Genomic DNA, 72,089 nt, shown 5'->3' with positions numbered 1-72,089 from the left:
TAGATGGCGCATAACTCGGCGCATCATGAAATTCGGCAATTTCCGTTGCATTGCCAATTATGTATTGCACGCAGTGTGGATCAGAAAATGTTAACAAGAAATTCAAGAATCATTTGCCAGATAATAATTTTTTATGAACGCGCTGCTGGTGAGGTTCGCTCTTATTCAATAGGCGACGTGGATTTGATGACGTTCTTTGGCACCTCGTACACATCGCAGTGAAAGGGCAGAGAGCTTTCGAAAAAAAGAAGGTATAAAAGAGTCCGCCTTTTCTTTTAAAAGTTCTCGAGCGATAATTTTTTTATTTTTTTTATTTTTGTGTTTTGGTTTTCTTTTCGCGCCTCTTACGACGTGCGGTGGATTAAAATCGATTTTAAATTGTTTCATGGGCCCTTGGACAATTTCAACAACACTCCCCGATGGAAGGGCTCCTGACGTGTCCCAGGGGTCCAGCCGTCAGGTCGTCATGACAGGCTTGGAACACTTCCGCTGGAAAACTTGTGGGGATAACCAACAGCCACGACGAGTTGTTGCCAAAGTTTACTTTGTAGAAACGTTGACTTCACCAACGTAGAATTTGTCAGGTCTGGTGCGAATACTCGTGGAACAGCATTTCCTTGTTACTCCAGTTACTCGATGAGTGTGCTAAGTTTTGTGTAGTTTCATTTTTGAGCAGCTGTGTCGCTGACGTTCACTGTCTACGCCATCGTCGTCGATGTTTTCTATCACCAACTCGACAGGTGCTCTCAATAAACAGTCGGAGTCTCTGTGCTTACGGCCGGACATGTAGACCACAAGCATATCATATCCTTGGAGTCGGAGACCAAATGGTCGTCGGTAATCGCGGGAAAAAGGACTTCCACACACGTTCGGAAGAACCTTTGTTACCGCCCAGATAACGGCAAGGCATTCCTTCTTCTTCGTAGAATAATTGATTTCCGCCTTTGACAGCGTCCGACTTGCGTAGGCAATTACTCGCTCAGTTCACTCCGGCCGGCGGACAAGTGTCCCACCCAGTCCTGTGTTACTGGCGTCCGTGTGAATTTTCGTCTCCGGAGACTGGTTGAAGTGAACGTGGGTCGGAGGTGTCTGGAGGCGTCCCTTGAGCTCGACAAAAGCATGCTGCTGCTCTTCCTCCCACTTAACCTTCACGCATCATTTGTCAGACGTGTCAGCGGAGCCGATATTTTGGCAAAATCCCGAACGAAGCGTCGATAGTAGGAACAAATTTCAATAGACCTCTGAACCGCTATCTTATTTGATGGGCGGGAAATTTTGGTCTGGCGAATATTTTTGCTTGACCATGCCGCACTCCTTCGCTGCTGACAACGCGAGACAGCAACTTCATTTCAACTTGGACAAACTGACATTTCGTTAGAGTGAGCGTGCGTCCAGCCGTCATGATGGCCTCCAGCGCAGCACAAAGTCGTTTCAGGTGCGTTTTGAAATCTGGAGAAAATACTAGAATATCGTCGAGCTAGACAACGCAGCTCTGCAATTTCACGCCAGCCGGCACCGTGTCCATGACATGCTGGAAGGTCGCTGGTGATATGCAAATTCCGAAAAGCAATACTTGAAAATCGTACAGCCCATCGAGTTGACAAACGCGGTCTTCTCACGGTCCCATTCATTGACTTCGATCTGCCATTAGCCGCTTTTGAAGGTCAGTGACGAAAAGTAGCGGGAGTCGCGTAGACGCTCAAGAGTATTATCGATGCGGGGAAGAGGGTATACGTCCTTCTTTGTTACAGCGTTTAGGAAAACGGTAATTCATTAAGAATGTGAAGGTTCCTTTCTTCCTTAACAAAGCGACTGGAAAGCCGACGAACTGCTTTACGGCTAGATTTTTTAACCAGGTGAACATCCGCGACATGGCAGCACTAAAGCATTATGACCCCGATAAGGAGTTTAACACGAAGTGTACTTTTGGGCAGGATTTTATGTAAAAATGTCAATCTCAAGGGTGACAAAAATAGTCTCATACAGGTCGACGCAAGATAAAGTATACACAGCCCTGTTCGGGCCTCTCGAAGGTTAGTATCTGAGACTCGCTTTCGCAGGTCCTCTGCGAACTTCACGTAGGGGCGAAGCATTCCCCCAGACTCTGTAGAAGGGAGACTGTCAAAAAGCGGGAACACAAGCTCCTTGCTGAAATTCAATTGGGCAGGAGTGAGACCCGTTTACCGATTAGTGGTCGTACGGGTTGCGAATGCAAGCTCGGGCAGTTTCGAGTCCCAGTCCTTGTGGTGCTCTCGGTAGGCCACTCACATCATCTTAAGGTTCCGATTTACCCTTACCGTGATGTTTGCTTGTGGGTGGTATGGGGAAGTTATTTTGTGCTTATTCCCAGCACCGCGCATGCATCCACAAGCACCTTACTCGTGAGATAGGAGGCATTATTGCTTACAAGCTGTGCAGGAAAGCCAAACCTAGCGAATGTTTCGAGTAGACACTCCCAGATTTTTGCGAATCAGCTTCCGCGAAGGAAATAACTCAACCCACTTCGTGAAGTGTCGGTTCCCACCAACAAGTGGTGATTGCCGCGGGTACTACGTTGGAAGAAGCCCATGACGTCACAACAACAAATCTGCCATGGGCTCTCGCTCAGGATTAGTTGCATGAAACAGGAAGGCTGACCACCACGTGGTTTTGCCTTCTGGCACACCGAGCAGCTACGAGCGTACCTGAGCACATCCTGCCTCATGCCTGGCCAGGTAGCAATTTGGGATGACATTCGTAAGTCGTGCTCCCACTGCTGTGCCCTGCCAAGGCAGAGTCATGCATGTTTCGGATGAAAAGCTTACGTAGCTTGCGGGGTGTCACGGTCTGGAACGCCGAGCCACCCGGATTGTCGTCGGCCTGGGGGATGTAGCGCAGCAGGAGGCCGTCGTCGCTCATCAAGTAGAAGTCGAACTCCTCGTCACTTGGGCGGTAGACTGGACCTCTTGCTGCCAGCCAAGCGGACACGTGTTGGCGGAGTCCATCATCCAGCTGCGCCTTGCGAAGCTCCTCGCGGCTCACCAATGTACCCCACCGTGAATCTGGAGACCCTCGTGTGGTGGCCGCGGCGGTCACCAAGCCATGGGTATCCTGCGAGGGTTCCTCGGGAATTTGAGCACGAGAAAGCGCATCAGCAACTTTTTAGTTGACCCCGGGTGGTACACAATGGAGTAGTCGTACTGGTGTGGCGTAAGCACCCAACGAGCAAGACGTCCAGCGGGATTCTTAAGTCCCCTTAGCCATGGTAGCGCTAGGTGATCAGATTGAATCTGGAACGTTGCGCCATCTAGGTACATATCGAAGCGCTTCAAAGCATGAATGATGGCGAGGCATCGACGTTCTGCGACACTGTAGTTGCCCTCGGCTGGAGTTAGCGTGTGGCTCGTGAAAGCAACTGGCCGAAGCACACCGCCATACTCCTGCAGCAAGACAGCACCCAGGCCACAGTCGCTTGCATCTGTCTGCAGAACGAACGGCTTGTTAAAGTCTGGGAACTGTAAACAAGCGTTGTCAGTCGCGGCTTTTGAAAGGGCTGCGAATGCACATTGTTGTTGTTCGGCCCAACACCACTTGACGCCTTTTTTTTTAAGGTGATTGAGCGGTTGCAATATCTTGGAACAGTGTGGAATGAAATCCCTGTAGAACGCAATCATTCCCAGGTATCTTTGTAGGCTCTTTACGTCATGTGGACTTGGGTATTCCGTTAGCGCGCGCAACTTATCTTCGTTGGGACGGAGCGTGCCGTTATCCACGACGAATCTAAGGAGGTTAATCCCGGGCGCGGCCAACTGAACCTTTCCGGGATGAATCGTGAGCCCAGCATTGCGCATTTGCTCAAGTACATTGCAAAGGTGGTTGACATGCTCCTCAATAGTTCTCAAAAAAACAACCACGTCATCCATGTATGCCATGGCGAATTCGTACTTCAAGTTCCCAAGTACAACATCCACCAGGCGTTGAAAACTGACTGGAGAGTTAGACAAGCCAAACGACAGTCGGGGAACTCGAACAACACTCTGTGGTAGATGAAAGTCGTTTTTGGAACGTCTGATGGGTGGATCTCGATCTGAAGAAACCCGCGACTGCAATCCAGCGTTGTAAACGCGGTCGCGTGACCGAGCGCGTACATCACGAAAAAAAGGCTGGGGAAAGGGAAGCTGTCTCGTACGGACACATCGTTAAGCCGCCTGTAATCCACACAGAGTCTGGCTGTTCCGTCTTTTTTCGGAGCGAGAACAACGGGGAACGCCCAGGGTCTTTTCGACTCACGTACTGAACCGGTGTCGATCATTTCCTCGAGCGCCGCATCAAGGAGTGCCCTTTTGTGGACGCTGATCGGTCGAGGGTTGCACCTCCGAGGCGGCGCGTCAGCGGTTTCAATTCGGTGCAGCAGAATGTCAGTCTTTCCATGTGTTTCCGTGAACATCGGTGAGAAAGACTGCAGGACGGCTTGCAGCTCCTGCTTCTGCTGGCTGCTTGCGTGGCACTTTCGCATCGATGCTCGAACGACGGCAGGCAAGACGTCTGGCACATTGGTGAAGTAGGCTGCAGTGGTCGGGTTACGGACGCAGTCCTCCCGTTTGGTAAACGGAGTCAGCTCCGGGTGTTGTCCGAGCCGGTATCCACCGCCAGAAAAGTCGAGTGTCATGTTTTCGCCTGTAATGAAATTTCGGCCCAAGATCACGGGTACCACGAGTCCTGGCAGATAAAGAAATCGCTGACGCCGCTTCTTTCCATTAAACCAAACCTGCAGCCTCACGGCTCCTCCAGCTGTCATCGCTGTACCAGAAGCTAGCTTCAAACGGGTTTCGCACTCCCGGAGGCTTATCTTTTTTGATTTGCAGAGTTCGAAAACGAAATCCCCTATAAGCGAGATAGCGGCCCCAGAATCCAAAAGTGGGGCAATTAGAAAATCGAGCAGTGAAATTGTCGTGCGCGGTTCAATGATGTTAGGCTCGGGCTGGACTAGACATACCGATGGAATCTGTGCCGCGGTCTGACCGCTCCCAGGGACTGCAACGGCCGTCGGCGAACGGCTGTCTGGTTTGAGCGTCGTCGGCCGTAGTAGTTTCCCTGGTTGTTTTGGTTCCGGCCCTTTGCCGCCATCTCGTGCCAGCTCTTGTTTGTAGTGTCCAGAAGTCTTCGACACTGGTTTCGGTGATGGCCGCGCTGCTCGCAGTGGTAGCAGCAGTCCGACGACAGTTGCCTGCTTAGGTCACCCGCACCGAGGTGCCCGTCGGAACGCCTCCAGTGATCGGGTAAGGAACCACTATGGGAGGGCCTCCACCAGGCTTGCGACTGGCTGTTGTGGGGAGGGCTTGTTCCGTTTCAGAGGGGGTCAATGCTGCTGGGCTGCAGGTTTGAGACCGCCCCGTGGCAGTTTTCGCCAGCACTTGCAGGAGCAGAGTGATGAAGATGGTTCGCTTGGGTGGTGATCTCTGTTGGGCCCCAGCTTATGATAGGGCACGGCACACGACCTCCCACCTGTCGTGGCGACCCCCGCGCGAAACCCTCACGGGCCTCGCAGTGACCTCCGAGGACCTCTCGGGGAGAGTTAGGCGAACATACGCTTATCCCGCACGGAGATTGCCATGCATGCCAAGCCAACTCTCCTGGTTGACGTGGTGGGGAAGGGAGGTCTCGTTCGGATAGTCCACTTGCGTGGAGGCCTCGGGGCCCCGCCATGCGCATGCCGGTTCGAGCACGTACTTGGGTGGCGGCGGCGTCACGTAGTTCCGCTCGGCATGAAGAGCTTCCTCGATGAGGCGGGCGCCCCGGGCTAGCTCTTGAAGGGTCTCAAAGGTGCGGTTGATCAGGTAGACGTGGTACTTTGGGTGACACTGTCTTGTGACCCGAGCTACCCTTAGCAAAAACAGACCGTACTTCGAACGAAGTTGAAACATATTGAATACGAATATTCATTTTTTATTTATTCTGTATTATTTTGGCCGCACTCGAAATACGTGCGTAATGTATTCAAAATACATTATAAATATGAATCAAAAAATATTTTAGATATACCAAAAATATTATCCCTTCACACTCAAGATGCCATTTGTGCATTAAAAACCGGTTACGGAATTTTTTTTATTTACGATTGTGTCAGGAAATGGTGTCCCTGTGGTATTTGAAGGCACTACTAAATACATCCCACAAAGCTACATTAGAAACGAACACAAACACAAACACCATGACGCCCTGAACAGCTCATTCACAGTCCCGTTAACTGCTCTAGAGCATTATATAGCCTACATATTGAAGGTAATCATTTTTTCGGTGACCACCTCTGCGCCTATTAAGGTTCCAAATATTCGATCTTCTCCTCGGGAGTCTGTCAAAGGGGAAACAGTGTTTTGAAGTTCGTGGACGATATCTCTTACTAAAAGCATTGGTACAACTAATAACAATTCGGCGCAGTCCCTAAAACAATATCCACACAAACGGCTCATAAAATACATGTTGTTGCTTCTCTGCGTAGCACCACTCAGGACAAAGCGAATCAGGGCAGTTTCTTCACTTTAAAATACTTTAAACGACTTTATTTTCGTGAGGACTTAATTCTCGCAAAGTTCGCGAATCGCGTACAATTCCGAAAAATAGGTCGCGTGAACAATTCCGGCAAAATGTAAAAACATTAAAATCTATATTGCGATCCCAGCGCGTCGCGAAAATTAGAATTTGCGAATTATTCCAAAACTCCAACTTTGACCTAAATCACGAAATAATAAGCCCGCGAAAAATAAGCATTTTACAGAAGTTATTTTGCCTTTCCTTTTTAGTAGTAGACTATTTAATATGGTAGTTAATGTCACTATAATAAGTCACTATTCACATCACGTACAATGGTGAGTATACACGTTCAGTGAACTAAAATTGTGCTAACGAAATCACGCCAAACGTACCTGTTCACAGCATCTGCTGAAGCTTTCCAGCATCAGCAAATGTTGTGGTTGTAGTTCCCGAACCCCGTTTGTGATTGGTGTGCAAGGAACTGATCAGGTGTGTTCTTGATAGAAAGAAGGAAACATAAACTGGGCTGATTTATCAGTGCGATGCTGCGCAATTCAGTTGACAAGCTAATCAAATGTTGTGTTTAGGCGCTTCAGTGTACTCCATATCTGCTTGAAGTGAACTTCTAGAAGGGGCGCGAGCTTTTCAATATTTTGGTAGTTTAAGTCAAATTACCAAAGTATTGCAGTCAAAAGGTACTTAGAGTATAACACAAAAGTATTTACGATTTTCAGGTATTTTAAGAGTACTCTGCACGTATTTTTGATTGCTTCATTTTTTTAGGGTTGGAGTATATTTTGCATTAATTAAATAAATATTTCAAGAATTATATGTGAAATGTATTTTGTTCCTATTAATTTAGTATTTACGTATTTTAAAACGCACGAACGAAACTTCAAATGTAGTTTAAGTAAAGGTATTTAAAAATGATTTTTAGAAGTATATTTTAGTACTAAGTAAAAAAAAAAAAGAAGTTTATATTTTCGGTCTATTTTTGTGTACTTACAATTATGAACTCTATTTCAAATACACTCAAATTAGAATGTGGTATATTTCAAACGTATTAGTTTTCGCTAAGGGCTATAGTCTCTCCGACTCCCGGGACTTCGGGTCCGCCGTCTTGAAGAGCTCTTGCATGATTCGAACGTACTGGACCAGACTTTCATTTGGGTGCTGCGTCCTTGCCTCGAGCTCTCGGAGAATCTGCGTCGCGTAGCCTGCAGACAGGAACTCTTCTCGAAGCCTTGTCTGGAAGTCCGCCAGGCTGGTGAAGGGGACCTATGACCCCAACCAGCACTTGGTGCTGGCTTGCAACGCCAGCGGGACAATCCGCTCCACGATGAAGGCTTCCGAGGCACCGGAGGCAAGGTGGTACGTCTGCATCTCGCCCAGGAAGTCTGCCACGGACTTGACGTCGTCGTACCAAATGTAGACCGGAACAGTCAAGTGTGGTCGGGACTCTCGCGGTGGGGCCTCCTGCTGGCCCGGCCTGTGGGCCAGGCGCTGTATCATGGAGTCGCACACCTTCGTGAGCTTCGTAAGCAGGTTCATTTGTGCCGCTGCGGCCATCGCGGCTTCCTGCTCCCGCGTGAGCATTCCTGCAAGCACAAAAAAAAAAAAAAAAACGCACCCAAAAACCCAACACAAGTGCGCAAAACGATTGCCGCGGTCACAAAAACACAGTCAGAAACACGCCAATACAACAAACGCGGACTTGACCGAAGCACGGAACGACGGTAGGAAACACGGGGTATGAGAAAAAAGCTTACCGAAAGAAGAAACCAAGCCCCGTGAAATTCCTGCGAGTGGGTAGCATACCCCGGTTGGGCGCCATTGTGGTCGGTTTGCCCTGATGCATACCCGACCCGGAGGAATAACACGGAGCCGACGGTTTCAACAACGAGAAACTACATTTAATGGGACATGGACGAGACGATTAACATGGTTACCTGCGGCGCCTGAGTCCAGGCAGCGACTCCCTGCGCGCCGCCTCTGATGCGCCTTATCAAGGCGGCGCACGCGACGTACACGTGGCTGGCGTGACGTCACCGCCACGCGGGAAAAGTTCGGCACCTTTGCCTCGCAGTCGGGCTACTGGGCTGGGGAGCCGCCAGGGCGCCCACAAGCTATCCAAAAAAAGATGACATCCTTAGTAGAGAATAATCATCCTAACTCAAGTTTAGGCAAAAATATTGTAACAAACGAGACCTACCAAGCTGCTCATTAGAAGTCCAACCCCCGATCTTGCATCCAACAAAAGGAATCTCGAACTGCAGCTGTCTAGCGAGGAGAAAAAGAAAGAAACAATAAAGCAGGCAGTTGCTTACATTGAAAAGACAGGCGAGTTGTCGCTATAGCTTACCATACGAACCCCGCTGGACTGCGCCTTTCAGCCAGCCGCTGCCCGCATATATTGTGACAAATGAAGGCAAGAAAACGATGTATCATAAACTTACAATTATGGTTTAATCGGCAAACGTGTGCTAGAGACAAAATGAAAGAACACACGTCAATAAGGCAGCAACGAGCGAAGGTGCGTCGACGTGACAGCTGGCTGTTGCGAGTGTAAATTAGTTAAGAAATCGCCAATACCACGCTCGGCTTCTTAATATTATCACTCGTCATCTTGAATATTCGACCCCGATTGTTCGATAGTTCGCTAGGGAAAGACGTACTTATCTTTTACACTCGCAGTATGCATACACAAAAAAAATTCTAGATGCGCGGAGAAGCATTTCTTTTCGGGCGTACACGCGGCAATATGCAGACAGCTTTGAGCGAACAAAACTGCGAATACAGTCATTTGGGTAATTCATGAAACAGGAGTCTATCAAACGTCTACACAGGCGGACTTTTTTAGACCAGACGAATTTTTTCGGTCCAGGCGACTTTTATTCGTTGCGTTCCAGTTTAATTTAAATCATAATTGGAACGCTACAATATTTTTTTAATAACCCCTTGCTGAAATTGATGTTGGCACCTTTGTTGTTTTTAATTGACGCGGTGTTGCCGCTAGATGAATAAAACCATGATGACATGAGAAGAAAGTGTTCGAGTTCTTTTTAAATGTCGTGCACTCGTATCTAAAACTGTGGTACTATTTTATGCCCACCGCATAAACTGCGGTGGGCATAAACTATTCTGTGCGGTGGGCATATTTTGTGCGGTGTTTGTAGACATGCTATCAATGTATTTGACGTGTATTTGTACTTGCACTTGTCTCTCCTGCCTGTAGACAAGCCCATCAAGTAAAAAAGGTGTGGTGCAGGGTGTTTATTGTTGCTCGGCGAGGTGCCCATAGAGAGCTGAAGGTAACTCATTTTGTTAGATCTTGGTTGTACGAAAATAAAATATTATGTATATATTTTTTTTTATTGACAAAAGAGGTGACAAGCCTGTTGATATATTAGGCTCAAGCCACCATATTTCATTGAAAAGCGGAATGGAAAGAGTTAAAGCAAATGACGAGCGTCGATTTGGCAGAAGAAAATGGGGCACAAAAGATAAATTGATTTTTGACAACACAGTGCAGAATGTTATTTTACTCGAAACATATCACGATAGAGTAAAATAAACATTATTTACTTCCGTGATTTATTTTATCCAGTAATCGCTTACACCAAGAAAATTACAGAATAATGCGTTAGACCACTTGACTACGAGAAAGCACTTACGTGTCAAGCCCAAATTCTTGTTGAATCACTGTACCCCACTGAATAAAGTGCATGCGCTCAGTGTCGTGTTTATGCGAAAAGTGGTACGTAGTCTTTAAATGATTTTTGCCTGGAAACTAACACAATATACATACCAAATCACCACCGGCTTGCAGCACAATGCAACCTCTGTAACACCACAACTCTAAATGCTTTTTTAGCCTTTTGCACTGACCCTTCTTTAGGGCTCTGTCGAAGAGAAAACAAGTAAAGAAACAAAGAAAGAAAATAAACAACGGGATGAAAAAAGGACAACTAATCCTAATATCCGAAATTAGATTTTTTTTTTTTTTTTAATTTTACTTACCTTTGACGCGTCATTGAACTTCCAGCTTTTTCTGGAACAACGTGCATGGGTGTCTAGCTCGTCAGTTCTGCGAAACTTCTCGGGACTAGCACATCCCTCGGAGCAGTCCACATCCCCGCACAAACTCGCCCAGTCGAGCGAATCAACGAAGGAACACTATAACAGCACACGACACGAGTCAGCAACGGCAAGTTCAGATCGCAGAAATTAGTGGCTCACACAATCCGGCTGGTCCCGATATCGAGGTTTCGAAATGGTGCGCTCGAGCGAGGTCTCCTGGGAAGGCCACCGTCATCGGTTTGCCCTCGCTGGGGACGGAAATAGGGCATGTTTCATTAGGTTGTGATCCAAGCCAACGCTCCCTGGGAGCCTGCGCGACGTACCGTAGCGCATGACGATGTGGTATAGAGCCCTCTGCGCAGCCAGCTTCGGCCAAGGCGATCGGGCGCTTGCGCTCATCGATGTTACCACTGAGTATAAATAGTCCTTTAGCAAGGCACAGTTCCTAAATGGAACAATAAGCACCTGCGAGAGTTCTGTGCTATAAAAGCGCTTCCGCAAATACATTTTTGGTCGCGATTCGACTATCTGCTTGGGTCATCTTCCGCTTTTGCTAAGACATAACAAGCCCATTGAAGCATTAGCCCCAACCCGCATGCAGAGGTGGATGCTTTTGTTGGCAGCCTATCGCTGCGCCTGGCAATATACGAAGGGTCAGTTTTTCGAAAATCCGGACGAGCCATCGCGCATTTCACTAAATAACACGCATGATGTGAGCAAGTCTGTTGCATCCCAAACTGACCAACCCTCTGGGAATGAGAAGCGCCAGACATACTAAATTTTGCTTCTTACATTCGAGAGTTCCAAGTATAGGTGAAACAATTTCAATCGAGGAAACTAGACCAAGTTACCCTGCGTGGGAAGTTGGCATCGCCTTGACAAGTGTCAGTGCGGTAAGTTGCGTCATAAGCGTGAACAGTGAACAGCACTTCGTGCTCGCCAACGTACTCTTAGAGACAACGTTGCCTTTCTCGGGGCAAGCAGTGATCCGTCGTCCGCTGCGCAACCCGGCCCAGACTCCTGCCGACTCATACCTGAGACTTCGCGGAGCGCCACATTGCTTCGTCTCCGCCGGTTTGCAACATGGGTTCGTACACAGTAATATAAAACGAAGGAAGTGAACGCAAGGAAACGGCGACACAAACAGACGTTTCAAAAAGAGGACTACCGGAAGCTGCCTCGGCTGCTTTTGAAGCCCTTTACCTGTGCCGATCCCCATCTGTCGTTCATCTGCTACAAGAGCCAGCGCGCTAAAGTGAAAATTAAAAAAAAAAAAAAAAAATAGTGCGGGAAGTGATGAATTTTGTCAGGGTGCCGACTTGAGCTTTTTATTTTATATATTTTTTTCGGTATACCTGAGAGCGTAACAAATGCTATCATCTGTACTTGCTGAATACAGAATATTGTCTTCCGTTTCACCTTCTTGCGTATTTTGTCACAGAAAAAGTAATTTCATAGAGGTGCCAATTAACATTACGCCTTAATTATTCCGTTGATATGGTTTTAATTGTTTCATGCTGGTCAAAACTACCCTGTTTTCCTGGGCCTTGCTTTTTGAATTATCGGCCTATTTTATTTGACAGTGTTTCACCTGTTTTCATATTTAACTCAAAACCCCGATTTTTGTTATGCAAAATAAAGCTCGACGCACAACTCTTAAATTTAGCAGAAATATACGACAAAGATAAAAACCCCTATTTAAGTAACAAGCAAAAATAAATAGTGCAGTACATCTTCTTGTTTAAGTTTTCTTTTTTTTTACCTATTCTATGATACAGAAAGTGAGTTTATCCTTCTCTTTTTAGGGCGCTTGAAATAGATTGATTGCATATTCAGTTAAAATATTTGAATGCATTTGCAGGTTATGCAGAAGCTACCTCGAACATTCATGCTTCAGTCACTTGGAAATTATTCGGGTTTAACATGTGGTTATCAGAATTTCTACAACGAGACACAGAGGGGTCAGACTTACACAAAATATGATGCCACATCTAAGTTTCCGGAGTACACGTGAGTACTAAAAATAGTCATAATATTGACAAATAAATCACAGCACGATCGGAGTTTTAACGTATTTACTTTGCAGGGAGAGAGCACTTCACTATGTAAAAAATGTGACTGGAAACAGAATATATTTGGGCCCTAAACGAGGTGAGCTAACGTCTTTCCTATCAAGCATGCACTTTTCAATCCCGAACGCCGTGACAAAACGAATAACATCCGTTATATCAACACGATAGCGTTAGGGAGCTCGAGTCGCAGAAAAGCCAGCCTCAGTGGCGTGGCAGAGACGCCTGCGTTGGTGACGTGACCCGAAAAAAGTTATTGGTCGAATAACTCATGACGTCACAGCCACATGACCTCAGGTAGGAATTTCGAACAACCCCCAACGCTGATGCGAAACGTGACGTCACACGTGGAAAAAACGTAAATGATAAACTTGACATGTAATGGGAATTAAAGTTAGCCGCAAGTCTCATACGATATCCCTTTATGAAATAATTCATTTGCCTTAGAAAAAAATTTAAGAATTTTAAGCGGGATTTGAACCCACGAACCTTCGGATGCGAGCCACACACGCTACTATTCAGCCGACGCAAGGCACGCTTGCAAGGGGGTTGAAAAGGCCATGCGAACGCGGCCCGATAGCGTTATCGCGTTCTACTCTTAAAGGCGAAGCTTAAGCGTCCCCAGTTTTTTTTTGTTAAAAAAGGATAGCTTTTGACTTAGAAATCCACTTCTCACCGCTTATTCCTTGAGTATATAGGCCATTGGGTAGTACTTTTAGAGCCCAGTTCTTAGGGGCCCGTTCCCAGCTTGAGCGGCGTTGGCGTCGGCATCAACGTCGCCGTCGGCGTCGGCGTAACCAAGGTCACCCCAAGGTCACGCGGCCCCCAAGGTCATCCCAGGATCACCCCAAGGCCACGTGACCCCCAGAGGTCACGTGATCCCCCGAGGCCACGTGCCCTCCCCCGGTCACGTGACAGTCCCCCCCCAGGTCACGTGCCCACCCCCAGGGTCACGTGAACCCTCGCCGAGGTCACGTGACATCCCCGATGACACCATCATCACTGATGACGTCACCAGCATCCGCATCGTCATCGTCATCATCACTGATGACCTCACCGGCATCCGCATCGTCTTCGTCATCATCACTTATGACGTCATCAGTGACGTCGCTGATGACCTCACCGGCATCCGCATCTTCATCATCACTAATGACGTTATCAGTGACGTCACCGATGACCTCACCGGCATCCGCATCGTCATCGTCATCATCACCAATGACGTCATCAGTGACGTCACTGGTGACGTCACCGACATCCGTATCGTCATCGTGATCATCACGGATGACGTCATCAGTGACGTCACTGATGACGTCACCGTCATCAGCATCGTCATCGTCATCATCGCTGATGACGTCATCGGAGTCCGCATCGTCATCGTCACGGATGTTGTCATCAGTGACGTCACTGATGACATCATCGGCATCGTCACGTGACCCCCCCGGTTCCCTTCACCCCCCCCCCCCCCCCCGCGCAGTGCCCTTCCCTCCTCTTCCTCAAGGGCTGCGCTCTAATTCGGTGTTACAGGGAGTTGTAAACGGCTTTCACTTTTTTTAGTTATGTACACGCCTGATTAGAGTGAACCCTTGATATTTCAGAATAATTTTTGGATCTGGAATCCGTTCCATTAGTATATGAGTAGCTTTAGTACTTTTTTTTTGTTGTTGTACTTAACAAAGTGTTCGTTTGTCTCTTACCACTGTCCTGGTGTGTATTTGGAGGTGGGCTGTAGTGGTACGGTGCACGTTATATGAATATAATCCAGTAGGATACGTGCCGGCTTTCCCCTTACCTTGCTGGGTTAATAGTTGCGCCACCAAATACCATTTTAATACTGTATGCTTTACGAGGTTTCCTACAAACCACGAAAGTCGACGTGCCTTTCAATATAGAGGCTTGCAGACAGCCGGCATGCTTCAAATGCAACAGTCATTACTATAGCAAAGACATCAAATTTTGCTCGCTACTCATGTTATTCGGGATAACTTTGCTGTTGTTTCTAAAATGCTTTATCTTTGTCGCATTTTTGCCTGTAACAATATGTCACACACTTTTCTACAGGTACACATATTAAACCAAAATACGAAGTGGATATATTATTTTCCAACATGAAAACGTGTTATATATCAAGGGACCCGCACCCAGAGTGGCCTAAAGGTGGGTGTCAAAAACTAACTTGGGCACAAGTGGTGTATGTTCGAGGTTAAAACATTTACGACGTCTAAGTGATTTGTGATTAATGTGTATTGCCTCAGGCAACTGAATAGCACGCGCAAAAATATGATCTTGAAGAAGGTTATTAAATCACTTTCCTTTTTTAAGTCGGACATTCGTTCTTTTTTTCTACGATTAAGCAGAAATTAAAAGAAGGTACAATTATTTGACTGTCTGAATCCGTGCACCCCTAGAACTATAAAAAAAACAGCATCTCGCATTCACAACAAGGGAAAGACGCAGTGACGAAACTATTCTCCGTGCGTAATCATGTAACTTGAACAAAAAAAAGCTAGCTTCTTGTGACATAACCTGGGAGAGGGAAGGAAAATAAAAGGCATGCAGCTGGGCTAGTTGTTGGTGCAAAATTGTTTGGCGGGAGCAGCGTTAAAAGACGTAGAAGCACGACGAAAAAGCACATAAACAGCGCACTAACTTAACCTGAAAGTTTATTGCCGTGCAAACACAAAAATGAAAAAGTAGAAAGGTTAGAGAACAAAAAAAAAAACACAAAACAACCGATAACATCTCGCATCAGCCACGCCTACACACAGTCACAAGAACCTGCCACATTTTTTTTATTAAATCAGGCTCGTCACCTACAAGGGCAACAAAGGAGCGCTCACACACGCGTACGCTCCAAGAGCCGCCATGAAATATGCTTCCTGGATCTCTCGCAGTTTTTTATTTCTGTCGAGACAAAACCTAAATGCCATAGAATGACGGCGAGCAGCCACACCTACTACAATTGAAGTCCCCTAATGCTTCTATTTACAAGTAACGACAGCAAGTACTAATGAAGAAGCACATCCCGTAGACACGAAATTGCGTCATTTAGTTCACTGTTCTGCTTCGCACCCCATTATTTTCCTAAAATCTGCACCATAACGCAGTCGTCGCTTGAAGGAATGTCGCGTTTAGTAGAAACCCCTTCTCCAGGACCTCGAACTAGAATGAACCGCTAGGTTGCTTCAGGGCAAATAACGGAAGGAAAAAAATGTTCCCTTGCCCTTATATTTACACATCTTCCCGTGTGACCAGTATACATCCTGCCGAAGCACAGGGGGATCTGGTACACAGTTCTGCTTGCACATTCAACGGCCCATTGAACAGCAGGCCGCCCCGCTCTAGTCCCAGAGGAACAAAGGCGGGACAGCTTAGATGACGCCAAGAAGACCACAGGCACATCAAACCTGTTGGCCACGTGCTTGATTCAGTGGGACAAGGAATGAACATACGAGAGTACAACAGAAGGATGGATCACTGGGTGAGCCATTATTCTGTTACTCTATCTGAAAACGAAGTTTTGTTTTCAAACGCTTTGCTCCGATAAAGCAATTGCTCCGCGCCCTAGAGTTCTTGTGCCATGAGATCGTGCCTGTTGATTATAGTCAAATTCTTTCTTCTTCTCTTCAGGGTTCCAACTAGCCCAGCTCCCCACCCTTCTACAACAGATCTGGTAGTTGGCCCTTGTTTTTCTCCAGGTCTTGTACACCAATTAACAACATTCTAACAAGCGACTCACCAACGCCCGCAACAACCGCCGAATGGAAGCCCGCAGAGGAAAGCCTTTTAACTTGAGTCACAAAATTTAAAGCACACCTCTGGTGACTCGACTTCAACAGAGACACCCGAAGGCATGTCCCGGTGATTACCCTTCACGGCAATTTCATTTTTCTACTTTTTTGTGAAGTTCATTAGTTTTATTTGTTTTAAGTAATGAAAATTGCCATGCCGGGTTCTGATTTCTGGTGTCTCTGTTGAAGTCATGTCACCATAGGTGTGGTTAAGTTTTACGACTCAGGTTAAAAGCTTGCCTCTGCGGGCTTCGCCTCGGCGGTTGTTGTGGGCGTTGCTAACTCTATTGTGAGAATGAATATGGGGTATACTAGACCTAGAGAAATACAAAGGCCAACCACCAGACCTATTGTACTCCCATATGTCCATGCCTAGTCCCACCGAACCAAGCACGTTGGCAATTGGTTTATATGCCTTTCGTCTTCTCGGCACCATCTAAGCTGTCCCGCCTTTGTTCCTCTGTGAGCAGAACGGGACGCCCTGCCGTTCAGTGTTACATCAAGTATCTCACCTCATATAATGCATGAGCAAGCGGGAATGTGTGCCAAATTCTTCAGTCCAGCTGCAGTGTGTATATTTTTTCAGGCGGGAAGATGTGTAAATATAATGGCAAAGGAACATTATCTTTCTCAGTGTTCTTCGCCCTCGGGGAGCTACCGGCCCATTATTCTCGCCGTTATTCTATAAGATTAAGATGTTGTCACGACACCAAAACAAGACAGCTGGAGACATAGAATCATAATTTATGGCTACTCATGGAGCGGGCTCATTTGTGATCGCTGCTTTTGTTGCCTTTTTAGGTGGCGAAGTAGAGTTAATTAAACCTCGTTCAGTTTTGTTGTGATATCGTCTATAACACAAAAGCCATTGTCCAGTTGCTTATAAGCGCACGCACGTAAGACATACACTACGCAATTTTTATTTTTATTTTGTTAATTGGTCTATATCTTATCAACGATCTTTACAATTAAAAGCAAGTATCATGCTAAAACATTTAAAGTGTTTTTTTTTGTACCGAACAATATATAATCAAGCAGCAAAAAAAAAAAAAAAGGCAAATGATTCACACCCCGAGAAAACATGACGTAAGCTCCGCTTCAGCCGCGGCAACTTTTCCAGCATTTTGAGGTTGCTGACGGGTTGTTCCCTAGCTTTCCCTAGATCGACACGAATTGCTGAGATCGGGTCCGGCTCTAAACGGACGAGCAACTCGAAAAACTCGGAGCCGTTTGAAGTAGCAGCAACCAATAAGGGACGCGATATTTTCACGTGACACCAGCGTGGTGGTGACGATGACAGCTGACAACTTGGTTCTGGTTTGAAATCGATCGTTTTTGGAAATACACTTTTCAGAAAGATGAGTTTTTATTCTCAATGCGATTCGAAGACATAAAAACACGTTTTTAGCTCGTAGCTGTGCGTCTAAATAGTGCGAGAAAATTCAAAGAGAATGATGATGATGGCAAGTCGTAGCGATTCGGTTGCTGCTTGTGAACGCGGGCGGCCCGTGTTGCTGGTGTTGCGACGTCAAGTTGCTAGGCGAAATGGCTCCGTTTGAAGCGGGCCTAAATTACGACTCAACTGCAGCCATTGTGCTGGACTAAGCAGTGTCGCGATAGTATATTCAAGACACGTTCGCGTATCTGTATTAATATATCGAGACATATTTCAATAAATTATTTTGATCTCATTGGTGAGCTATATTTACAATGTAGCGCTTGCGTTGTAATACTCTTCCAGGATTGTGCATTTTCTTACATCTGTTTGTGGAGATGGTCGAAAACGAAAGTCCTATATATAGTAATCAGTCGAAAAAGCACGAGCACTACTATCTGCATCCGTCACGAACTGCTACCTCGTGGCCTATTAAGGTTCGGGAAATAATGTAAAGTATGTACCGATGTATGCATAATGTATGCATACATCTATTTATCTGTAAATGTGTTCGGAACTACTTTTTTATCTTTTTTTCAGAAGTATATCAGGGATACCCCATTACTTCGGAGACAAATGTATCTCAGTGTCTGTTTTTTCGCCTTAAAATTTCTGTATCTCAGTATTTATGTTCCGGGATAGTTTCGGGGGCACCCCTTCCCAGCCCTGCCATACAACGACCTTAATGTTTTGTTTTAGAAGTAGGAAGCTAATAACAACTTGTTCCCTTTTTTTATTGTTGTTGGGGGGGGGGGGGGGGAGTACGAAAGCTAAGAAGATTTCTATTTTGCACCAAAGGTGTTTTCATAAATACACCAGCGTACTGCAATATTTTTTTATGTTAAAAACCAGGGTAATAAATCAAAAAATCAGTTTAACGTTTTGTTTAGTTAGAAAATTATGAAACCAAGCATAAAGTCAAAATGGCTTTTATACAGGAGCTTAATGTTCTGTTTAAAATTGATTTCAATTTTCAGACTGTAACCTGTATTTGACCGCAAAACGATTTCATAAACCTCCGGCAAAATGCCTAAAAAAATTCAAACAGCACTGCAAAGGTCAGGCATTCAACTACACAATCAAGGGCTGCTTCGATTGTTGATCCAAAAAAAAAAAAGAACTAAAATTATAAGGACATTTTGAAGGTCTCTCATGCATATTTTTTGAAGTAATAAAATATTTTTGTTCCCAAAACCTGCCTGTTTTGCTAGCAATTTGAACAACACCAATTTTCGGAGTGAGGAAATTGTGCTGTATATCGTCAGAACTTTTTTTCACATATGTTGCTGTCATATTCCAGCTGTGCGCGCACATCTGTGATACTCGAAATTTCATAAACGTTCCAGAAACTAGATACGCAATTTGCTATGAATGTGTCCAAAGCACCCAAGACGTTCTCATCAAAAAAAAAAGCATTTCGCGACGATCACATGACGTGATGCGTTTAGACAGCGATAGCTGTGCTGCTTATTCTTCGATATGACGATGACGATCGATATACAATGCGGCGATCATGCCTCATACGGTGATCTGATATTGGAATGGCGTTGCGTTGATTTAGCGTCAATACGTCGCTGATTAATAAATAAATTACTTCAAGGTCATGGTGTGTTTTCCCGCCAAATTTAACGGGGAAACCAAATTTTGGCATAGTTCACGTGAGGACAATTTTTTCGGCTAAATATAGCGGGGATACTGAATTGCAGAATAGGTCTTGTGACGTCAATTTTTATGCTAAATTTGGCGGGGAAAGTTTTTGTTTACGATAACGCAGTCAAAATACCGAAGATCTAGGCACTAAAAGCTCACGCTGTGAAAAAAAAAATGCTTGGGGAGAAGCACGTTTTCTGCTTAAGTTTTCGCTTTTACTGATTTTTGTTAAAATTTCGATACCCGTTCCCATTTACGAAAATGTGTACCTCTTTATGGCGGACGACAGATCCGTACCGGCTTCCAGTATTCAGGTACCGGCGACTCCCAACTTATACCGGGTCGTGGTACACGTCCACGGGTCACCGGTTATCGAATGCGGGGCATGCTGCATAGGATGTCGACTGCCGACATGGGTTTGCTGGTCGTGCGGCAAATCAGTTAATGGCTGCCGACACGCCGGTAGGATGCTATCGGACACAGATCACATCGCCAGGCTACGAGTACTCTCGTAATGGTAACGGTATTGTAATGATGGTCACCAATACCCCACATCGTTGCCCTGCAAGTTATGTACATAAAACAATAGACTGTATCGGCAGGCCGTTTTATACGAGTATATCGGGAAACCGTTTCAGAAAAAACAGACGGTGATCCCGCTGCGGATATCACACATTCCATGATTATGTTCCCGCATGGGCTCTTGAGAATACCAATTTTCATAAGAATAAAAAAAATATTTCTACAGGGTGAGACCGCAAGGGCCCAAGTAGCACAAAGTGGACTTTCAAAGATAGGCCGACGTGGGTCCCACGTCGGTTAATCAAATCGGGCCGAAGCGGGGCTTGCTTAGTCTGCTCACCTGGGCTGCCTGGGTAGACCTATAAGGGGCCTACCTTGGCAACCCACATGGACTCCACTCACGGGACCCAGAGCTTGTCTACCTTAGACAGGTAATCGTTATGCTTACCCATTTAGAACCGGCTAGGGACACTCAAATTTAGAACATATATTCACAAATATTTATTTTGGAGGGTCAGCGCTTGCATGAGAAGAACTACAGATCACGAAAGCCGCCTACAACGCTCGCCCCTCTAGTGGTGCATCAATTAAAAAAAAAAAAATCAAACACACAGCTGAAAAAAGAGGCTACTGCATTGCACCCATGTTTGCTTGACAGAGTAGTACAGAAGGCGCTCTCCGACGCCCCAACACACTCCCCGCTCAATTGTTGAAAGGGAATGTGGGTTAAAGGCGGGCCCAATACCAGCTGAGACACTCACTCCCCCCCCCCCCCCCCCCCCCCCCATTCCCCTCTTCCGTCTCTTACGCCGCCGCCGCAAGACGCCAAACGGAGCCCCCGAGCGCACGGAGGAGCATGCGTCCGAACTGGATCGAACGCCCGCCAAGACCACTCGAAAACGTCCTCCACGAGTTCGTAAAACTCCTTCATAAACGTCTTCGTATTCGAGTAGAAAAGTAATGCGCGAGAATAAACAGACGTGTCGCGGCACCCTGCCTTTCATAGCACGTGACGCCCCATGGTGTTGAGAAGGAACCGCCTCTTACCGCGTGGAGAAATGCGGTTGCACTTTCCAAGCTCTTATTCCGCAAGAACGCGAAGTTGGAAAACATTTGTCCCCAGCACCTGGAAACTACAAGACACCTGACACACTTATGAGAACCTGGGATGTGGTGTAACTATTCCTATAATTGTCACAATTTGGTGATCGGAGTACTTGCCAGCGAAAGAGGCGGGTCTTTTTGGGAAGGATGTTGGACGTCACATCCTAATAAAAGTCCGCCGAAAGCCCGGACAACCAAGGGAGACCAGGGTTTCTTCATTGTCATTATTTGTGTGCTGGTGTCGGGGTGCTCTCACTAGCGAATTGTTCCGAAACCCGTGCAGCTTGTACCGACAACAGGTCGTGGATCTGTTGTTTTGAATGCGTCAGCATTAGTGCTCTGGCACAACAGTTGAGAAGTAATTGTGCTTACATTTCTCTTATGTTCGAATAACCTGTCGTTAACGCATTTCGAGGTTTGTCCCACGCACATGATCTCGCATGCTAACGGTATTTCATACACCACACAGGCTGGCTTGTTGGTATATTTAGGATGCACTGAGAAATAGAAAAGTTAACTCTGTTTGAGACGTTCCCTTCTAGGTCTGATCCTTCGAACAAAAGTATTTTTACTTTTTTTCTGCACCGCAGACGTAGGTGTTAAACGACATGATTCTATCGTAGACTGGTTCTGCGCTTTTCGAAAATAGCAGTTCGGCAAAGAGTAACCATGTTCTGTTCGGTGCTCTTCACGCTAATTCGAGTGATGACAACGAAGTAACTGCAAAATGTACAAATAACAATAAAAAAACTAGCGGGAAAAAACGAACAACAAAGTGGGGCGGGGAGGGGGGTGGGGGGGAGGGAGGTCCGGGGTTGCCGTTGTAAGAGCCATCGCTTGGAAGCGTCGGGCAGTTATTTGTCTGGTGCCATACTATGAATCGTCTTTATGCCGCAACGCGTCTCAGGTTACTAGTTTTGCCCTACCACAGTGGAATCCCGAGAGCAGTCGCTCGGCAGCTCAAACACGGACACCGGAGACTTCGAGTCCCAAATCTGCGAGCTCTCGCCATCTGCCAGCGGAAGGGGCTATTGGTTCATATACTACTTAGCAAGCCCACGAAAGCACTGCAAAAGCTTCGCAATGAAGAAAAAGAAAAACACTTTTTGTTATTAGTTATCGGTCAGAAAACTTTGACGGACATCTCAAATACGTCAAACATGTTTGGTGGTTGCGTCAAGACACTTCAGAAATCTAGGTAGGCTCCATAGACGGATTTTAAATAGGCTCGTTCCACTAGAGTGACGAACGCCAATTTTTGTCAGGCGACAAAGTAAAGCTGTGTGTTGTTGATTTTGTCCAACTGTAGCAACGAATATGGCCGACAAAAACCGACAAACGATCGACGACACTGCAGTTGTTTGTCGTCTGACTGGCACCTCTGACGCGGGAGCAGCAGTCGCACCAGCGAACAGCACTCACCGATGAACCCGTCCTCCAGATTTAAAAGCTGGGCAATTAGTCAGTAACGGTTCATGGTGATTCAAAAGAGCACACGCAGCACCCTCACCGCTTTCGTGCGTCGGCCCTCTTGTGCTCCTCGTTCTTTACTTCGTTTGCATTTGTCTGCTACCGCAATTTGAGCTCGCTAGGCGTGTCGGCCCGGCCCGTGTCGCGAAAGGTGCAATAGCAACTGCCGCGGAGTCGAGTGAGACGCAGACGTATTGGGTTCGAGTCGGCAAGTGAAGTGACTTTATTCAGGCCGGTGATAATATAGGCTAGCACGGAGGAGCAAAAGAGTGAGGGGGCGCTACTTGCGACCTCCACATCTCCCCTTCAGGGAAAAGAAACAAACTTGTTGTTTTTATAAATTAAGTTTCTTGGGCGTCTAGATGCGTCGCCCGAAGCGAGAAACTCTGCCCTGTTGCTGAGGGCACACTGGTGTCTGCGGCGAGGGCACCCCGTGGCGTTCTGATGCTGTGCCCAGCACCGGGGATTTCGCCAGAGACCGCGGAGACCCAGTGAAGAATTGTAGGGGTTGTGGAGGCGGCGAAGTAGCATGACGAGGCACTGCAGGCAGGGTCGATGCAGCTGGAGTGTCGCAGACCGGCGGCCTGGCAGACTCCACTGCAGGCTGAGGTGGTGTAAATAGAACCAGATGACGACGGTTCCGCTCAAGTATGCCTGTGGGAGTCTGTACAACGTACAAGCGAGGTAGTCTTGCTGGCCCCAGGACTAGAGCAGCTTCAGGTACTTCTGCGAGCCAAACATCTTTGCCTGGAGACAGCGGAGAGAGTGGACGTGCGGCGTGGCGCCTGTTGTAGGCCTGCGCCTGTCGGCGTCGAGGAGACGAGTCTCGCTCGTAGAAGAATGTCCTTGGATGCGATCGAGGGGTCAAAGCCTCCTCAAGCTTGGGCACGGTGGTCTGCAGTCTTCTCCCCATCAAAAGTAGCGCTGGGCTCCATTCACTTACTCCCGGGGTGTCGCGATAGACGAGCAGGGCCAGGTAGGGATCCCTCGTCTTGGCCAGCAGGTCCTTCACTGTCCGCACCATGCGTTCAGCCTCTCTGTTTGCCTGCGGGTACCGGGGGCTGCTGGTTACGTGATGGAAGCCGTAACAAGCAGCGAAGGAGGCGAAGTGCCTTGAGGAAATCTGTGGCCCATTGTCGGAGACGACGACAGTGGGAATGCCAACGCGTGCAAACATGCTCTTCATTTCTGCAATAACAGCCAAGGAAGACGCCGACGACAGGGTAATTACCTCCGGGTAGCGCGAAAAGTAATCTACCGTGAGGAGGTAGTGACGTCCACCTTGTTCAAACAAATCAGCCTCCCCCCCCCCCCCCCCCCCCCCCGAAACCAGGGCCTGCTCGGAGTCTGGGAGCCCATGAGCGGCCCGTGGCGCTGTAGCCGGCACCATGACAGAACAGCACACGACAAAACAGCACGACGACAAAACAGCACGCGTCAAAATAGCACGCGACAAACAGAACAGCGTCAAAACGGCACAGCGACAGAAGAGCACGTGCCAAAACAGCGCGGCGTCAAAACAGCACAGCGTCAGAACAGCACAGCGTCAAAACAGGACATTGACAAATAGAACTCGGGTTTGGCGTTTTCGGTTTTAATTATTTTGAAATTCGGCGTACATTTTTCGGTTTTTATTTCAAGCAGAAGTTTTCGGTTTATTGCTGAGTATATTTGTAAACTCATAAACTTTTTAGTTCTTTTCGGTTTATTGACGAAAACCAGTATACTGACGAAAATGCAATATTTAAAGGCGTTTGTTTAAAATGAATAGTGAGTGAACCAGGTACTGAATTTCTTATTTCTTGCTGTCTGTGGCAGCCGACGCGACCTGTTCTGCAAGACGCACTGGGGCCCTATCGTGATCTGACATAATCGTCGTGGGCTCGTATTTGTACACAGGACGAACATGAGCTTTACTACCACTTCGGTTGGAGAGAGAAATACCAAAATCCAAACAATTGCAAGCATTGTACTCAATGCGTCTTTGCCCCATTTTCACGACTGCGAGAGGTGGCATTCGCGCAATCCAAGAAATGACAATAAGTCAATCGTATGTATGCCCTCTTCTGGTAGACGGAAGCTATGGGTGTAAAAAAATGTGCGACATTTACGGATGCCCATCAATTTTATTGTTCAGTTCACGATTAAACTCTCTTCTTTGAAGAAACAATTCTACACACAAATCCCCTTTCAGCTGAAAACCCCACATTTCGTCCAGAAGACCATTGCGTCGTTTCAACTTTGGTTAAAAGTTGAACCGATCTCGGAGACAGGCTCAAAACTGCGGAAGGAAGTGGTCATACGGTCAGTAATGAAGCACATTCCCCCACCCACCCCTCCAAACGCACTCGAAAATACTGACCTTTTTCAGTTAAAACCGAATTTTTAAAGAGATTTAGTCGCACTTTTATCGGTTTTATCGGTTTCAGCCGAAAACGCTGAACCCTAAATATAGCGATGGAGTTAAAAAATGCATGTCTCCAAGTAGGCACTGTAAAAGAATGGAGGGCCTAGGCCAATTCCTCGAAGGTCATCTCGTCGACGGCCAATTTGTCGAGTCCGTTCTCATGGGAGCACGTTGGGAGTGGGGAGTATACTCGATCCGTACATGAACGCCCCCTGGGCAGTACCGAAGCCCCCGCTGGTGCGTATTCTGACTATTTCTCGAGCAATTCTGCTAATATTGACGCTCAAGTTTGCTGGTGATGTCGTCATTAATAAATAAATAAATCGCACGACAATGTGTTATTGTTAGTTGTTAAAAATAAAACAGAAAGTGTGTGCGACAACGGTTGGCTTAGCCCACACTGTACGGCAACAGCACTGAGGCTGTGGCATATTTCTGCTTCACCGGTTTCCAGTCGATCGAAGCCTTCGTCGGAAATAATCTGTGAATTTAACTCAAAACAACTTCTCGCCTGCAAGCTGCAGCCACGTGTTTCCGGGACATTTTTTTTCACGGCGAATGAACCCCGCAGAATCGTTGCCCATGGTACACCTTGAAGTCGCTCGACATTAAAGAGACCATATCTTCCCTGTTCTATCAAGGCATCTGTAATCGGCGCATCTCCTGCTTTTTTGGGGAGCCGTTCTACGCTTAGGTGGTAATTACGAAACGACGAGTACTACAGAAGCTCACCGGACCGCCGCAAACCAGACGGTTCATAACTTCAACTTATGGATTTTTTTCCCAATAACTTTTCATCTTTCGTTAACTAAAAAAAAAAGATATATATACCAGACAACGCGCTTAACATCGACGCCAAGATACGACCTCTAACCACCGAATCTCTTCAGAGATCAGCGTAGTTAAGTAGTAGTAACTACTGCTAACTTCGTTTGTTTTTAGCAGTAACAGCAGCACCAGTCGGGACACTGACTTAACAATTAAATATGCAATAAATTCCTTGATAGCCTAGCGGCAATAAATGAAAGGGTTAAGGAGGATCGAATATATTCGCCCAGAGAGAGGTGAAGAGCGCGCTCGAAGTTGCTACATGCCTGCTGTTTTGTCGCTGTGCTGTTTGCCGCCGGGCTGTTTTGGCACCTGCGCTTCTGTCGCTGTGCTGTTTTGAGGTTGTGCTGTTTTGTCGCGTGCTATTTTGACGCCTGCTGTTTTGTCGCCGTGCTGTTTTGACGCTGTGCTGTTTTGACGCGTGCTGTTTTGGCCGTGCTGTTTTGTCGCGTGCTGTTTTTTCGTGTGCTGTTCTGTCGCGTTCCCGCTGTAGCCGTGTCTGAGTGCAGGTCTAACAGCCGGCCACCAGCTGTTCCAGTTGCGAGTTCAGTGTCGGCCACCACACGGACTCGCACGCCCGTGCCTTGCAACTACCAATTCCCTAGTGGCCCTCGTGCAGTCTGGTCAGCATGTCACGTCGGAGCACCGCAGCACCAGGATCCGGTTGTTGTAGAGCAGCAGCCTCTCGTAGACTGTGATGGTCCTCCTCGTGCTCTAGAAGCAACGTAGATGGGCAGGAACTTGCGACGCTCGCCGCGGCCACATACGCTCGCAGTGACGAGCCAGATCCATGCAGGTTCCGTCTTCCTCCTGGTGTTTGCGCAGTTGCTCAAGACCCAGAGCAGTGACGTCTCGCAATCCCCTCACGATGTTGTTTACGAAGCGCTCTACATCGAGGGAGTCGACTTCCAGACTGGAAACCTGCGTAGTTGCTGGAGCCCAGAAGAGGATATCGGCGGTGGCGTTAAGCTTCCCAGGGACGTAGAGTACCCGGAACTGGAAGCGAGGGAGCCTCATCCGCAGCCGTTGAATTCTTGGAGGGACGAGGTCTAACTCGGCGTTGCCCAGAAGTGTGACTAGAGGCCTGTGATCATTCTGGACGTCGAACTGGATACCCCGGACGAACTCTTCGAATCGTGTGGGTGGCTGGAGGCAGCGATGGGCCGAATCCAGGACACTCTTCAAGCGGCGATCGTCACGGTCCAAGAGTACGTGACGCCTCGAGGCCTCGCCTGCTCGCCCCAGAAGTCAGAGCTCCTCCTTCTCAAACTGGTGCGAGCTAAACAGCTCCTTTCAGATATCGAGCTGTACTCGCGTGGAGTCCGAACTCCGACGGTTGAGAGCAGCCGGGTTTTTTGGGCTTCGCATCGAAGTGGACGGCAACAACTACGAGACGATCAACTCGCTCAAAGCTACGGCCTACCAGATCACACGACTCATGTAGCGCATCTCCGGCCGTAAATTTAGCATGAGAGAAAGTAACCTGGTGCGACTGGTCCGTGCCTTCGTCGTCAGCAAGCTGGCATACGTGCTGCCGTTCCTTCGTCTCGGGTTAGCAGGGAAGACCAAGCTCGACTGTCTTATTCGCAAGTCGTACAAGAGTGCGCTGGGCCTGCCCGACTCCACTTCGAACAACCGTTTCGCGGTCCACGGCCTTCACAACACGGTGGATGAGATCGTGGAAGCTGAACGCCTATCTCAAACGGAACGTCTCACGAGAAGTGCGACAGGTCGCCATATTCTCCGCAGCCTTGGCATTCGCTACGACAGTCAGACTGGGCCCAAGTGCGCCGTTCCCACGCAGGTCCGGACCGCACTCCTGATCCAGCTCATTCCGAAACACATGCACCCTGTCGCTGTCGCGGTCGGGCAGTGAGCGGACAGAGACCAGCCTGTGAGTGTGTCAGTACCCACTGGCGAGCCCAGGCGAGCCCACGTTTATTCGTGTCTCAAGCGCCCCCCGTCTCCCGTGCGGTGGCGCCCTCTCTCGGCCGCTCGCCTAACCCTCCGACACCCCCCCCCCCCCCTTTCTTTAACTTGAAGTCTTACAAGTCCAGGCGCGCTGGTCGTCTCACTTGTCGTCCGCTGCGCGTCTGCCTCGGTTTGGGTGTCGGGTAAGTTGGCCCATTGATGCTTGGCTCGTCAACAGAGGCTGGTTGCCGAGCTGCTTGTTCTTCTGTAGGCTGTCTTTCCGGCTGTAGGTGCCTCTGCGTGCGTCTTGAAATGCCGGACGCTGTCTCCACCACATATGATCGAAGTTCTGCGGCAGCGTGCCGTACTCTCCCATGTGTGGCTGCTCCGGTAACAATCTTGACTCTGGTGTCTGGCTGTATAGGCCCGTAGTCGGCAGCTCGGTGACACTTGTTGTACTGTTGTGCTTGGAGCCTCCTATACTGTGCGTTGCGTGTTCTAAAGTCTTCGCAGTTCCAGTGCGGCCGTAGTGACCCTGGGGCTGCAGGGACGCTCGTCTTTACCTTGCGTCCCATGATGAGCTCAGCTGGGCTGTACCCCTCCTTCCCTTGAGTCGCTCGATGTGCAAGAAGTGCTTGCTGTACATCGGGAGACTTCCAAAGAAGCTGCTTTGCTGTCTGCACTGTTCTCTCTGCTGCTCCGTTGCTTTGTGGATAGTAGGGGCTGGAAGTGATGTGTTTGATGCTCCAGTCCCTGGTAAAAGATTTGAATTCAGCAGATGCGAACTGTGGTCCGTTGTCGGATCGGATGACATCCGGCGTTCCGAAACGAGCAAACATTGGTCGCAGAGCCTCGGTGACGTCTTTTGTGGTCGTTGTCCTCAACTTGACCAACTCGAAGAATCCAGAAAAGTAGTCGACAACGACCGGGTAGTTGTCGCCTTCAAGCGAGAAGAAATCCATGCCGATCACTTCCCATGGCCTCTCGGGAAGAGGCGTTTGCAGGAGAGGGGCTACTCCTGGTTTGCGTTCCTTTCGACAAGTGGGGCATCGGCGAACAAAGTCCTCAATGTGAACGCCAATGTTTGGCCACCAAACCGCTTCTCTGGCTCGGGCTCTACACCTGGCTACGCCTTGATGCCCGGTGTGGATGTTGTCTAGGACTTCGTTGCGAAGGGCTGGGGGTACAACCAGTCGGTTGCCCTTGAACAGAAGTCCTTGCACTATTGAGAGTTCACCCGCTATTTCGCAGTATCGCCGCACTTCTGGTGGTGGAGCTTTCATGCTCGGCCAGTCCGTAGAGCAGTACTCCCTGACTCGAGACGTGACTGGATCCTTCCCGATTTCATCTTTGATCCGTGAGAGCATGTCTCTTGATGCAGGTAACAGTTCCACTGTGAGAACTTCATACTCCCGGACGGCTTCCTCCAGGTCGGCAGCTTCCTTTTCTCCTGCTCCAGTTAGTGGCTTACGTGACAGCACATCTGCCGTGTGGATCTCCTTTCCCGGGATGTGGGAGATCGTGAAGTCATACTCGAGTAGTCGCATGCGGAAACGTTGCAGACGAGGACTCAGTTCATCTAGACGCTTCGTGGTGAGTAGTGGCACAAAAGGCTTGTGGTCAGTCTCAATATGAAATTGGAGCCCTGTGCGGAAGTGGCCACTGGCCCACGTGATGGCCAGTGCTTCCTTCTCAATCTGGGCATAGCATTGCTCAGTTTCCGTGAGTGCCTTGGATGCATAGGCAACTGGTCGTCGCTTGCCTTGGGACTCCTGCAGGAGCACAGCCCCAATCCATAAGATGAGGCATCGACCGAGAGCGTCAATGCTCTCTTTTGTTGTACATTGCCAATGCCGGGGTTGTGATGAGAGCTGCCTTGGTCTGCTCGAAGGCTTGCTGCTGAGCCTCTCCCCAGTACCAGACTGCATCATGACGAAGTAGGTCTCTCAGTGGCTCAGTTCGCTCAGCAAGTCCGGGTAGAAACTTCGCCAAATGGTTGATAATTCCCAAGTAAGACCTGACTTCTGAAACGTCTTGTGGTGGCCCCATCTTCTTGATGGCACTGAGCTTTGCTGGGTCAGCTTTGATGCCTTGCGACGAGACGATGTGGCCCAGAAACTTCACTTCCTTTTTGCGGAAAGCACATTTGTCTGAATTTAGCGTTATCCCCGCCTCTCGCAGACGATGGAGCGCTTGCCTTAGGTTGCGGTCATGTTCATCTGCCGTGCTGCCGAACACGATGATGTCGTCCTGCAGACACACCTGCCCTTGAAGTCCCTCGAGCACTCGTAGCATTTCTCGCTGGAAAACCTCGGGTGCCGTCGATATCCCGAACGGTAGCCGCAAGAATTGAAAACGTCCAAACGGAGTCAAGAATGTTGTATATTCCTGGGATTTCTTGGACAATGGTGTCTGCCAGTAGCCTGCCCTTGCATCAAGCTTGTTGAACACTTGTGCACCAGCCAGCTTTGCTAGGCTCTCGTCCACAGATGGCATGAGCACTCTTTCTCGAACAATCTGCTTGATCAGTTCACCGTAGTCCACGCAGATGCGCAGTTCGCCGTTCTGCTTTTTTGCGACCACCATTTGTGCACACCATTCCGTCGCTTTGTCGACTTTGACGATAACCCCTAGATCTTGCATGCGCTGTAGTTCTCTTTCTACGTCGGGTAGAAGTGGGATTGGTACTCTTCTCGGATATGTCACAGCATGGGGTTTAGCTCCTCGAACAAGCACTACCCTGTATGCGGCCTCCATGAGCCCTAGTCCCGAAAGAAGCTCTGGGTAGCTCTCGAGAATTCTGCGTGCTTCAGTGTCTTCATTCTCTGGTGCCGTGGTGACTTCCTGAAGATACCTAAGGACCTGCAGCGCTTTGATAGCTGGACGTCCAAGGAGGGCCTCGCGGAGGCCGCTGACGACGTAGACAACCTCTTGTGCCGAGTCGTCATTCCACTTGATTGTGACGTCAGCTTGTCCCACTGTGTGGATCGGAGATTCACCTAGACCCAAAAGGCGCTCGTTGTTTTCTTTATCTCGCCCATTTTAGCCTGGTCGTAGAGATGCTGTGGGATAGCTGTGACATCTGCACCAGTGTCTATTTTAAACGTCACATCCGTTCCACTGACGTTGGCAGTGATCTTCCATGGTTCTGTGCTTCTTTCTTGCACGATTTCTCCCACGTAAACTTCTCCCACAGTCGCGCTGTGCTGGCGTTGACCTTTAGGCGTCCGGGTCTTGGGGAGTCGAGGCGACCTGCACACGACAGCGAAGTGTCCCTTTTTCCCGCAGTGGTTGCACCGTTTTTCCGCAGCTGGGCACTGCTTCCTAGAGTGCTGCTCTGCACTGCCGCACCCCTGGCACCCGCCTTGTCCGATTCTGCCAGACGCGTTTCCTTGGTTTTTTCGTGGTCTCGAATGTCGTATCTCGTCTAGGGCTGCATTCTGTTCAGCTTTCTCATGGAGCTCGCTTTGTTGCTTCTTGACGATTTCTGAATTTCGGGCTTTCTGCGTAGCCGTCTGCAGCGTCAGCTGGGGGTCCAACTGTAGTTTCTCACTAAGTCCCACGTCCAGCAATCCCACGACCAGCCGGTCGCGTATGAGGTCGTCCTTGAGGGGACCGTACTCGCACGACTCCGCTAGTCTGTGTAGTCCGGTGATGAACTCGTCCACTGTCTCGTGAGGTTCCTGGCAGCGTCCATTGAACCTAGCTCGCTCGTAAATTGCGTTGGCCCGAGGCACAAAGTGCTTCTCGAATGCCGCGGTGACGGTTTCGTAGTTCTTGCCTTCGTCCTCAGTCAACTTCAAAGAACAAAGAACGTCCGCCCCTTCGCGGTCCATGGCGTAGAGAAACGTGTTTACTTGCGTTTCTTGAGAGCGGAGATGCAACTCGGTGATTATCCTGTAGCGTTGCCATCTCGTGAACCACGTCTTCCACGTGTGCGGCTGGCGAAAGTCGAACTTTACCGGCAGCTGTGTTGAAATCGGGTTGAAGTAGCTGTAGCTGCTTCCCGCCTGAACCGCTGCCTCTTGGTCCGCCATGTTGGACCGGCGTTGTTGCGCCGTTGTGCGCGTCCGCTGCTCTCACTGCTGGTTCGGTTGCGCGTGCCGTGCCCGCTACTGTTGCTCTTAGCGCTGATTCACTGCTGCCCGCCTAGGGTCACCATTTCTCTTGATCCCACCGCTGCCACCATGTCGCGGTCGGGCAGTGAACGGACAGAGACCAGCCTGTGAGTGTGTCAGTACCGTCTGGCGAGCCCAGGCGAGCCCGCGTTTATTCGTCTCTCAAGCGCCCCCCGTCTCCCGTGCGGTGGCTCCCTCTTTCGGCCGCTCGCCTAGCCCTCCGACACACCCGATACACCACGAGGGACGCAGGAGTGCGCATGTTCGGGCTCTACGCTCCCTCCTCAGCAAGGAACAGGACGTCTACTACGTAGATGCAGCCGGCTACGGCACCGGCAAGATGGTATCTGCTGTATTCAATGCCGGGGGGTCCCTCGTCGCGAGCTGGAGCATTGACACTACGGACCCGGGAACGGCAGAAGAGGTGGCCATCGCCCTCACTCTCCAAACGCACAAGGCACGCTTCGTTGTGAGCCATTCACAACGGGCCATCCGAGATTTTGCCAAGGGTCGTGTATTGCCACAAACAGCCAGAATTCTGCGCGGGGTCGCTCGCACGACGTCTCCCATCAAGGTGATCTGGACCCCAGCTCACTCGTCTCTTCCCGGTAACGGGGAGGCTCACAGCGCAGCCCGAGGATTGATTGGCCGGGCTGGCCTAACACTGGACCCCTCCACCACGTCGTTGGCGGGGAGAGACGGGCTGGTCACTTTCCGGGACGTCCTCAACAACTACGCGGGCGATCGCGCTCGCTAGCCGCCGCGCACGCCACGCTGGACAAGGCATCGCTTGCAACGCCTGCAGACGAACCCCTACCCGAACCCTTACACGCTCCACAAGTGATACCCGGACCGCTACTATCCCAAATGTAAGCTCTGTGGAGCAAGGGCGAACCTGCGGCACATGCTGTGGGAGTGCGCACGACTCGATCGATCGAAGTATCCCAAGATCTCCGCAGTCACCAGTCAAGACGACTGGGACGCTCTCCTCAAGGCCGCCTCACGGGAGGTCCAAGAAGCCATTGTCCGATGGTCCGAGGACGCCGCCAAGATCGAGGGGATCGAAGCCGCCGTCTGAGAAAGACGACCGGGGAAGGCGACCCCTCGCGGGACAGCTGACATCGATCGCCGAACACTCCATCTTGGCAAATACAGATTTATTCCTTCCTTTCTTCTACGTTCCTGGTGTCGTAACAAACCTGATGCCTCGAGCCCTTGGTTTACTTGTTCGCTTCGTTTTCTTTCCAATTTAAAAAATGACCCTTCTATACAGCCAAATCTGTGAACACGCTAGAATCTTGGTCACGATACAATGTTTTATCCAATATGTATGAAACTTAGCTACGGGAGCGTAAACATAATTTATTTTTTGATACATTGACTAGTATATTACAGGACACCCCCCCCCCCCCCCCCCCCTCCTACTTCTGGTCCGCTGTGAATCTGAAATAGCATTCTTTCAATAAGCTAGTTGATGATTTTGATACTCTCACCCCGGATAATGAATGTGGAACTCTTTTGAATAAGGAGTTTAGAGCGCAGCACTTAAGCACCCGTTTCCGGCTTTAGCGTCGTCGTCGACGTCGGCGTAACCGCGTGTTGCATTATGGGACGTTTCCCATAATAAAGTCACACGTGACGACACGTGTGGCCTCGCGAGGGTTATTTTTATGAGGGTTACGAGGGTTACCCTCCCGAGGGTCACGGGGGTTACCCATACGAGAGTCACGAGGGATACGAGTGATACTTTAAGGAGGATAACGTCACGACGTTACCCTCGTGATGTCACACGTGACGCCACGTGTGATGTTATATAAAAAACAAGTTACGTCACATGCCTCTAACATTGCCAATATTCCCGCTGAGTTTAGCGGGGAAATTGTTCCGCTAACATGGTCGGAAAAATATTCCCCCTAAGTTTAGAGGGCAGATTGTTCCGCTAACATTGTTGGAAAAATATTCCCGCTAAATTTACACTCCTGACGTCACGTGTTACAACAAGTATGACTTCGCACATGACGTCACGTGTGACGTCACGAGGGGAGACTTTTCTTGCTAAATTAAGCGGAAACATTTCCCCGCTGAATTTAGCGGGGAACGAAGAGGTGCATGTCCTCCCCTCCATACCCTTCCGTCCTCCTCCTCAAGAGCTACGCTCTAATTCGGCGTTGCCAACAATTATAAACGTCTTTCATTGTTCCACTTCTGTCAATCATGCCTCCCCCTCTCACGCGATTACTTCCCAAAGAATACTGTTATAGTCCATATTACCGAAATTGTTAAAATTACTAATTTTTTAAAAATATCTTCGTCTTGTGGCGTAGATAATATAAATTCTAAAGTGAGTCTAGCCCAAGGCTACGACTCACATTAGCTTTGGTATCAAGCTACCCTCTCACAGTTCTATTATGCAACATGGTGTCAGAAGAGGGATGATGTCTGCAATGAGCCAACCTCGAGAGCTCTTTAAGAAACACGACCACGCCCAACGAGAAACCAGACGTCATGAGCGACTTCACTTTCAGAGGTATTCGGGTTCGGCAACAGGCAACCATCTCTGGCATTTCGTGCCATACAACCGCAAGAAGCCTTCTGGTTTTTGTAGCGAAACCAGTGGCCTATGTGGAATTGGAACGCTTCGAGCGTTTCCACACCGTCTCGAAAATCTGCAACAAGCCTGAGCCCACCAAATCGATGCTTTACAGTACATTCCAGAAAGGGGTGGAGGAAGTTAAGAAGTTTGAAATCGTTATGGCGCACCGCGACAAGTACTTCATACCGCAGCGGAACGCCATGTTAGAACTCGCTTGTTTTAACACAAGAGTTGTGAGCAGCCTGGCGGCTCCCCAAGTACTTTTCCAGTTGCGCGACTGCGGGGCACAGGTGGCGGACTTTCCCGCGTGGCGACAAAGTCGAGCCGCACATCGCGCGCGGGAGGCACTCACTTGGTCGAGCGAAGTTTTAGCGAATAAAGCCCCGGCCCCGACGTTTGATCGAATGACACTTTAGCTAATGGTGGCACTCATTTGAGCGAATGACGGATTAGCGAATGACCCTCGGCGTCTGCCGCGCCTCCTTATTTCTGTTATTTTATAATTGAAAGCGCAGCTCTGAGGCGCTCGTTTTCTGCTTCAGCGGCATCGCCGTCGCCGTCGCCGTTGGAGTAACCGCGCGTTGCATTATGGGAAGTCTTCCAAAATAACGTCACACGTGACGTCGCGTGTGGCCCGCGGGTTACATTATGGGGTGTTTTCCATAATAACGTCACACATAAGATCACGTGTGACGTCACGGGAAGGAAGAAAGGAGGAGTAGGAGAGAGGAGGGAAGGAGGATTAGCAGGGAGGAGGAGGATATGAGGGGAGATGCCAGCCACCCGTTGTGCAGGCAAGTGATATCACCATTCATAAATCACAGAGGGGCACGTATGAAAACGTGGTGTACTCTTTTTCCAAGTGGCCATCTACATGGGTACGGGTCTGTGGGCTTGCTCGTTGCTGCTCTGTATCTCTCGCCTACAGTATTCACAAAATATTTCTTGCAAGACAAAGAACTTCCTAACAGTCATGCGGGAAAACACCCCATTCGCCCCGAGGAACGTGCACTCGCTGTTCCGCTATGCCATTTCTGGGGAGCAGGATCAAGACTGTTGCTGTGGAAATCAAAAACGCCGAGGAGTCTTCGACAGGACCGACAGCAAGTAGGATGACATCGAGAGTATCACGTCCTTCTTTAAGCGCCGTTCACACTCGTGCGACTGAGTAAGACCGGGAGAGACCACACCGGTTTTTAAGCCTTTTGCGACTTCTTAGGACCGGATGCGATGCAGCGGATCTGGTCCTAAGAGATCGCAAGAGGCTATAAACCGGTCTGGTCTCTCTCAGTCTTAGTCGGTCGCAAGAGTGTGAACGGGTCTTTAAAGTGTTCACTCTAACTACAGTGTTCTAAAGAGGTTTAGTGGCAAGAGCGGCGGCCGCCACGTGAAGATTTTGCGCGTACACGACACCATAGCGCTGCTGTTCTGAGCCCTTGGAACGTGGCACCGTCAGCCTCGTCGTCGGCGCTGCTCGGCGTGCACTACTGTAGTTCGACTGGAGCTTTTCGCGACGCAGAACAATCGCTAATGTGAAAAATTGTAGGTTTTTCTTTGCACTAATGACTCTAGAGTGTGTTTTTGATGGAGATCATTTGATTAATATGAACCCACCCCCTTCTCAGTACTGACAGGTCGTTCAGCAACGCTGTTAATTGGGCTGCACGCTTAATAGCTGCAAAAAAAACCACGCGATACTGATATAACAAGGAAAAATAGACAAATGCATTTCAATAAATTTCTCACTTTTTTAATGGTGAGAGGAACAATAAGCTGATGTATTGTTTTTGTCATCGTGTTGCTGATGCGGGGACCAGCGTTGTGTAACGTGCAAGGCCGAGCGCGTTTGGGAACGGCCGAGGTGCCACTGCAACTGGCGAACATATAGCAAATTGTCTTTTGCGGAAGGCAGTCTATGAAGAAAAATACCTCGATTGGGAGTACATGAAGCATTAAAATACAGTATGAACACAAACTTCAACAACCCCTAATATGAAAAAAAAAAAGTACTCTCAACTTTCTGCTTTATGATTTCTCATATGTGGTAATACGCTTCATTCTACGTACACAGCAAGCACACGAGAGATATCCAGCAACATACTACGCCAAAAGACTACAAAAAATACAATAGGCATAATATATTGTAGCATAGAATCCTAACCTCTTCGCCTTTGACGATGTGCACATAGTCCCGAAAAATAAGGCGCGGTTCAAAATATCTCTCGCACACCGCTGATGTCTCGGCGAGGCGTTTATCTTCCCGCTTAAGATTTTCTTTTCCACTGTAGTCGGCACGACTCCTCCTTTAGCGCGCGAAACAGCGACGGCTTACGATCGCTGGTTCTGCGGCTGCTCTTGTTGACTGGGCCCGACTTGCATCCCCGCGCGAAGCAGCGTGTGTCTCCGTCTTTTTCCTTGCATTTATGACCGAGACGGCAACGGAGCCGGGAAGACTCCCAACCACTACACCACAAAAAAAAAGTGCTACGATTCTACGTTTGGGAGAAGCGTACCGCCTCAGCTTTGTCGGCTTCGCTCATTGCACATCTCCCATCTGCCACAAATTCTCCTAGGGCACAGAAGTCCAGCGTCATTAGCGGCATCTACGTTGACCGTCTTCACTCGGCCCATTTCAAGCGTGCGCTGCTCTTGCCACTACATCCTCTAAAACACTGTACTCTGACGCTGTCTCGTCCTTCCGCCTTGCTGCTGCTGTCGTGTATCCTGGCACTGGCAGAACTTAGACAGAATGGAGTTTCCAGATGTTAGAACTCTGTTTCTTTTCTCCGGAAAAGCGGGGAGCGAGAATGCCAAGATATATATATATATATATATATATATATAGAGAGAGAGAGAGAGAGAGAGAGAGAGGGAGAGAAAGAGAGATAGATATAAATATAATAATCTTTCTCAGATTCTTTTGCCCGGTATATCGCAAAACTGAAATACCCCAAGAGAGGTGCAGGAGCAGCAGAAGGATGAGGGCAGGAGCTCTGGAAAAGGAGAGCAGGAGGGGAGGAGAAGAAGGTCCGGATAAGGAAGAGGGGCATACCCTCCCCCATTACCCTCCCCTCCTCCTCCTCCTCAAAGAGTTGGGCTCTAATCCGGCATTACCGGGAGTTGTAAACGTCTTTCATTTCTTCGCTTCATCCAGTGTTTCTCACGCAGACTGTGACAATACCGAGTGTGTCTGCAACCTGACCGCTTACGAGTTTTCAAGACAGCGCTGTCTATGATCGCCGCAATGACTGGACTGTGTTAGACTGCGCGACAGACTTACTGTTTTAAAATGCAGGGGGAGGTGTCTAGACACAATCATAGAATAAAATTCTGTAGAAAAAGGCAGGTTGAAAGATTGTAGTTGCTTTCATACACATATCGCCCTATCGCAGGTGCCCGCTCAGTACCCGATACCCACGTTTTTGGGGCGCTGCCATCTGGCCATCACGTCAATGCAAGTTTCCACCAACGTAACTAAAACTCTCAGTAGGAAAACTCACCCTTGAAACCAGGATCGCCCGCGCCCACCGAGAACAAACTCGATACGACAACAGCGCCACCCTTTGCCGACGAGTCAAAACATGGAAGTTGGTTCAGATTGCAACTACTAACGGCACTGCCAGATGGCGCCATCGGCTTTTGCACGACTCGACCGGAACCAATACTTGCAGCCGCACAGTTCCCAGAGTGGCCGCTGCAGGAGAAATGAAGGCGTTGCGATCGCCTTCAGTTCGGTTCTCGAGTACGGAGCAGAGCCACTTTCTGAAAGCAAGTTCTATGGCAGTTTCCCAACTGGATTCTTTTGGTAACGATGGTTGCCACAAGTTATCTTTGTGGCGATTGCTGGATCGCGCTTCCCGCTCCAGTGAGTGACGCCATCTTGCATGTGGCGAAATCGCGTTTTTGCTAGCGTTGCAGAGTTTCGCGGCAGCGTGCTTAATACACGTTTTCTGCTTGATCGTCGTCATTCACCGAGCAAGTTTTTGAAAATTTAGTGTAAGCGTTTGAGGCTTGCCGTCGGGTACACGGAAACGTTTTTACGAAAGCGCAGTGCCACAGGAAAAATGCTCAACTCGTCAAAAGCAAGTTTTGTCGGTCTCGCGGCGTGATCAAAGCTTCCTTGGTACGCCGGGGCGCTGCGTCTCTGTGCCTTCACACGCTTGAATACCGATCAAGATCTGACGCCGTGTGGATTTGCTTTGTGAGTGCAATGTAAAGGCACAAACTCGCACAAACTAAGCTTCCGCGGTCTCGCGGCGTGATCAAAACTTCATTGGCACGCCTAAGTGCTGCGTCACTCTGCCTTCGCAATAGCACAGTGTCCATATATAACCAAAATATCTATGTGATAAACGCAGTTCTCCAAATTTCACCCTATCTCATTAACCAATCTCCCATGCAAAATGTTTGAAGGTACTGTTTAGTCCAATTCAGTCAATTTCCTCGCACAAACGGTTTCTTTTTCGCTGTTCAAAACGGGTTTCAAAATCATTTTCATCTAGAACTCTGCCTGAATCTCTTGCTGATCACCTTCATCCTATACTTGATTGGCGTTCAAAGGTAGACTCAGTATTCATGAATTTTAAGCTCTTTTATAAGTCTCTGTTGGTATGATTCGAAGGCCTTCAAGTCTTCAGGCGTTTGGACAATTATTTTCTAAAAATATTGTTTTTAATTTATTTTTTGTCGGAGCTTTTGTGTAACCTATATGAGTTGCGATTTCTATTTGATAACCTAACTGATCTATAGGAAAATTATTCCTTGTACGCATCCTGGAATAAGAAAAAGATACATACATCTTACGCCTGATGATTGTCGGATATTTCGCTCCCATTTATCTCCGAAATTTCCAGCTAAACGCAGAAAGTCTATTCATTCAAACGTTCTGGGAACATGCACGCAACAGAGCTTTTTACTTTAGAAATATTTTTTACGAACTAACGATCCCTTATATCTGTGCTTACGTGATTCACGTATATGACGCAATCACATTTGTGGGGTCATTGCTATAAATGACGAGAGATCAAGTAAGGAACTACGTCGCGTTATTGGGAAGCCAGCTCCATTCGCCCACACTCGCCTACTAGAGTGTGGTCCGATGGGAAGTACTTAGTCCAGCCGCTTGCTCTCCCACTCACCTCTGCCTTGTGCTGCCGAGCACAGCCGTCGGGTTGCGAATCGCCTTGACCTGGCCTCCATTCCCGCTGCGTCGCTTGGTAAGTATCCCCAAGTAATTTTAACTCTTTTTTAAGAATCATTTCAACTATATGACTTGCTAAGATCTGTATAGGTGTTTACGTAATGCCTACTGTGTACTATGTATACCTTATGTTGACTTTGCCTGCGTATGAAGACTGTTCTTACTGTTGAGTGCCATGAAATTTGTGTAACTCCCAGGCCATTAACGAATGGCGTGTTCAGATTAGTAAGAAGTATAGTTATTTGGACTAATATTAGGAATTTGGCCAAAAGAAATAAGAAAACAAAGCGGTAACTTAGGGTGATATTGTCGTTCCAAGTGCGGCAATTTCGGCCCTAGATTGTCAAACAATCGTTATGGCGCGTTCACACTGGAAGCGGATCCGCGTTTGCGAAGCGGATCCGCGCGTTCTCAACCGCAAAGCGGCTAGGATCGAGCGCTTGGTGCGCGTTTTTGCCGACCGCTTCGGGACCGACTTCTCAAAACCGCTTTCACGAACCGCAGAGCGGCAACCAATCACAACGCGGTGCTGACGTGACGTCAGGGACTTTCAAAAAGGGATGGCACCTGTCGCTGGCAAGGCGTCCAAGGCGCTCTATACTGCGCGACAACTTTTCTTGGCAATGCAGTGGAAGGTAGAGGCCCGCGTCCCCTCTCCCATTTTGAGTGTGCGCGGGCTCACCCAACATCACCTAAATGGAAAGCCGCAGCGTTTCCCTCTCTCCCTTCAAGGAGCGTCGGTATGAGTAGGCTGAACTGGTAGTGCGCTTCTCCGCAGGACTCCCCTTGACAGTTGGCTTCTTTGCAATACATGTTCTCTTTTACTTTTTCTTTCCCTCTACGCTTGACGGGGCGCAAAAAAAAAAAAAAAAAAAACGCCGCGGCGTCGCGTCTTTTTTTTTTGTTTCCTTTTTCTCTTTTAACGGTCGTTTGTCGCGTTCCTTTCTTCGACGGCTTTTTTTTACTTACTCCTGCGGGTTGGGTCACGTGACAATAAGGCTGGAGGAATCAACAAGAACAACTCTAGAAGCGAGTAGGTTTTTGGACGCCGAGGGTCAGAAGTTCAACTCTCGAGTGAGGTCGAGCACATTTTGGAATGTGCTCTCGCGGCCTCGTGTGTGGACGTGAAAGCTGCTTTTTCGGTTGCCGGTGCTGTCAATCCGTACAGATGTTGTTTATCCTCGCTTTGACGGAAAACTGGATGTGAAAGTGTCCATATTTGAGTTTCTGCAAGGATCACTACGAAAGCGTGGACTATACAGCGAATCGATGGGAAGATCTCGCACCTTGACGGCATGGCAGGGTGAGAACTTTTTAATTTTGATCATCGTGGTTTCGTTTTTCTGTTATTACTTTTCGCTGAACGCATTCTTGGGAGTGATTTGGTTGTGGCCTGGAAGCAGCATATTCAAATGCTGGCGCTACTTGCAGGTGCAGAATTAAATAAAAATGACTTGATTTATGAGTTCAGGTTAGAATGTTTTCGCAAGCTATGCAAGTGATAGGTTATCGCGGTTGCAACCAGCACATCAATTAAAAAACAACAATAACAACAGAAGTATATTGTGTCATTTCTGCGTATCCTCATCGGAGCGCAGAAATGATCCGCTACAGCTAACTAGTAAGACCGATATTTTAGCGGGTCTCTGAGCAGTAGTTTGGAGTGCACGCAAGCCGGAATATGGTTCATTGATCAGTTTACTTATCCATACACCAGAGCCATATACTAACGATTTAGCTGGAGCCGCTTCAGGCTCCCCAAGGAATCCCACCACACACCAGGAAGCTCTATTAATTATTATTATTTTCTGTACCTGGTTCTATGTGCTCGTGCAATAAGCATTATTATTATTATTATTATTGTAGCGCATTCGGCTCATCAAATTCAAGAATAATTTTGATGTTTGTGATCCAAAATACCAGATCGAAACACTGCCAGTGTTTTCTGTCAAATACGGAACCACTTCAGCTTAAAGAAGAGCATTCTTTCTTCTTTTTTTCTTTCTTTTTATAACCATTTTTGATTACATTACCTTTCTTTAAGTTAATATGATTTCCTCCTTTTTTGTTCTATTTCCTGCAGAAGCGGTCACACATCCCGGGTACTGCTTTGATGAACTCGGGCTACTGTACGGCCTCCATGAGACAAGCTGAAAACTGACACCTTAGAAGAGTACTTCGGAATATATCGGCAACTGGCTTGCTTCTAATATCACGTGTCTACAAGGCACATTTGCGATGATGAAAACGAAATACTGCTGTGGAGCACAATGTCAACAGTCACTACAGCTAGCAATGGAAACTAGAAAGATCTTCCCAAGCAAGCGGATACTTGACGCCCTACCTGCTAGGGGGTATACCTGCAATGTGGCCCTGGGCTGTAAAAAAATAAGGCACAGCCTCCCAGCCTTGGGCTATGTGGCCAGCTGTGCAGTCTACACCACCTTGAAAAACCGAAGGGGCGGAAAATGCAAGGCCGCATCGACAGCACGAAACAAGTTGGCTACAGTTTGCTCACACAGGAAGACAGAGCTGGTATAAATGCTGTAGCGAAATGAATGTTTGCATTAATGCCAAGAATGCCAAACAGAAGAAATGAAAAGCTGAGACTCGATCAAAGACACTCGCTGCCAACCGTCACGGATGTCAAGAAGCGAACTCGGACCAAGGAAGAGTATGTCTGACGCCTGTGATGATGAACCCATCGTGAGTTTGAGCTGAAGCATGTGTTGAACTGCAGTGAAAACTTTCAACTGAGAAACCTTTGGTGCAAGATACGCTAAGAGGTCAAGGCTAAACAAATTAGTTATTGTCCGGCCAGCAAGATGCTTGCGCTTCATCCTCATGCAAAGGCAACTGCTCTCTGAAGTCGATCGATCTGTGTGTGTGTGTGTGTGTGCAGATAATCGGTGTCCTTGTAGCAGTCCGTTGGGTATCTTGTGGTGCTACAACGTAAATGCCAACATGCTGCACACATATTGTGTGTCTCGGTGTCACATAATCTACAGCATCTAAGATGCATGGGTATAAATGTTCTTGAAGACGGATATTTTCAGAACTTATGGATACCAGGAGGCTCGTTTCGCAGTGCTCAATGGTGGCCAATTTCTTCTTTATGACTCCTCTGCATTGTAAATGCAACCAACTTTGAATATGAAGTTCCCATGCCCATTTCTGTTTGTGTACAAAACTTGTTTTTAGCTGCCCTAACTGTGTCGTTTCGCAGACTCGGCACTGTCGAAGTACATCTGCATATGGGGCAACGCTCGGGTATTACGGTACTTTTTTTGCAAGTATAAAGTTTTCACATTATGACATTGCCAAGAAATAGGTCACAGGTGTTTTTTGATGTAGTAACCAGATAAGTTGCTTGCTTCAAAACAAGTACTATATTTGAACAGGCAGAGTGCTTTGAACTGCTGAACCTATGCAGGTTGATCACAGAAAAGTTTGCCAAAATATCTGGAATACATTTTTCAAACCAGCACATCACAATTTCAGAATGTTATTACTTTTATACTTTTCTGGCAATTTGGGTCCCATTGCTGTTGCATCAGATGTCTCTAAGGGTAGTGTACTCGGGCCTCTATTGTTTCTAATATATATCAATGACCTACCATTATGAATTAAATCGACAATTAGACTTTTTGCTAATGCTTCAGTTATTCACCGAAAAATTGATACACCTATATTAATCACAATATTGTCCAAGACGATTTAGATACAATATAATCATGGTGTTCCCTATGGCAGATGAACATTAACACATATAAATGCAAAGAAATGTCCATAATTAAGTCCCCCACTAAAACACTAACCCAGTACTTGTTAATTTCCGAACCACTAGAACACTCACTGTAGTAAAAATATTTGGGCGTGTATTTCACAGACTCATTATCATGAGTTGAGCAAATAACAAATAGCGCACTAAAAACACTTAATTTCTGAAAAAGCCATTTGTACGAGAAAATTCTTGTGTTCAATAAACGCATGAATCATGCAAGATATATAATAACCATATAAGAACTATATAAGATGTACAAGAAACTTCTTACAAATTTATTATATTATTGTAATCTAGTTCTTATAGGGCTCTTATATGTTCTTATATATCAAATGATTCATATGTGTTTATTGGACACAGAAGTTTCTCAAACAAATGAGATTTTTCAGTAGGGATCTAGCTCTTATTAAAGCAAAACTACTCGCATACAAAACATTTATCCTCCCACCATTAGAATATGCGAGCATAATTTACAATCCACATCTAAGTTACCTATACTCTAGAGGCTCGAATCTTCAGAACAAAGCAGACAGATTTAAATGTAGTGATTATTCATCCGAAACTAGTGTTTCCGCTTTAAAAGCTAGCATAAATCTTCCTAATCTAGAAAGAAGACGAAAAATAGTCTGATTGTGTTTTTTTTTGTTTTTTTCAAGATGTATATTACTCAGATTCCAATTTTCAATCTACTTAGTGCTGGGCTGCCAATTGCATATCATTCATATTAGATAATTCCTTCAAGATTGAACCATTTAAGTGCCATACTTACACTTTCCTCTTCCTTAGTACTTTGCAACACTGACTAGAACAAACTACCTGACCATATTGTAACAGAGATATCCCATTTCATAGAAAAAGTGCATCAATTTGTGTAACAACTTTGATTTGTAAAACTGCATCATAACAATAACATGCTAATAAGCGGTTTTGTGTGTGTGTGACATTTTCTTTTTGTTGGTGTCTTTTTTATGTTCAATTAGTATTTTGTCTTTTATTTTTTTTTAATTCCCCCTGATGTAATGCGTCTTTGGATGCCTTTGAGGTGAATGAAATTAAATGAAATGAATGCCTCTGCACCATTTATCCAATTGTTACTTTAGTTCGTTTTCTCTGGTCCTACTACTTTGATTATTGTCATTTCATAGGGATTCTTTTTTATTACACAAGTCCCATGTCGTTTAGAGATAATTACACGACCCAGTTTATCGCTTGAAAAAATAACACATCTGTCTCAAGATATCGCTTTCTTGTATTTCACTACAATAATTGTAGGTTAAAAAAATTTTCCTGCGTTCTAAAATCGGTTCTTTATATCACTCGGCGTTCACAGTTTTCACGTTAGCTCATAAAAAATAAATTGTGCGAAAACCCGCGTTTCTACAACGTAAAAGCTACGCGCGAAGCCTTCAGCTCAGCTCTATAGCGCGGCGCTCGTCAGCCTGCTTCCGTGACGTTCTCCGGAGGCGTGTGCTGGCCTTCTCCTCTAGGTGGTGTTGGCTCTCCTCGTCTCCCTTAAAATGGGGGAGGAGGAGAGCCTGTGTACACTCAAAATGGGAGAGGGGACGCGGGCCTGTACCTTGCACTGCATTGCCAAGAAAAGTTGTCGCGGAGTATAGTCCTAGCGTTAAAGCAGACAAATCAACGGAGAAACGTGGCGTTGACTTTTGTGACGGACGTCAACACCACATTTGTCCGCCGCGAAAAGAATTGATTCGTAATTTTAACGGGCTACCACGGAGCGGGCAGGGTACCTGCGCTAGTTCGACCCTTAACGTTTGCTACTAAACTATAAAATAAAGGGAACCTACTTAAGGAATAAAGTGTACGTACCAGACGATGCAGAGGTAATCCTTACGGTGTTCATTTGAGCATAATGTCAAACAAACAGTAGGCTCGATGGACGTGCGAGTGACGGGAGAAGAGTCCGCCACCAACAAAGCCACGAGCGGCTAGCACCGAACGCATTCCACCTATTCGCGACTCCAGCGACCTATATACCTTTTCTTTAACGGCGCCGCCATCTTCAGAATTGCGGCGCCGACGACGCCGTCTAGCGGCTCAGAAAAAGAAATACCGGCTAGTTCTGGCAGCACAGCTATCTGGGTAGGCAACGGTGTGGGTAGGGGGGGAACTTGGCTAGACTTGGCTATGGTGGGCTGCAATAACTTGGTTGGAGCTTGTCCGGTTGAATCCAGCTGGCTACTCCCAGGTCATTACCTTGCCTCCTCGAGAGAATGAAGATGAAGACGGTGGGGTGTTTTGATTGAGTTTCCACAGCGAAGTATATATGAGCAGTTTAATGTTCTCGACATTTGATGGCTTTATCTTGAGTGGTGGCATGTAAACTTTTTCATACCTTTCACATACCATGGGGCTTGCAGTGATAACCTAATTGGACCACCTGCACCGGGAATTAAAATCGGTCCTCTTGTCGTAGACGAAGTGGTCGTGAGCTTAAACGTGACGTTGATTCTGATACGAATCTCTCGCGATTCAAGCTCGCAATCGACTGACTTCATAAATAAGGATTCTTGAGGAAAATGCGAAGCTCGATAACATTGCAGCCACACTCGCGCTGCAGCTTCTTGTGCTCATGGCACACTTGCTGCTATTGTTCTTATGCTTTTTTAAGATTATTTATCCATCGACCACGCAGTGGTAGCCAGACAACCGTAGATTTCCGGAAATTGCAGCATGGTAAAAAGGAGCACTCGGAACTAACTCATGCACGACGCCCGTTTTTAAGCCTTTTCGCCCATACCCTTGGCGGTTGCATACCCTGTGCCAGCGGGCAATCCAAAAATGTACCAGGTCGAGGGTACGTCAGTTACTGGCTGGTTTGAGGTTATGCGAAAAAGGTCTATAGACCGTTTTACTGAAAGAGGGCGAGAGAGAAAAGGGGAAAGGGCTACCGGCGCTTTCCCCCTTTCTGATTGTGTAGAAAGAGTGAAAGTCCCGGATGAGAGGCTTGGCCGGTGTTGGGTGTCTGCTGTGCCTCAACTTCGTTCGCGCTTTCTTTTCTGTTTTGAACTCGCAAACCTAATTAGAGCCACGGGCTTCGATGGCAACAGTCCCCGGGTCATGGGAACACCATTGCTCGGTCATAGGGTGCACGAATAACGATAGAAAGCATCGAATACTGGCCAAGGACCTCTATAGCTTGCATGGAATCTGGCATGGCAAGTGCGGCTGCGATGTTTTGAAGCTCCATCGCTTTTCACATGACCCCGGTCTTGGCGGCAGTGGATTGCGTCCGTAAACCGAAAAGACGTTTCCTTAACGCAATCCTCTCGACTGTGCTCGGAACAGATTGTGAATGAAGCGCGTGCCGAACGCTGTACCGCCGATGAACATGGGGTACGCTCGCAAGGTGCGTGCCAGTTTTCTCGTGATAATTGCTGTTTCAGCTTGTAAAATTGAATTTATCTTAATATTGATGATTTGCAGTGGTGACTGACTCGATTTTATCATTTACAACACTTAGTTGAAGGTTCATTTCCGCCACCGGGTGAAGCTAGAAATTGTTAAAAAGGTAGTTCTATCGGTTTTCCTGAATCGCGATCTCCTGCGCGATACCAGAGAGCCGGCAAAAGCGCTCCTTGGAGTGCCGCTGGTGGGTTGTTTCCGTTGGTTGGGCGCTTTGAAGCGCTGGATAGTCGCTGCAGGGTACGTCTCGTGCGATCTGCGTCTTCGAGCCCAGTGTGCACGTTTCTTTGTTCGAGTCATGGCATCCGCCAGTGTGGCGACGGGGGGAACAACGGCAGCGAACGTGTCAGTGATAGAAATTGGAGGTTAGTACTCAAAATATTGCATCAAATAGTAAAATAATTCGTGGCTGCTTTGAGGATTTCTACGGTTTGATATAAGCACATCTAGAACGTCTTCGTCGTTCATCTACAAGGAAATATAAGAACACGGACACGCAAGATAAAAGCAGCGCAGCAAAACGATCTGTAGCAGCTCCGAGTGTTTACAACTTAGTCTTAGTCTAACAAAGATGCTTTGACCGGACAGAGACACAGAAGCCTGACACAAGACCACTATAAAGACAGGACATAGAGTGTCTGTGAGGAATGATCCAAACAACTGAGATAGGCTTCAATCACTCACCTTGAAAACATCATGCGTGGCAAAGAGCAAACTTCTGGCAATGATTGGCTGGTTCTTGCCACCAAGACCTGCGTATATAAGAAAGAACCCGGTCTTAGTCAAACTTGGGTGCTTTTGCAGAAGAGAGACAACAAAATACTGATGCAAGACCACTACACATAGGAAATGGCATCCAAAAGGAATGAAACACAAAACTCATATAGGCGGGCAATAGCTCACCTTGAAAATACTTGCTCTTGGTGGCCGAGAACAAACACAAGATCCTGATTAGAAGCCATTTGCTGCGAAGAATACCTGTAAATATCCTAAAGAACCCAGTCTTAGTGTAACACAGATGCTTTGGCCGGACAGAATACAAAAGTCTGATACAAACCACAAAAAGCAGGAGATAGTGTCTGCGAGAGATGAAAAAAGACCCAAGTGGAGAGGCTTGTTCTGTTTCACGTTAGTCAAATAGTGTAGCTCATTTTGCTAAAACGATGCATATTTGCTAAAAAAAGTATCTATATTTTGCCCCATTTAGCAGAGTTTACTGCCAAGGGTACCTGCACACCAGAATAAGTCAGAATTAGTCAGTTTCTTTTTCTTCTTTTGATGAGCGACAACAGAATCCTAAACAGGTGATGAAACAAAATATGAACCCAGCAAGACAGGCTAGTTTGCCTTGATGCAAGCACAGTGCCTCGGCCAACCAAATGAGGTTCTATTCTTTATCACTTGTCATATTTGGTGGGAATAGTAAAGTAAATGAAAATAAGGCAATCTCTCTTGCAGCCAACAGCTGCAAACAAAATTCATATACCTCGATGAATGACCTGGAAATAAAATTGGGTGGTGGCCAAGTGGTTTAAGGTGTCAAATTTCAAACTTACAGATTGTAGTTTTGGTTTACGTCGTCCTGGTGTATATTTTTATCCTTATAATTATATTTACATTGTCTTTTTTGTATTTTTGAGGCACAAGTACTTTATTTATGCGCTAATTAACCTTTAGAAGCGTTTTGATTATACTCCATGCCTTTCTAGTGCTCGTAATTGATTCTTGGTGAAAGCGGTCTCAAATTTTTCTTTTCTTGCTGTCGCTGCTGTTTGCTTTCTCACGTTTAGAATGCTGACAACTCGACACAAAAGTAATAAAAAATGTGTTTAAAATGTCATGAAGATCAGCATTTCCAAGCTGTACCCCTGCTTTATGCCCCGACCATACCAAAATACCATAGCTGAGTGCAGTGACAAATAGTGCCAGGTTTGTCACCCGACCGTATATGTGCTTACGGTGTGGCGCGACTCATGCAGCACCTATGCTTTGCAATGGACCCAGTGAGCGAGGTGTGACACACTATAGTCGGTTACAAGTTAAGAAGGTAGTAGAAGCCCCTCCCCATAAGCGTGATGCGCCCGCTTCAGACGCCTCAGCAGTCGAGAAGATAGTTCGCTGAAAGCGCCCCTTCTACTTCAATGAATGGATATTGACTACAGACAGACCTTGTAGCGGGCGGCAGCTTGCGCCACCTAGCCGAGGCAAATTACTCGCTCCAGAAGGTTGACGTAAAAAGAAGGCTTCAGTGCAACGAAAATTGTAACTTTTATAAGTAATGCATATATGGTTGTTGATTTTAGCTTGATAACCTTCCTACTCGAATTAGGTACATTCTGTGTATTTTTTGCGTTTGTTAAAAAAAACCTGCGTTTCGGGTTTTGAAAGTTTCTGCGATTCGCGTTTTAACAATGCCGAAGTCGCCGTTTTCCGTTATGAATCCCAACGTGGAGACAGCGGAATGCGATTCCTCTGATTCTTCTTCGTCAAGAGAGTCTGGTGCAGCCTCGCCGCCTACGCCAAGGCGCCTCTACAAGAAGCATAAGAGCAGCGATGTCCTCAACCGAGCTGCACGGCAGCTGATAATGAACGCGTACGTTCAGGTGCGACACGAACCGCCCGCCAAGCCCGGCCAGCCCGGCCTCACTGTGGAGGAGTCCTGCATCAAAGTCAGCAAGCTGCTTGGCGTTGGTGTACGCACCGTCCTCGAGATTAGGAAGCAGGCGAAAGAAACCGAGGGACAAGTTGTGACACCTTCTCGGAAGCGCCCAGCAAGTGAAGGCAAGAGGCGGCGCAAAGTCAGGTACGGCGAGTTCACGTTGTGCGCGCTAAGATCGTGGGTCCACCGCTTCTTACGACGGAACGAGGTCCCCACGGTCAAGAAGATAACGGCCGAATTCTGCGCGAGCACTGAACTTCCCTCGTTGAAGGCTTGGACTGTGCGTCGCCTTCTCCACGACATCGGATTCGAGCATGACAAGAGGGAACGAAACTCCCGGTTGATTGAACGAGAGGACATAGTCGCCTGGCAGCAGAAGTACCTGCATGAGATCGCACGTCACCGACAAGATGGTCGGAAGATCTTCTACTCGGACGAGACGTGGGTGACAGCAGGGCACACTGTCTCAAAGGTGTGGGTAGACACGACAGTGGCCTCGTCTCACGACGCCTTCATGCGTGGTCTCTCGACTGACCTCAAGCAGCCATCGGGGAAGGGCCAGCGTCTTATTGTCACCCACATCGGCAGCGATGAAGGCTTCGTCGACGGCTGCCTGGATGTGTTCCGTGGACAAAAAACCGGTGATTACCACGAGGAGATGGATGGCGCCCGCTTCGAGAAGTGGTTCGACGGTGTCCTCGACAAACTGCCGACAGGAAGCGTTATCGTCATGGACAACGCTTCTTACCATTCACGGCGGTTGGAAGCAGTGCCGACGACGAGTTCCCGGAAGGACGACATCGGACAGTGGCTGACGTCTAAGAAAATTTCATGTGACCCCAAGATGGTGAAGAAGCAGCTGCTCGACATTGTGGCCTTGGTGAAGCCACAGCACCTAAAGTATCGTGTGGACACTGCTGCCGAGACAGCTGGCTGCACTGTGGTCAGGCTCCCACCGTATCACTGCGAGTTCAACCCCATTGAACTGATATGGGCGCAGATCAAGAACGGCGTTGCTGCCCGAAACACGACGTTCAAGATTGTCGACGTGGGGAGACTCCTCAACGAAGAAGTTGACAAGGTCACCACTGACAACTGGATTAGTGCTGTCAGGCACGTTATTGACATTGAAGCAACGTTCCGACGAGGCGGTGCCACAAGTGCCCACATCCAGCCCATCGTCATCCAGCTGGATGGAGAGGACACCCCATCCGAGAGTGACCTGTCTGGTGTCGAGCCCCTTGACGAAGCTTAAGGCCACCATTATGGAGAAAGCGTGGAACATTTCGGAACACAAAACGGTCCTTTTAAGGACCACTTATTTGCTTTAAGATCGGATTGTTGTTCTTGACCACCACTAACCTCCCGTGTCTCATGTTGTCATGCTTCTCTGCTCGTTGCCGAATAGCATTCAGATATGCAGCCACCAGACAAACTTTTTATTTTTGTTGCGATAATGTCTAAGCTGGTCTATGAATTGCACTGTGCCATAAATCACCGGTATAGATTTCAACTTCACGAAAACAAAAGTTTGCAGCCCATCTACGGCAAAGACATCAGATGCCATATTGACCCTTCCCGCTGTCTAAAGATCTTTGCTACGCAGCAAATGGAATTTTGATTGCAAATAAGCTCTTTTTGGTCTAAGAAAAACGACACAACATATCACTGCCAGTGCTCTGCTTTAAAGCATAAATGGGACGTCTGTGGCCATTTACATGACTGAGGCTTCTGGGAATAACAAAGCCGTGTGTTAGCACAGTGGAGAGCGAAATCGCAGTACCAGTACTCTGTTTCTAAGTCTAAAGGGAACGCCTATGGTCATTCACATGACCGAGGCCCCTCTGAAAACAACAATAATGCGAGCCAGCACTGTGGGAAGCTAACTCTTAGTGCCAATGACCTGTTTCGAAGCATAAACTGGACGTCAGTGGCCATTCACATGACTGAGGCCACTCTGAGAATAACAATAACGTGCATCAGCGCTGCGGGCAGCTAACTCTAACTGCCAGTGACCTGTTTCGAAGCATAAACTGGACGTCAGTGGCCATCCACACGACCGAGGCCACTCTGAGAATAACAATAACGTGCATCAGCGCTGCGGGCAGCTAACTCTAACTGCCAGTGAGCTGTTTCGAAGCATAAACTGGACGTCAGTGGCCATCCACACGTCCGAGGCCACTCTGAGAATAACAATAACGTGCATCAGCGCTGCGGGCAGCTAACTCTAACTGCCAGTGACCTGTTTCGAAGCATAAACTGGACGTCAGTGGCCATCCACACGACCGAGGCCACTCTGAGAATAACAATAACGTGCATCAGCGCTGCGGGCAGCTAACTCTAACTGCCAGTGACCTGTTTCGAAGCATAAACTGGACGTCAGTGGCCATCCACACGACCGAGGCCACTCTGAGAATAACAATAACGTGCATCAGCGCTGCGGGCAGCTAACTCTAACTGCCAGTGACCTGTTTCGAAGCATAAACTGGACGGCAGTGGCCATCCACACATCCGAGGCCACTCTGAGAATAACAATAACGTGCATCAGCGCTGCGGGCAGCTAACTCTAACTGCCAGTGACCTGTTTCGAAGCATAAACTGGACGTCAGTGGCCATCCACACGTCCGAGGCCACTCTGAGAATAACAATAACGTGCATCAGCGCTGCGGGCAGCTAACTCTAACTGCCAGTGACCTGTTTCGAAGCATAAACTGGACGGCAGTGGCCATCCACACATCCGAGGCCACTCTGAGAATAACAATAACGTGCATCAGCGCTGCGGGCAGCTAACTCTAACTGCCAGTGACCTGTTTCGAAGCATAAACTGGACGTCAGTGGCCATCCACACGTCCGAGGCCACTCTGAGAATAACAATAACGTGCATCAGCGCTGCGGGCAGCTAACTCTAACTGCCAGTGACCTGTTTCGAAGCATAAACTGGACGTTAGTGGCCATCCACACGTCCGAGGCCACTCTGAGAATAACAATAACGTGCATCAGCGCTGCGGGCAGCTAACTCTAACTGCCAGTGACCTGTTTCGAAGCATAAACTGGACGCTAGTGGCCATCCACACGTCCGAGGCCACTCTGAGAATAACAATAACGTGCATCAGCGCTACGGGCAGCTAACTCTAACTGCCAGTGACCTGTTTCGAAGCATAAACTGGACGTTAGTGGCCATCCACACGTCCGAGGCCACTCTGAGAATAACAATAACGTGCATCAGCGCTGCGGGCAGCTAACTCTAACTGCCAGTGACCTGTTTCGAAGCATAAACTGGACGTCAGTGGCCATCCACACGACCGAGGCCACTCTGAGAATAACAATAACGTGCATCAGCGCTGCGGGCAGCTAACTCTAACTGCCAGTGACCTGTTTCGAAGCATAAACTGGACGTCAGTGGCCATCCACACGACCGAGGCCACTCTGAGAATAACAATAATGTGCATCAGCGCTGCGGGCAGCTAACTCTAACTGCCAATGACCTGTTTCGAAGCATAAACTGGACGCCAGTGGCCATCCACACTACCGAGGCCACTCTGAGAATAACAATAACGTGCATCAGCGCTGGGGGCAGCTAACTCTAACTGCCAGTGACCTGTTTCGAAGCATAAACTGGACGTTAGTGGCCATCCACACGTCCGAGGCCACTCTGAGAATAACAATAACGTGCATCAGCGCTGCGGGCAGCTAACTCTAACTGCCAGTGACCTGTTTCGAAGCATAAACTGGACGTTAGTGGCCATCCACACGTCCGAGGCCACTCTGAGAATAACAATAACGAGCATCAGCGCTGCGGGCAGCTAACTCTAACTGCCAGTGACCTGTTTCGAAGCATAAACTGGACGTTAGTGGCCATCCACACGTCCGAGGCCACTCTGAAAATAACAATAACGAGCATCGACATATCTTGCTATGTTTCGTCGACAAGATCTTGGTTTGGTTAGGGGTGCGCTGCTTAGTTGGTGAGCAAGGGTACGGGTACATGCACGGGGGCACGACCACCCTTACACGCTGCTGCGAAGCGGCATGTACGGGTGGGCTGGGTGGGTCCACATCTTTCTAATGAACTGCTGGAGACTGTCGCCGCAAAGCGTCGTGAACTGGGTCGGTCGGATAGTTTAATATGTGCTTCAGTGATAAACGCACAACAAAATGTTCCTACAGCGTGAAATTTTTGTGTCGATGAAACTTCACAGCACAGTGTGGCAGTATCAATGAAACGAGTCGTAAAAAGTTGATGAAACGTGTCGATGAAACAACAGGGACCCTTCTTTCCAATGGTTCCATGGAGGCTCTGACAATGAGGACTGCAAGGTCACCTCCAAGAAGCTCAATGATTTTACACGAGTCTGCCTTTGCCAAGGTAGACCAGAAAGACGATGGCAGATTATGAAGAGCTCGTTCGCGGCTACGGGCTGGTATGATCCAGAGATAAACATACATCAGAAATGCAATTAGGCGGTTTGAGCTGCTGCTTGATTCAAACATTGTTGATTTTATTGTTATATAAAGACAAATCATTCTGCCACCTGCATTCGGACCAAGATCAAGAGTATTCGGTATGTTTTCAATTCTTGATTTAAACAAATATTTCGCATATAAGAAAGCCACAATTCATGAAGCAGGAAGCTGCCCTTGAAATCAATTTTTATTGACCATACTTTTCATCTTTTACAAATTATTAAACCAACGCTGCTATCCAGTATTGTGAACACATTTTCCTTCTTAAGTAAATTGGAAAAATTGGTGCGTGTTTACCGGTAATACCTCAGGCCGCGACGCAAAGCGAGCGGAGGTACAGGCGTCACGTACCCGGGTTTCGAAGCATAAACATACGACTGAGAGCGCCTCGAGAGCGAGCAGAATGTTCGGAAGCATTTGAGAGAACCGAATCTGCTTCCCTCAAATTCTCTGGTATTTCTTCCAAAAGAAGACATCAGCCTCTTAACGTCCAAAACAATATCAATTGAATGTTTGTAACATACGCATCACTGGCTTTATCATTTGTGTGCCACCTGTATGTAACAGCTCATTATTGCGAACGAGGGTGTACCCGCGGGTACTATCGCAATCATAGATTACCGTGCAGCCGATTGCGACGCGGAAACTTGAAAAGGACGCCACGTTTCAAAGATGAATGCATACTGCTTCGAAAGCGTCATTTCAGTAGACAGACTATTTATTAACGCCAGCAAAGGTACGGTCGAAATTGGGTAAAGACACTTACTGTGTTCGCGGTTCACTTATGCCCCTCCCGCACAGCCCACACTTATAAAGAAGAGTTTGGTGACCGCTGCATTTTAACGTCGCTCCACGGAAACCACTGCGAAGAAAAGCCGATGCCTTCACGATGTTGAGGCGCAACCCGAGGCACAGAAGCAGACGGCGTTCGACGTATGTACGATGCTAGGCCTTACTCCCGCATCGAAATTTTCGATGGCAATGCTATCGCTGGATTCTCACCCAGTCGCGCAGAACCTATTGCGAATAAAAGTGGACGCGGTTACGACTTAGCGACGTATGCTCGGGTAAGTGAAAAACCGCATTAAAAACAGAATAATTGCTGCAAGATACTCGAGTCGTAGAAAATCTGCCCGGCAGCCATGTTGAAAATATTCATTTGCCAGAACAAGATTGGTTCGGGCAGGTCGTGACGTCACGGGAACAACGGGACGTGATTGGTGGCGGAGGAATACAAGATTCCCTTTGAGGGGCTTTTGCCGCTACCTTCTTGACTTGTAACCGACTATAGAGCTGTGCAAGCCACAACTTTACAGCCTGCTAAGCATGGGAAGATCCCTCCCCCTTTGCAGAGCTGGCATTAGGTTACCGAGAAGCTATTGCAAGCGCAAGAAAGCCACAGAGTGTGAATAAAAGCGCTTTTGAGAATGCATTAGTGTGCAAATTATGCATCTATATGTTAAAACTTAAAAAAAACATAGATATGTATATATATATATATATCTATTTAAATACTGAAAAAGGCAAAAAAGAAAAAAAAATGTTTCCAGGTGGGCTTGCACCCAGAGCTCCACGGTTCTTGAATTCAGTTCCCTAAAGCCCGCTTCAGACGGAACAATTTCGCCCAGCAGCTTCATGTCGCAACACAAGCAACACGGGCCGCCCGCGTTCACATGCAGCAACCGAATTGCTACGACTTGCCATCATCATCATAAAATTTTGTTTTTCTTACAGTATTTAGACGCACAGTTATATCCTAAAAACATGTTTTTTATATCTTTAAATTGCGCTGAGAATACTAACTCATTTTTTGAAACAGTTTATTCTCAAAAATGATCCATTTCAAACCAGAACTAATTCCTCAGTTCTCATCATCACGACCACAGGGGTGTCACGTGAAAATATTTCAGTCCTGATTGGCTGCTGCCGCTTCAAACATCTCCCAGTAGTCAGAGTTGCTCGTCCACTTCGAGCCGGACCCAATCTCAGCAATTTGTGTCGATCTAGGGAAAGCTAGGAAACAACTCGCCAGCAGCCCCGAAATTGCTGGAAAGGTTGCCCCGTCTGAAGCGATCCTACACTCTGCTTCATACATAGAGCGCAACGCAGTCAAAGCTAGCGCACCGGTTTGCATTGCTGACCGTGCCTACGTTCGCCCCATAAGATAGTGCGTCCCCTGCAAAAAAAATTTTAAAAAGTCGGAAAATGTGCTTTCTCGGGGCTAGCAACTGATAGTGGCGTTATGATTTCAACGGAGCACAAATGTTTTTCAAGAAAAAGGAAAAGATAATGTAAACCACCTTAAATTCTTTTCGTGTTCGTCCGTGTGGAAGCCGCTGTGGGTTTTCGGGTTGTGTGGCATTGGCTGGTTTTGAGAAGATGGCGTCTTACGCAGCAAGCTCAAGTACCTCTCCTGCTCGGATGTTTTCGAAGATTCGTTGTGCGAAAATCTTGAAAAAGTGCAAGCAGATGATCGCCAATGTGTACGGGAGTATAACAACACTTTCCCCGGAGAATTCAGTCGTGAAGTCCTGGAGACGGCCAGTAATGACACTGGAGTGTGCCCTGTACTGTCGCGAAGTGCAAGGCGCAGTGCCTATCCGCAGATAGGCACTGCGCCTCGAGGACGCCACCTTGTCATGACAAGGTGGCGTCCCCGAAGCAAAGACCACGCAACGTGAAAGTTTCGAGCACGGGGACCGTCAAGCATGACGAGTTCACACAGAACGCCATTCGCCTGAAGGGGCATCGCAAGTGCTCCGAGAGGGAGATTCCTACCGTTGACAGCCATTTTAAAATAAACTGTGCAGGCCACAACTATTGTCGATTAACGCCTTATTATAAATTTTGGGACAAGGCCGCTATCAGGGCGATTCCTCATTCCACGCTGCACGAAAGAAAAATATAACTCGGTCAGTGATGTGATTGGCCCAAGCCGTTTTGGAGCACCTTTTGGAGCAGCCAAAACGGTGTTTTGGAGCAGCAAAAATCGCCTTTGGAGCAGGTAAAACAGTGTTTTGGAGCAACAAAAGTTGCTTTTGGAGCAGCCAAAACAGTGTTTCGGAGCAGCAAAAGTGGCTTTTGGAGCAGATATTGTTAGAAAAATAAACATATTTGTTTTAAGTGCTGGACGAACGAAGGACACTTCGCTCGGCGCAATAGACAAATATAGTCAAGCTCGGCCACCTGGGAGTCTTTCAACATGTAACTGAAATTCCGATGACATGACGCATTTCGCAATGCTTCAGTTAAATTATACATATATATGTGCCTTTATAGATAAATTAGAACGAAACTGCACATATTAAAATTTATTTGAAAATTACCAGCTTATTAGTAGATATCACAGCATCAGGTTCACTACAGTAGCTATATAATATAATAAATGGAAGCTGTCTCCGACTGATGAAACACTAACTACTGCACTGCAATGCGAAATTGTATACAAGACAAAGGTGCATTAAGAATCCCGGGCGCGTTCCTTTTTGCTTTTCAAAACTTTCTACAAGGCTGCTGCAAGCCTCGTTTTGCCTTTGGCTAGTAATGAATTACCACTTTCAATGTCTCCAAAGAAACGTTGAGACATCCCACAAGTGAACAGTGCTGTGGCCGCTGCCGAGCAATTCCGAAAAACCGCTTGCCACCGTTTTACTGGTTCCCGACGTGCCAGATTTTCGTCAAAAGTAAGCAAACGTAAAAAAATGGGTTGCAAGCGTCCCGACTGGTGCCTCTGTCGGGCAGTCATGTTCGCATGCACATGAGGACAACTTGGGCTGCTTGCATTTGCACGTACTCCGTCGCGCGAGCGTAGATGGCTGTTCGATCGAAACATAAACCATGCCACTCCGCCCCGTCGAAAACTGGTTCCCAAAATTGTGTGCGAAATGTAATTGTCCAGCATACGAGGAAAAAACAGTCCAGCGTCAAGTGCTTGACCGGCCAGCAGGTGAGGTACAAGCTAAACACAAAGATAAAAAATAACCTGATCGAGTCAGGTCAAAACAAGACATCGCGAGTCAGCGTCAAGTATGTGCTTGGAGCGCCTTGTACGACGACTGAAGCACTGAAGCGTCAACACACGCCCACGTACACACCAACTCAACTCTCCTACGTCACGCCGCGGTGGTGGCGCGCCGGACGCACTTCTGGTCTGGGGCGGTGGGCAGAAGTCGCCGTGCCAGACATGCATTCCTGTGTTCCTTTGGAAGAAAGGAGACAAAAAACCTGCCTTCTCGTCAAAATGCTGCGATGGGAGCTTTACAAGAGAGTCTGGAAAGGTTTGAAGATCAGTTTTCATGTGTTCTTGCACCCTCCGTTCGTCCGAGAACGTGGATAGTAGCCGTGAAAGGGCAAACTAGACGTTGTCGAACTACGATTGCGTGTGCGGGCCACAATTTGTGGTCGCCAGATGTGTTTGCTTTGTTCCAACATGAACGAGAGTGAAAACCCAAGTTGTACGGACCACCCACGGGTTCATTGCGTCGTCAAATTCACACGGCAGCCTGATCGTTCGAACTTTCGTCTGCTCTTTCAAAGTTGTCTGCTTTTTGTCGTCTGTTCGTTCAAACAAAAGCGGCCCGTAGACCAAACTTTGACCCGGTGTTGCAATAAGAAGTAATTGCAGGCCTCAAAAGGCTTAAGCAGGCTCGGTGTAAACAGTAGATACAAGATGTTAATTATTGGTACCGGTGGCCATCACCTACTTGTTAGTGATGTGCTTGGTCTGTTCCCGCTCCCGATTTTCAGTCTCCACGTCGATGATCGCCGCTACCTTTTACACTTTTGCAGCACGAGCGACGTCGCGACCGAAAATAGCTAGAAGAATCTCATCATGGTTTTGGCGTCCATTCTGCAGCGTTCATGCGAATGAATCGCCGCACGTCAAATTATTTACGGAAAGTTTAACGGCGTAACGAGCCTTGATAATTTCGCTCAGGCGATTCAAGTGGTAAGACATTGCGATGAGGACGTAGAATCGACAACTCCAACGCGAAAAAGAGTATGCACACTCACACAGACGCCGACAACGTGACATTCGAATGGTTTGTTGACGCGGGACGCGGTGCTTCTTGCCCATACTCCATTGTGCGTGCGTTCGAACTGTCGTCTGCTCTTTCAAACTTGGCTGCTTTTTGTCGTCAGCTCGTTCAAACGACAGCCGCCCGTAAACCAAACGTTGAACCGGTAATTGCGATAACAACTAAGTGCAGGCCTCAAAACACTTTTGAAGGTTGGTTGGGTTAAGTAGGCTAAGTGCAAACAGATACAAGAAGTTGTTGATCATCGTTACCAGTGGCATCACCGACTTGTAATGACCGATTCTACTTGCGGTTTTCAGATTCGATGTCCACCATCTCAGCTACGATCCACGCTTTTGCAGTCCGAGCGACGTCGCGACTGAAAATAGCGAGCAGAATCTCATCGTGGGAGTCAGGCTTTAGCGCCCATTCTGCGGCGTCCACGTGAAATGAATCGCCGCACGTCACATTATTCACGCAAAGTTTTGCCTCGATAGTTTTGCTGAAGCCGCTCAAGTAGTCAGACATTGTTAGGAGGACGTAGAATCAACAATTCCAACGCGAGAAAGAGCACGGGGACTCCCACCGACGCCAACAACAACGCAATTCAATGGTTTGTTTATGGGCGACGGCGAGCTTCTTGCCCACCATCCACCGCACATGCGCGGCGCCGGTGGCGTCCGCTAGTGGCGCTCCGATTTGTTTGTAAACATGAGTTGGTGTATATCGTTGAAATAGTTTTTAAAAATACGCGAGACGCGACAAAGGAACGACGAGAGCGTGAAATGAGAGGTGGCGAGGAAAACTATGAAGAACGGATGGACGATTGATACAGGGTGCTTCCTGCTGGGCGGCCGCTTGCGCTACCTAGCTCATTCATGCTCAATTACGGTACTCAGTTTAGTTTCGGTTTTAAAACACGACCAAAATTGGTCTTTTGGCGCAGGCTTGGCGCAGATTACCCATATTTTGGCAAAATGTAGCAGGATGTAACAGGGTTCGCCTCTTGGCGCAGTTTGGCGCAATTGGCGCAGCAATCACATCACTGCTCAGTGCTGGAGGCAAATAACACTTGCAAAGCGGCAGACCATATAATAGAAATCTGGCCTCTCGGCGACTTATAAATAAAAATCGAGAAGGAGGAACTGAAATATGCACTTCGTTAATGCGCACAATCTTGCACGAAAAGTATGTCTAAAAAAGAAAAAAACAAACCAAAAAACTTTGCGCGTCAAATGGGTTCGAACCACGGCCACCGAGACGTCAGTATCGCCAGAGCAGCGCCTTCTACCACTCGTCCACGAAACGCGCGGAGTAACACTTTTTCTTTTTTTTTTCATGCGCACCACTTTAGTACCTTTGACAGCGTTGCACGCTAAGTGTAAAACAGAGTATAAGACACCCTACTGTCTGGTACAGAGACCATTTATGAACGCTTGGGTGTTTAAACGATGTAAAATTCATTTTACAAAAAGAAAAAAAAATATTGGGTGTTCAAACTTTCTACTACCCTTTTTTCAATAGAAAAAAACAACAACAACAATAAAAAAAACACATTTCAGAAGAAAAAGTTAAGGAAACGGAATGTACCATTATGTTCAGTGAAGTTTGGTGACAAGACTCGGGACTCGAGCAGGAATGCAGTTATCCTTGGTATGACCCCATGAGACTGTCTTGCTGCCTTTGCTGGGGTTTATCTAACTGAAGTACCGGTACGAAAAGTCTAACACACGTGCCTAACACTCATTATTCACGAGAAAATTTGTCAATGTCCAAAATGAACCATGAAGAAAATTATGCGAGGAATTTTCAGGCTGCGTTGGCCCAGTCACCTCTCGTGGCCAATGTTTCATAGCAACTTTAATTGTAGTGAACAGTTATAGGGTATATTACGAATAAAGTGCAATTTGGTTTTGTAGGAAACTAACACACAAAACGACACTTGAATACAGTATGTTGAGGTACCTCTAAACAAACTCCTGGGTTTCATGGCGCCTCCTTCAGATACCGGATGTTGAACATGAAATATGTGCACCAAGGAGTGAGCAAACAGCGACTTCAGATTTGTCTCTAACACCAGCTAAATGTCGAGAAGGAGTGCAACGTGTAGAAGGTCGTCTAGAAGTATGCCAAGATGAAAAAGCAAGATGTAACGATATCAGGATAAGATCACACCAAAGAGGCACCATTGTGGTGAGACAATCTACGATGTAGAGACAGTAATTGGGAGTCAACCGACGTACGGCCGCGATTTACTATGCGTTGACTAAAATGAAACATAGCAAAAAAAAAAAATGAAATTTAGAAAACGCGTTTTTTGTTTGTTTGTTTTTTTACATTATTCGTTGAGCGCAGCCGGTAGCAGAGCAGTTGGGCGGCGTCACAAAAATCTGACAGACTCGCTAGCTCTTCTCAACTTTGTACGGCGCCAGTCGGCACCACAGATGAATGGTCGGCACTCTTATGGCGCAGTCACACTGGAAGCGGATCCGCGTTCACGAAGCGGTTGCGGATGCGGTTCGCGAGTGACCCCGTTCAGACAAACCGAGAGGCGGTTGCGGTTTCTCGGCGATCACGCATGATCTTATGAGACTTGCGTTTGGCAACCCTGTTTTACAATCCAAAATCCACTTTAATTGAAGATCCAAAGCCAAAGTTCTGCTATTTTGGCACTCGGAATATTTTTCTTCGGGATGTTCGCGCGCATCACGAGTTCAGGTAGCGAAAAAAGAAGCATGGGCCAGCCAATTTCTCGCCTGTGATTCCCTCGACTTCGCCCACAAGCGAAGCCCAGCTAGGCGCGCTTTGCTGACTCAGAACAGGATGCCCCCGACCTTTTCTTCGAAGTGGACCCTTCTCGCGTGAATAGCTGACCTTGTTTTCGGGATAGAGGGCCAGTTTTTCCTACTCGTTGTTGTTCGCTCTTATCATTTTCAAAGTTGTGAGCGGTGGGGTGGACCGTGGTGCGGGGGAATGTGTTCGGTGCTAGTCGGTCGTGGCTTCGTTGGTGGCGGACTCTCCTCTCGTCACTCGCTCGTCGATCGAGTCTACTGTTTGTTTGACATTAAGCTCAAATAAACGCCGTATGGATTACCTCTGCATTGTCTGGTATGTAGAATTTATTCCTTGATTAGGTTCCCTTTATTTATTTTATTAGTAGTAAACGTTACAGGTCGAGCTAGCGGTATTCTGCCCCCTCCGCGGTAGTGCGTTGGCTACGCAATCAAGCTGACGACGTCTCTGTCGGCCTTCGTGGTGGTTATGCACGGTGGCGAAAGCTTTCAATAGTTCACGCGGCTATCCTAGTTGGTAGAAAAGCTGACAATTCGGTCGATCAGGGCAGGCTCCGAAGTTCTACAGGCAGAGATTAACAAGGCAGGTAAGCTTGGGCTGTGACACCCGGAATAATCAACAAACTCTTACCCGAACCAAATCACCAGTGCAAAGCCCGTTAAAATTACCGAGTCAATTCGTTCTGCGGCAGATTCAAGTGACGGACGTGAACATCAAGTTTCTCGTTGATTTGTCGAAAGCTAAGACTACAGCGCTAAGACTACAGCGCCTTGAATGCCTCACCAGCGACAGGTGCCATCTTTTTTCGAAAGTCACAGACGTCACGTCAGCGTCGCGTTGTGACTGGCTGCCACTTTGCGGTTCGTCAAAGCGGTTGGGAGAAATCGGTCCCGAAGCGGTTGGCAAAAACGCGCTCCAACCGCTCGATCCTAGCCGCTTTGCGGTTGAGAACGCGCGGATCCGCTTCGCAAACGCGGATCCGCTTCCAGTGTGAACGCGCCATTAGTCTACCAGGGCTGAAAAAAGTACGAGCTCAGAGCCCAGCGTCGATCGCGACTTTCGTAAAGAGAAGCTCCGGTAACACTTCGGCGACTCGTGAGCATTAAACAACGCCTCTTTGAACGAGCCCACGAATCCAACACGTCGAACGGTTTGCGCCGGTAAGCACGCTGGGGGCCAAGGGGCTGGAGTTTGAATATCCGAAAGAGACGAGGCGCTGGTTTCTACGTCTATTTCGCACATGAGATAACAAGATAGCGAACCTAACCGAGTATAAACATAGACTGACGTTACATCAGAGTACACGCAGTCGAAATGACGTCTGTAACAGAGCACAGCCAGACGCCTTCAGCAGGGGACGCATGCGTTCAAATAAGCTGCGATTTCAAAACATCATGTCTCCCTTCTGTCCTTCAGTGTTCACTTTGATCTGTGTATACCAAAGCACTCAATGCTGCAAGTAATAAAGTCGTGTATACGTACCTTTCGAAGCGATTGAATGTGCGTTGGTTTCACTTGGAGCCCTCAAGCAAAGTGCGCGACGAACTTGACGAGCTGTCATCCGTCGGTCCCGCCGTCGCCGCCGTCTCGCCGGGTTGGCGCGGTCGCGGTCGTTGCAGAATGGCGCAATCGCGCAATCTCGGCGGCTCGGCTTGGCTTAACTGGGCCGGCGGGCTCGGCCACTCGGCGGCTCGCTCAGCCGCTCGTCTGGCAGCGCATGCGCGCAGGCGCGCCGGCTCGCTGCGCTCTCCTATTGGAAAAACGTACAAGAAACAAACCTGCCGCTTGTACAGTTCTGGTATAACACCACCATAATTTCTTTGTGTTATGAATGCAGCTAGTTTGGTTTGGCGTTCTGCATAACTGGAGATACCGGCACCGCTATGGCTCCGGGTCTATATGATTCGGTTTGGCTGGTATGATTGTGCGTCCGATGACGTAGGCGACCAACATCTTTCCCACAAAACGCTTATACCACAGTACCACCGGTATAACCAAATCATACGTGCAGAAAGACGACCGCCTTCTTCCACCGAAACGTCCATCGTTTCATCGTTACATACACCATATATGTCGAAAAAGAACATGAGCCGCGTTTACATGAATGCGACTTAGTCGCATTGAATCCAGTTGCCGCATTCAATATGCGGCCATGTAAACGGCATAATGCGCAAAGCGCATCGCATTTTGGAACGGGGAGGATTATCGGAAGGCGCTTGCTGCGGGAGCGAGTGAAGAGCTGAGAACATGGCAACGGCCAACCTCGTCGGCGGCGGGGAGAGCGGTCCCGCAATTTGTTTTCCGAGAACAAACGCAAGCTTTTATTGCGATCATAAGTAAGCGGAATATAGCGGAGCTGCTCGGTGAGGGCGGCCCCGTTCAAACCTTTGCGAAGTACGACTTGCGCGTCCGAAGTGGTCACAAAGGCTTCAGTGCAAGCACGAATGACACCGAGAACTCCGAGCACTGTAGAGCACTGCAAGGTAGCGCAGAACGAGCAGCTCCTACCTCGGTGCCGTTCCTGGCTGCGCAAGAGCCTCTCGGACTCGGGGTCCGGTTGGTCCGGTCGCGATCGGCGAGGTCTAGCGCGGCGAAACGCGGAGGCTTTCTCAAAGCGTACACACACACGTCGCCTCTCGTTCAGAGTGAACCGGCGGCCCGGCCCGGACTCCTAAACGCGTTGGTTTTGATGCTTCTTCCGTCTCCCAGCTTCTTCCACAGCACCGAAGACAGCGGGCACGATCTTTACGTTCACTGAATGCGTCGAAAGGCCTCCACGTGCGATGCACCGGAAAACGTGGTGCGGCTGATGCCGGAACGGAACTGCATAACTTCGAGCTTTGATTCAACGTGCACGGCAACAAACCGATCGTGACACCAAGCCGCGGATGCCGCATCGCAGGTCGACAGCGGCAAACGGCCCGTTGCTCGTGTCGTGGGCCGTGACTCGTACTTGGCCAACTCGGCGTCTTTTCGTGGCCCCTCGCGTCGTCGCAACCAGCCGCAAAGCCACCAGCCAGCAGCCGTAGCCGGCGTCGGAGAAAAGCAAAACCGAAACGTAAAGCTTCCGCCCAGCGGCTTCCGCTGCCGCGCCTTTTCTAACTTCCCGGCTTCCACGCTTCCGGTCGTCGCGGAGATGGCGACGTGGCGGTTTTGGCGTCGCTGGCTCCTTCTGCGTTTTACGGGACAGATGTTTTACGGCCCGTTTCTACTGCGTCTCTGGCTCTCAACTCGACGGCGCCTCTCTTAGTTCAACCAGGCGTGGTCAGCGTGGGTCAGGCCGGCTTGATTCGTCCGATCGCCGGACCGCAGGCGACTTCCAATTTCGGCCGTTAGGCCTAGGATCCGAAGGCCAAGGATCCGTGAAGCGGTAAGCGAATCTCGTCCCGTTTTCGTTCTACTTTTAAATTACTTTAGGTGCGCTACAGTGTAAGCATGCGTGCCAAGTGTTCGTGACATTTTTGAACTAGAATAATTGTGCTTCATTGCGGTTTGTCATTTACCGAAAATGTAAAGCGAGCAATGAACGAGGAGGCATGATTGAAAACGATGTATGTACGATGTTAACTTCTACCTGTGCGGCTTTAAAAAAAGTCAAGACTGGTTACGGTTGGATGCGATGCTGGTCCCAATGTAATGGTAAACACTTAAAGCGCCTTTCTGAACGGCATGTAAGCTATGTAGCGATCAACGAGACGAGCGACGGTGAGAAGCTACGAGTGCCGGCGCTGAGCGACGATTTCTCAGTCTGGCTGCTTGCGCCGCTCGGCTCTTGGGCTTCTAGAAAACGTCGCTCATCGCCTTGGTCGCTCGCACCAATCGCTTTCACAATATGTCTCGTCGCGAGGCTGACTACTGTGTTTATTCGAATATAAATCGACCTCTTTTCTTTTTTTGGAAATCGTGATTCAAGAATTTCGACCTACATTCGCGACCAAATTTTGCGACCCTACCGGAGGCATGAAGTTATCGAATCACCAAGCCGGCGTTGCCGTAGAGCCGCGCCGCTTCTTGTTTCAAAAAGCTTTTGGTAAACAGCCGAAAACAACCGCGGTGGCCGGTGCCGCTATCGCGCGCACCCCTCTGGCGTTGGATTTCGCCATCGCGCCTCTAGCGTCTCCCTTGCTGAGCAATGAGGAAGGAGAGGAACGCGATGCGGCATGCACTTTGCCCTCCATCCTCACAAACGCGCACAAGAAAAAAAAAAGATGTTATTTTTGTTAGTTGCTTGAGGCGGCTCGGCTCGCGTGTTGCTCATGGCGACACGGCGGCTTTGCTTGCGTCTTTGTAGCTTGTTTTTTGTATCTTCGCACCCTCTTTCATTTCTTGTCGTCATTTTACAACGGTGTCAGTGAAGTATTGTTGCGAATTTGCGAAAATGTCTACCCAGCTGACGAAGCTTCGGACGACGATGACATGTCCAGAAGTTCTGACGGTGATTAAGTTTTTGGCATCACCCCGTGATTTACCTGAGAGTGATGTAAATAAAGGTTTGTTTCTTTTGCCCAAAATTTCCCCTGTTCTTAAAAATAAAAAAAAGGTCGACATATATGTGAATTTTTTTTTTTTTTTTTCGGTGGGTCCAATAAATAGGGCTCGACATATTTTCGAGTAAATACGGTAACTTTAATTTTTATTTCGGGTTCCGTCGGACGTAACGTTAGACACTGCGTTACACCTAAGCAAAATAGGGGCTGCTGGTTCATCAAATAAACCAACCATTTGTGTTTAATTAAAACGCATCACTGACCTAAAAAAAATACCGCTATTCTAGAGTTGATGCTATAGGAATGTAGCACTTCAGATAAATTTGTTAATTTTTACTTTTTGTCCCTGCCCCACCAGATAAAACATCTGTCCTGAAGCAGTGTTGCGGATCTCCTTCAAAGACCTCAGGCGGGTCGTCATTCAATCCAGGAGGTGGCGGAGTCTCATAGGCGTGTTGCTGGTGCTTCTTACTGGATGGTGCTACCGAGGGAAAAGTGGTCATGCTTGGGAAAGGCAAGTATAGCCGCCGTAAGTATACATATTGTTTTTACCTTTGCTCGAATCCACTTTTAAGAAATGCACAGTTCGCATGTGTGCATCTCTCAATGTTTCCACAGTCGGCTGTTTTTTTTTTGGAGTGCTCCAACTGTGTCAGCGCTAGTTTCTCTAGGTCATACAAATGGGATGCAACACTAAACCACATATGCTCTCGCAACAAACAGTGCTGTGCCGAAGCACTGTGGAATTTGCTCTAGCTTTATAATGCAGCACAAAATAGTTGACGCCAATTATAGCTACTTTTGTGACTCCGTTTTACCAAAAGCTCTGCCGAAACAATCTTGCCGCCTTATAGGTACACTGTAAAACATTTTCACCTTATTTTACGGGCTAAAGTTGCGGGTTCAATATTGCCGGTGTGGTTTGCCGTAATCTAGAAACGGGACTGTCTGTAAAAACAAGGCATATAATTTCGTATAATGACGAAACGTCCGTAGCTCCCTTTACAGACAGTTATCCGTTTTCCATTTTACGGATAAAAGTTGCTGGTTCAATATTGCCGGTATGGTTTGCCGTAATCTAGAAACTGGACCGTCCGTAAAAACAAGGCATATAATTTCGTAGAACGACGGAACATCTGTAGCCCACATTACGGACCAGCTATCCGTAGGAAATGTGAAAGCTATTTGCACTAAATACCGAAGGACTATACCTTTCCGCCTTATAAGGCCAAAGCCTCGTGTCATCCGTACCTCCTGCACCTTCGATACATCATGCGACTCACCTGGCAGAGCTCTAGAGCTGCCAGGGGTGTCACCTGCCGTATCGTAGGTGCAGAACTGGTGCGAATGACTCGTAGCTTTGGCCTTATATAATTCGGAAAGGTATAGTCCTTCGTTATTTAGTGCGGACAGCTTTCACATTTCATATGGATAGCTGTCCATAATGTGGGCTACAGACATTTCGCCATTCTACACAATTATATGCCTTGTTTTTACGGACAGTCCAGTTCAAATAGACGTAAAGGTCAAGTGCTTTATTACTTAGTGCAAAAAGCTTCCATATTCAAGCAAGCCTAAGTCACATGAAGCTTTTGGGGTAGATTGGTATGGAGAGTTCATAGCTCCGTCATTTAATATATGAACTTGAATAATCCTTCATCCTCAGCCAAAAAGTTCATGTTTTGCAAAAGAGAAAGAGCACACAACCTGTACTTCTCAATGCCAGGATTTAGTTTGTGTGAGCTCGGCTGTTCCTATAGATGACAGCTCAACAAATGAACCAATTAAGAAGTTTCGCCACAATACCTTTATTGGAAGAAGGCATGCCTTGCTTTAACTTTGGAGAAAATTTGCATTAGAGTTGTCCTTGTGCTGGCCATTTAGATGCCCCTCCATGCTTGTGCTTGAAGTTGTCATTCAATTGAAGACCTCATCGGTATCTTCATGGTGCATGTAAGAGCAGCTTGAAATAAAGAGCAGAAGAGGATTTGCATTCAAACACAATCGCAACAAATTGTCTATGACATGCACGGTTAAAGTAAGTGAGCAACGTGCTTACCAACTAGCCTAGCTTCTACTAAATATCACATATAAAATAAACCCCCCATAAATTGAACCACAGTAAAAATTTGCATTGATTTGAATACCGAACATATCAAGTGCTTGAGAAATAAAACTAGCCAATTAAAATCGCTCAACTATTCAGTGATATTAAGCACATTGGATTCAGCCAGATCTCCCTTAGTATATACAGTAGGCTCGCGATAATTCAAACTCGGATATTTAATGCTTCTGGTTAAGTCAAACAAATTTCAAAACTTTGGTTGACCTGCTATGTTTTCAATGTATTCATAAGCCGCTTAACTCGAACAACGTTTTCGTGCATACTTTTTGTTCTCGCAGCACCGTTGAGCGCACTTCTTTCGGAGCACCGGTGTACTGCGGAGAAGCAATACCCGTGGAGCTTGCTTCCGCTGGTGTTGCTTTTCCGCAGTGCACCGGTGCTTGGTAAGAAGTTTGTTTAACGGGGTTAAAGCAGAGCAGAACCGTGTATAAACTGTCTTACTAAAAGAGTGCGAGAGATAAAAGGGGAAAGGGCTACCGGCGCTTTCCCCCTTGCTGGAGCGTTAAAGACAGTGAAAGCCTCCGGTGAGAGGCTTTGCCGGTGTTCGGTGTAAGCATTGCCCGAACTTCGTTCATGTTTTGTTCTCTGTTTTAAACTCCCAAACTTAATTAGAGCCACGGGTCCCCCGGTTTTCAAGGCACCGTTGTTCAGTTATACGGTGCACGAATAACGACAGAAAGCATCGAATACTGTCCGAGAGCCTGTGTAGCTCGCACAAAATCCGGCAAGGCGAGTGCGACTGCAGTGTCTCTAAGCTCCATCGCTTTCCACATGACCCCGATTTCCGGCAGTAGTGGCTTGCGTCCCTAAATCAGAAAGACTTTTCCCCAACGCCATCCTCTCGACTGTGCTCGGAATATTTTGTGAATGGAGTGGGCATCACATTTAACGCTGTACCGTCGATGAACACGGGGTGCGCTCGCAAGGTGTGTGCAAGTTTTCTCCTGATATTTGCTTTCCGCTTGTAACATTTTGGAACTGAATTTATTTTAATATAGATATTTCGAAGTGGTGACATTGACTCAATTTTATGATCTACAGCACTTAGTTGAAGGCTGATTTTCGTCGCCAGGTGTGGCTAGCAATTGTCAAAACGTTAGTTCTGTTGCTTTGCCTGAATCGCAATCTCCTGTGCAATACCAGAGAGCCATGAGCCCATGCTGACCGTCACAATGCGACTAGATTCTTCTTATTTTCAAAATTAGTACATAATGTGGCTGGAAAGAAACCTTCAATTTCTGTTGCTTAAAGTTGAAACATGCTCATGCATCACTGTTTATAAACATAGAAACATGCTCATGCATCATTGTTTATAAACATAGAAACATGCTCATGCATCGGTGTTTATAAACGTTTTATTTGAGGATCTCATGCCAACGAGTGCGTCTTTTGTTGAGAACTGAAAACAGCAAAGTCGAGATGGGCCTTTTGCCGGAGCGAGTCGGTCAATGATTCAACGATTCAAAATTGATGCATGAGCATATTTCAACTTTCAGCAACAGAAATTGAAGGCTTCTTCCCGGCTACATCATGTACTAATTTTTAAAATAAGAAGAATCTAGTCGCATTGTGACGGTCAACATAGGTTCATGGCTCTCTGGTATTGCTCAGGAGATCGTGATTCAGGAAAACCAATAGAACAAGCTTTTCGACAATTTTCAGTCACACCCGGCGGCGGAAATGAGCCTTCAACTCAGCGTTGTAGTTAATAAAATTGAGTCATTGTCAACACTTTCAAATATCAATATTAAGATAAATTCAGTTAGAAAATGTTACAAGCTGAAGCAGCAATTATCTCGAGAAAACTTGCACGCACCTTGCGAGCGTACCCCATGTTCATCGCCGGTACAGCGTTAAGTTCGGTGTGCGTTCCATTCACAAAATGTTACGAGCACGGTCGAGAGGGTGACGTTGAAGAAAAGTCTTTTCAGTTTACGGAAGAAGACCACTACCTCCGGAGATTGGGGTCATGTAGAAACAGCCGCACTCACCTTGCCAAATTCCGTGCAAGATACATAGGTCCTCAGACAGTATTCAACGCTTTCTGTCGTTATTCGTGTACCCTAAAACCAAGCAATGGTGTCACGATGACCGAGGGACTGTCGCCATTGATGCCCGTTGCTCAAATTAAGTTTGGGAGTTTAGAACAGAGAAGAAAGCGCAAACGAAGTTAGGGCAATGCAGATGCCTAACACCGGGACACAAATAGAGGGCTTGACAAGATCTCTTGGCCAACCAGAAGCCGAAAAGAATCTCCTAGCCGTGGTAGTGAGAAACAGTTTTAATAAGTGCGTAAGGGTTAAATGCAGTACCTCTTCATGGTTACGATGCACAAAATGTTTCCATTATGGTTATGCAAGAAGATGTAAGAAACGATTGTGCCACTTGATTTCTGCTTTGCTCAAACAAAGTCAAATCGCTTCCATGGAAGATTCCCGGCGCTCGGATTATGTCAATCGTTCTGTTGGTCGTGCATGCTTTTTATATCTTCTATATCTTTATGTATCTTCCACCATGATGTTGCATGACCGTGATCAAAACATCATGTGCGCCATATTTCCAGTCACCGAGAGTTACCACGACGCACTTATTAATTTTGCTTTTCGGAACCACCACCAGGGTATTATACGCAGCTTCCGGTTGACCATATTTGCATTTCTGAAAATGCTCTAGAACATGCCCGGCCCACCTTCGGCCAATGGTGCTTCCTTATTTGCCTCGTATATATTCCAACGAATGGTTAAACTCTCCCTATATACGTCTCTGAAGCAGAGGAGACATGAGCAACAAAAAGGGGTGCTGCACTGCAGTTTCAACAGCAACTTGCGTGGACGCTGTGATGTGGAGGCGTGGCTTTACGTCACAGCATTCACACAAGTACAGGATGATTCAAGGAGATGCCAGGCTCTTTGAATCGATTGCAAAATTCGGTTTCTTAACCTATCGCGCTGCGACTTTGTGCAGCAATGCCCACGGATGGTGCTTTTTTTTGTGTAAAATTTGCAAAGAGCAAACTTACCCGAGAAAAAAGTAAAGAAAGAAAAAGGCTTAGCTCCTATGGAAACACAGCGAAGCCACCGGTCTTCAAACAACACGGTACTGTTTCGCACGGGAAACAAGAGATGGCGCAAGCTGTCGCGACGCCAACTGCCGCCAACCAACCAGCAGACAACGCTGAGAGCCGGCGTCTTTAGCAGACAAGGAACTGCAGTTCCTTGTTGTTACAGCGCCTGTTTTTGTTTCTGCGAATGTCGCCGCCTGCGGAACGCGCACCGCTTTTGAGTCGAAAAGATTGTCTGCAAAAGACGCCCGCTCTCGGCGCCGTATGCTCGTTTGTTGGCGGCGTTCATTGCGCCATCTCTTGTCTCCCGTGCGAAACGGCGCCGTATTGTTTGCAGACCGGTGGCTTCGCTGCGTTTCCATAGGAGCTAAGCCTTTTTCTTTCTTTACTTTTTTCTCAGGTAAGTTCGCTCTTTGCAAAGTTTACAAAAAAAAATGCATCATCTGTGGGCAAAGCTGCACAAAGTCGTAGCGCGATAGGTTAAGAAACCGAATTTTGCGGTCGATTTAAAGAGCCAGGCCTTTCCTTGCATCACCCTGTATAAGAGGCAACATTTTTGCTGGTTGAACAAAATTTTGTTTTGAGGT

The 72,089-nt window shown here is 47.7% G+C and overlaps 1 long non-coding RNA gene and 1 pseudogene across 1 annotated transcript; one reads left to right on the top strand and one right to left on the bottom strand.

The window, feature by feature from the left end:
- Nucleotides 1-8,597: 8,597 nt before the first annotated feature.
- On the bottom strand, nt 8,598-9,144 carry LOC120844804. The gene is made up of 3 exons (XR_005716486.1): nt 8,873-9,144; nt 8,723-8,790; nt 8,598-8,636 (listed from the first exon to the last, which is right to left on the bottom strand). It is a non-coding gene; the product is annotated as an uncharacterized LOC120844804 (long non-coding RNA).
- Nucleotides 9,145-27,331: 18,187 nt separating this feature from the next.
- Nucleotides 27,332-32,979, top strand: LOC115330087 (annotated as a pseudogene).
- Nucleotides 32,980-72,089: the final 39,110 nt, after the last annotated feature.

The sequence above is a fragment of the Ixodes scapularis genome, unplaced genomic scaffold (genome assembly GCF_016920785.2).
Source record: "Ixodes scapularis isolate PalLabHiFi unplaced genomic scaffold, ASM1692078v2 ptg001200l_1__unscaffolded, whole genome shotgun sequence".
NCBI lineage: Eukaryota > Metazoa > Arthropoda > Arachnida > Ixodida > Ixodidae > Ixodes > Ixodes scapularis.
Note: the sequence above shows the minus strand (reverse complement) of the source record. Positions and strands in the feature narration are given on the sequence as shown.